At 41.0% G+C, this 72,089-nt stretch overlaps 1 protein-coding gene across 2 annotated transcripts; it reads right to left on the bottom strand.

Annotated features, from left to right (window-relative positions):
• Positions 1-23,916: 23,916 nt before the first annotated feature.
• Positions 23,917-71,744, bottom strand: marc1 (mitochondrial amidoxime reducing component 1). 2 transcript variants are annotated; one of them, XM_073050908.1, is made up of 8 exons: positions 71,376-71,744; positions 64,645-64,818; positions 54,239-54,404; positions 48,513-48,653; positions 45,371-45,432; positions 42,881-42,952; positions 42,598-42,671; positions 23,917-32,459 (listed from the first exon to the last, which is right to left on the bottom strand). In XM_073050908.1, exons 1-8 carry the CDS (start codon positions 71,597-71,599, stop codon positions 32,371-32,373), a joined length of 1,002 nt encoding a protein of 333 aa, XP_072907009.1. In that variant the 5' UTR covers positions 71,600-71,744; the 3' UTR covers positions 23,917-32,370. The 2 variants fall into 2 exon arrangements, with proteins under 2 accessions (XP_072907009.1, XP_072907011.1); XM_073050910.1 differs by lacking the exon at positions 42,598-42,671 and having other exon boundaries at positions 71,376-71,742.
• Between the last annotated feature and the right edge of the window lie 345 nt (positions 71,745-72,089).

The following is a 72,089-nucleotide window of genomic DNA, read 5'->3' as shown; positions in this document are numbered from 1 at the left end:
CACCCCGCCATCTCTGCCACCACTGTCTGCAACTTAAAATCAACTTGTTTTCACACTTTTTCAGTTTTGATCAAGGGTCTTCAACACAAAGCATTAATTCCACCTCTGTTTATTTCCAGCATTTTCAATTTTGTTACTTCATATTTTAGAAACATAGAAAAATAGAAAATCTACACTGGCCCTTCGGCCAACAAAGTTGCCGAACATGTCCCTACCTTAGAAATTACTAGGGTTACCCATAGCCCTCTATTTTTCTAAGCTCCATGTAGCCATCCAGGAGTCTCTTATTGTTTCCGCCTCCACCACCGTTGCTGGCAGCCCATTCCACGCACTCACAACTCTCTGAATAAAATTTTTTACCCCTGACGTCTCCTCTGCACCTACTCCCCAGCACCTTAAACCTGTGTCCTCTTGTGACAACCATTTCAGCCCTGGAAAAAAGCCTCTTGACAATCCACATGATCAATGCCTCTCATTATCTTGTACACCTCTATCAGGTCACCTCTCATCCTTTGTCGCTCCAAGGAGAAAAAGCCAAGTTCACTCAACCTATTCTCATAAGGTATGTTCCCCAATCCAGGCAATATCCTTGTAAATCTCCTCTGCACCCTTTCTATGGTTCCCACATCCTTCCTGTAGTGAGGTGACCAGAACTGAGCAAGTACTTCAAGTGTGGTCTGACCAGGGTCCTATATAGCTGCAATATTACTTCTCAGCTCCTAAATTCAATTCCACCATTGATGAAGGCCAAAACACCATATGCCTTCTTAACCACAGAGTCAACAGCAGCTGCTTTGAGCGTTCTATGGACTTGGACCCCAAGATCCACCTGATCCTCCATACTGCCAAGAGTCTTACCATTAATACTATATTCTGCCATCATATTTGACCTGCCAAAATGAACCACTTCACACTTATCTGGGTTGAACTCCATCTGCAACTTCTCAGCCCAGTTTTGCATCCTATCAATGTCCGCTGTAACCTCTGACAGCCCTCCACGCTATCCACAAAACCTCCAACCTTTGTGTCATCAGCAAATGTACTAACCCATCCCTCCACTTCCTCATCCAGGTCATTTATAAAAATCACAAAGAGTAGGGATCCCAGAACAACAGATCCCTGAGGCACTCCACTGGTGACCGACCTCCATGCAGAATATGACACATCTACAACCACTCTTTGCCTTCTGTGGGCAAGCCAATTCTGGATCCACAAAGCAATGTCCCCTTGGATCCCATGCCTCCTACCTTTCTCAATAAGCCTTGCATGGGGTACCTTATCAAATGCCTTGCTGAAATCCATATACACTACATCTACTGCTCTTCCTTCATCAATGTGTTTAGTCACAACCTCAAAAAATTCAATCAGGCTCATAAGGCATGACCTGCCTTTGACAAAGCCATGCTGACTATTCCTGATCATATTATACTTCTCCAAAATCTCATAAATCCTGCCTCTCAGGATCTTCTCCATCAACTTACCAACCACTGAGGTATGACTCACTGGTCTATAATTTCCTGGGCTATCTCTACTCCTTTTCTTGAATAAAGAAACAACATCTGCAACCCTCCAATCCTCCGGAATCTCTCCCGTCCCCATTGATGATGCATCATCAACAGAGGCTCAGCAATCTCTTCCCTTGCCTCCCACAGTAGCCTGGGGTACATTTCATCCGGTCCCGGTGACTTATCCAACTTGATGCTTTCCAAAAGCTCCAGCACATCTTCTTTCTTAATATCTACATGCTCAAGCTTTTCAGTCTGCTGCAAGTCATCAATCACTACAATCACTAAGATCCTTTTCCATGGTGAATACTGAATTAAACTATTAATTAAGTACCTCTGCTATTTCCTCTGGTTCCATACACACTTCCCCACTGTCACACTTGATAGGTCCTATTCTTTCACATCTTATCCTCTTGCTCTTCACATACTTGTAGAATGCCTTGGGGTTTTCCTCAATTCTGCCTGCCATGGCCTCCTCATGGCCTCTTCTGGCTCTCCTAATTTCATTCTTAAGCTCCTTCGTGTTAGCCTTATAATCTTCTAGATCTCTAACATTACCTAGCTCTCTGAACCTTTTGTAAGCTTTTATTTTCTTCTTGACTATACTTATTACAGCCTTGTACACCACGGTTCATGTACCCTACCATAACTTCCCTGTCACATTGGAATGTACCTATACAGAACTCTACACAAATATCCCCTGAATATTTGCCACATTTCTTCCGTACTTTTCCCTGAGAACATCTGTTTCCAATTTAAGCCTCCAATTTCCTGCCTGATAGCCTCATAATTCCCCTTACTCCAATTAAACACTTTTCTAACTTGTCTGTTCCTATCTCTCTCTAATGCTATTGTAAAAAAGATAGTATTATGATCATTATCTCCAAAATGCTCTCCCACTGAGAGATCTGACACCTGACCAGGTTCATTTCCCAATACCAAATAAAGTCCAGCCTCTCCTCTTATAGGCTTATCTACATACTGTGTCAAGAAACCCCTTGCTCTAGGAAGATGCCAATCAATATTTGGGAAATTAAAATCTCCCATCACGACAACTCTATTATTATTTCACCTTTCCATGATCTGTTTCCCTATCTGCTCCTTGATATCTCTGTTACTATTGGGCAGCCTATAAAAAGCACCCAGTAAAGTTATTGACCCCTTTCTGTTTCGAACCTCCACCCACAGAGACTCCGTAGACAAACCCTCCATGGCGTCCACCTTTTCTGCAGCCATGAGACTATCTCTGATCAACAGTGCCACGCCCCCACCTCTTTTGCCTCCCTCCCTGTCCTTTCTGAAACATCTGAAACCTAAACCCAGCACTTTAAATAACCAGTCCTATCCCTGAGCCATGCAAGTCTCTGTAACGGCCACCACATCATATCTCCAAGTACTGATACACGCTCTAAGCTCATCCGCTTTGTTTACAACACCCCTTACATTAAAGTAGACACATCTCAAGCCTTCGGTCTGAGCGTGTCGCTTCTCTATCACCTGCCTAATCTCCCTCTCGCACTGTCTACAAGCTTTCTCTATTTGTGAGCTAACCTCCTCTTCCCCACTTCAGTTCAGTTCCCACCCCCCAACAATTCTAGTTTAAACTCTCCCCAAATTACAGCAACTACAGTTTTTAAAATTTTCATTCTCTGATTTATTTGCATCTTTAGTCTCATGTTGGTTCTGGACAAATTCACCTTTCATTCTATATAATGTGTATTAGTGGCAAATTTTGATCGCATTCCTTCAATTCTCTTCTCCCAAATCCTTTTAAAGGCCGGGGTTGAGATCAAACAAGAATGCCAGTTCATTAATACTTCCCCTAGCAGGTGGTTCGACAATTGAGAACCCAAGCAGACCAATAAGTGATGAGCCAGACCATTAAAGAATAGACAACATAACTATTGACGCCAATCCTATCCACATTGACACTACAGTCAGAATGATAATAGCTGAAAACAAGTTTTTACACTTCCCACCAGCCCTCCTTCCCCACCCCCATTCTCAGGCTGAGGTCATTAGTAATGCCTGGAATCTGGCACTACACCTGAGCACGCTGACTCAGAACGGACCGGGAATTAAAGTGGCAGTCCTTCACCGGTTTTATTCAGTGATGCATTCGACGGTTTACTCCCCAAATTTATGGGAACAGAAAAATATAAACACAGTGAAGGAGAAGTATTTAGTTATTATGCTCTTGTTATATTGAATTACATTTTCAATATATGCTGTTTATTTACAGCAGTGTTATACAGGTACAGGTAAGTAACTAATAAATTATTATCCATGTTGTTTTGAATGATTTAACTTCTGAAACAAATTCCTGTGGTCATTTCATGTGTTTTATTCAGTGTGTTTTATTTTCTATGTGCTGCCCTTGATAACTATTATGTGGTGGTGGCATCCGTCGGTCTCGAGAGACCATGGATCTGCGCCTGGAGTTTCCAGGGCGCAGGCCTGGGCAGGGTTGTATGGGAGACCGGCAGTTGCCCAAGCTACTCTCCACGCCACCGATGTTGTCCAAGGGAAGGGCACTAGGACCCATGCAGCTTGGCACTGGTGACGTCGCAGAGCAATGTGTAGTTAAGTGCCTTGCTCAAGGGCATAAACACGCTGCCTCAGCTGAGGCTCGAACCAGCAACCTTCAGGTTACTAGTCTGATGCCTTGCCCACTAGGCCACGCGCCAACATTATGTAATAGTCACCAATACAGGTTAGTGAGCTATCAGGGCAGAGAAGTCAGCTGCGATTGGGAAATGCACATGCAGGAGCAGAAATATAGAGGCAGACAAAAACAATAACTAACACTCAACTCATCCTTTCCTTACACTGACAAAGACATGAATCAGAAGAACAGGGAACTAATGTAGTGATTCCACTTAGAATGGAGCATATCCCAGGCACTCACTGCTTCCTCCTGTCGACCAGGGAGAATAGTGGCAGAAGCCTAGGAAAACCATCAGGTGTTTATTTTTAGTCTAGACATCAAGCCAAAGATGGAGAAAATTGGAGTAAAGCACAAATTAAAGAAAATAGATCAATTAAAATAAAGTCAAAATCTGACGTTGTCAAAATCTGACAGTTTCAAAGTCAAATTTTTGTTGAATTCATTTCTAAAAATGAAAATCATTTAGAACAAGAAATAAGAATAATAAGTTATAATTTTTACTAAAAGGGATGTTGTAGGGAAGTTGCATTACATTAGAGAGTCAGTGTACAGATTCAGTTTTTAAAGCTTTTTAAATATAGTCTAGTCCACATGGCCTATATGTGACATTCCATTTCTCCAAAGGACGTATTAATAATAGCCAATTTTCAGGTTATAAAGTATAAAACATCCTTTCTCTATCTTTCAAACATTCCACTAAGCCAGAAGACAACAAAAAGATGTTAAACATTTCCAGGTCACAGATGTGTCATCTTGTATACATCTTTATATTTTATCTTTCATATTCTGGCTCCTTTTCGACCAGCATCCATTAAGACAGTGTGTTTGTTTTAATAAACACAAATGTCAGAGACAAAAGAATAGTCATATTCCAAACCATATCTTGCAATAAATAAGAAATCGGCATAGCTTACATTAAGCATTTAAGTGAATTAGTTAGGAATCTTCTATGACCAAGGTCAAGTAAAAGTATATTTTTAGTATAATTTATGAGGAGATTGTCAATGTGGTGTAAACACTATGCTGACTCAGTCTGTGGAGGAGTACTCAATAACATTAAGGACCCACCCTGAACCCTTGGTGAAATACTGTCCCTATCAAGACTGAAATTTACCAGGCTTCACTAACTATAATGAAAATATGCTCAGGTCACCTGACTTTTGTCACATGCACAATAATTAAAGCTAACTTGAAAATAAGCAATGAAAAACCATTTTGTTAATGGCATTGACTCGGTCCCATCTTCTGGCCTGCTGAATTAACTGTCAAAGAGCAAAACGAATGGCACACTGTACTTTCTTTTGCCACATTGAACTCTCTAGGTCACATATGCGACCGTTTACAAATCTTTGTATTTTGTCATTGATACCCTATGGGTTTTGATCAAAGATCATCAAGACAGCATATTTGTTTTCAAAAATCACAGTTCAGGGGTGGAAGCATTTCAGATCTCATCTTGTAACAATTAAGAAGTTGTCATTCTATTTCTAACGTCTATCAGCAACCTCGATCGAATTGTTCAGAAGTTGGATTTATTCAGACTTGGGTCAAATGGCTGCTGTAGTTAAATAGCTTGATGCTTTTCATTGTCAAGGTGTAGGCAAGGCAATAAATAGAGTGTAAGCACTAATTGTGGAGAAAATTCCCGGCAAAGTGTCAGTATCTTCAGAAGTTGATGACCGTGAATAACAACAGGATGAATGAATGCAGTTTGTGCCCTTTTGCAGAGCTTTATTCCAGTCTGCTCCCAAACAGAAAACACTCCCAGGGTCTGCCTGACTAAAGAGTTAAAGGAAATTGTAATTTATCAAATTCCCAGGAAGTTCAGAGGATTACCCAAGATCTTTCATGATGCCACGAAAAGAAGCCACAGAGATAAGAGACCGAGCATCTCTGGGGGAGTCACATGTAAGTATTCTCATAGATCTAGAGCTACCATCATGTTGTACAAAGCCTGCTGTTTAGAAGTTCAGACTGTCACTACCTCAGGTCATCTGTAGAGTATTCTGCAGGCTCTAATTTTTTTTTGCTGCTTTTTTTTGTCATTTTATTAATTATAATTATCTGTATTGTTGCACTTAGGGCCTTTTATGTGTTATTGTTAGGTCTTCTCTAGTTTACATTTAAGTTGCAATTGTCCTCAATTACTTCCAATTAATTCTCTGAAACTTTGCAGGAATCTAATTAAGTATCTTTGGACTTTTGTCTCTTATTCAAATAGTTACTTGTAAACTTGTAACTAGTCTGGGGTTGTATCAGATGGGCACAGATCCTTTCGTGCCCTGGAGTGTATTTAAAAGTGCAGTGGTAACTCCTCATTGGTTTGGTTGTCCTGATCCTTGCCTAGTGAAGTTCTAGCCGCGTTATCTAAGAACTTGTAAGTTCAACTGTTTTGTTTTGTTAATAAAATTCCTATTTTTGCCTAACTCTTCTGAGTCTTTGTGTGATCCTGGGCTTGGGTCTGAAGATGCAACATGACATCAGAGAGTTTTTATTCAGTTGTTGGAACTAAACCAACCTTATCTAGGGAGCTTGGAGAGAAAGATGAAACAACAGATTCCATTTTTTTCCAATCCCAATCTTCAGAAGTTTACACAAAAAAAATAAGCAAAAAGAAATAGAATTTTATGCAACTCACAAACTGCCATTTCTATTAGTATGGTTATGTCAAAGTTATTTCAATTATTTTTTACTTTATTTCAATTAGGACTAAACCTGTGTGCTAAGTTTAACCCTTGTATTTTTAATCAAAAATTGGCAATTTCATTAAAATGCCAACTTTTAACAGAGACTGGAAATGAGCCTATCACTCAAAACAGAAATGTCACGTGTGCTGACAAAATAAGGCAAGAATATTGGTGGGATACAGTCCAAAGGATCAAATGTTCAGGAAGCATGGCAACTCCAATATCAGATATGAGTATTTACAGTCATTTTTATGTGTCAGCAATATGATGAATACACTTTACTTGCCTGGATGAGCACAGTGTCGACATTTCAGCTATTTCAAGACCATTGAAGACCAAGGAGCTCTCCCTGTTAACCACCAATAAGTCATCCTTTCTCAAATACTGAAGCTGCTGGTACCTATCTGGAGCATGATCTGGAAGAGCTCAGCCATTGATTCGTAAGTGGTAAGTAGAGTGGCAAGTGTGAATGTATCCACCTCCCTTTGCAAGTATTGTGGAAAACAACTCACTTCCTGACACTCCAAAGCTTTGCCACTCTTTACAAAGCAAGTCATAATTATCGTGGAATACTCCCCACACCCCTGAATGAGTAAACTTTAATAATGTTCACTGGCTGTGCAGTGGTACATTCAGTAATAAGGCTGTCTCAAAGCCCCACACAGCCATGTCTGATCCTGGCCTTGGGTGCTTCCACATTCTCCCCATCCCCACCACCACAGGAATTTACCACACATACTCTTAGTTCCTCCCACATCCTAAAGCCACGGGGATTGGTGGTGGAATCTCTCTGAAGGTGGTAGAAATCACAGAGAATGAACTGTTGAATGTGAAGGCTGCTGCAATGGAAAGAGAGGATGAGAATTCGATCCTTGTCTTGTCCTGTCCTGGAAGAGAGAGGATGACAGCAGAGGTGCAGGAAGTGGATGAAATGCAGTCCAAGGCTTTGAGAAGCTGCATTCCGTCTGTTATTGGAATCTCTTGGGAAGGACCTCTTCTGGCAAAAGGTCTCCGACCTGAATCGCTGACTCTTTTCTTCCCACAGCCTGAACTGTTCAGTATTTCCAGCAATTTCTGCTTCACAATGTAGATAATAGATGGTATTATAATAAGTTTTCCAATTAACCCAATAAGTTTAAAAGGAGCATAGGAAACAGAGTGTACAGTTTAAAGAAAATTTGTGGACTGAGGCCCTGGTGAGTGAGAAGGGAGAGCATCTGGTGGGTCAATTCTGAACCATCAGGATTTCCAAATAGTCAGGTAGTGGCTTATCAGTATTTTTATTTGTTAATATATTTTATATACTATATATCTATACTTTTTTATTTTAATTAATTTTATATTCTGGAACTTAATGGTCAATATAACAGGAACACCAACAGGAGTTAAACTCGTTCCATGATTTGACTTTTATTTCTAATCTAGGTCATTCTAGACCTAATTTTCCCTCCAATTTCAGATGCAATTTGCAATAGTTTCTCTGAAACTGGTCCCCAAAACACTGGCTATTTCATACACCTTAAACGATATAAATAGAATATAAAAGCAAGGAGATAATGCTAAAGTTTTATAAGACACTAGTCAGGCTGCTCTTGGAGTCTTGTCAACAGTTTTGGGCCCTGTATCTCAGAAAGGGGGATGTGTTGTCACTTGAGAGAGACCAGAGGAGGTTCACGAGGATGTCTCTGGGAATGAAAGGGTTAACATATGAGGAGCATTTGGCAGTTTTGGGCCTGTACTCACTGGAAGTTAGAAAAAGGCCGGGTGATCTCATTGAAACCTACCAAACGTTGAAAGGACTAGATAGGGTGGATGTGGAGAGGATGCTTCCTGTGATGGGGGGTATCTACAACTAGAGGGCAACAGCCTCAAAATTGAGGGGTGACCTTTTAGAACTGAGGTAAGGGAGTTTTTTTTAGCCAGGGAGTAGTAAATCCGTAGAATGCTCTGCCACAGACTGCGGTGGAGGTCAAGTCTGTGGGTATATTTATGGCAGAAGTTGATCATTTCCTGATTGGCCAGGGCATCAAAGGATATGATGAGAAGGCAGGTATGGGGTTGAGTGGGATCCGGGATCAGCCATGATGGAAATGATGGAGCAGACTCGATGGGCAGAATGGCCCAATCTGCTCCAATGTCTCGCGCTCTTACAGTCTAATATTCCCTCTCAACAACTGAGTTAAAATCCAAATGCATCCAAGAACTGCACACAGATCTCAACACCACTATCACAAACAAAAAAGCATATACCTGATGAGTGATTCTTAAATTTAATACTGTATAGAAGTCTTAACATTGTATTCTTTACTATATCCACTTCAACCATCTAATTGGGTTTTTTGTTATTCCAAATGCACCCCACAGCTGACCCGTGTTTTCAACAGACCAGTAAAATGTCCATGTCATTTCTACCAGAGTCTAGAAGCTCATTATAACACGCCAAAGAATGTGGGTTAAAATCTCACTTTGGAAATTCAGCAATATATATTCTGCTTTTTTAAATCTTTTAAACTTGCCTGTGGATTGGTCAGACTGATTTTAAAGCCCAACTATTCTTGGGGGGGGGGGAGAAACTTATGATGTTTATCCAGTCCCACACTGTTGATAATTGTTAATAAGTTCAGCTATAACAACTTAATTATTCATTTATCTCAAAATGATAAAGCAGGCAATGTGCAAGTATCTTTACCACATTGAATGCACAGTTCAAAAAACTTCACCACCTTCTCAAGGCCTATGAAAGCAATATATTATGGCCTTGATGCACCCATTTTCCAAAGATGAATAAAAAAGATCTTATACAGTTTTGCTGCTCCCTGCATCCCTGCAGTATTGAAACAATCTTATCACATCATTTCCTATGCTAACTCATTTATTCCCCGAACAGCAAACTCTTCACTCCCTCACTGTTCCTTTCCTCCCACAACACACAGATGGAGAGAAAGCTACTTTCCATCCTTACTGTACAGTCATGTTAAGGAAGAAATATGTGCAGGTCACCCCAGCCAAATTTACTGCCTATGCAATCTCCTAATCAAGACCACAGGACTGAAAATTGTAGAAAGATGTAAAAGTAGGCAAATCAATCCCTTATTAGGTAGATGTGAAACACATTTGAAATAGGATAGAGTCAGATGTGTACTGGAAGCGGAGGATGAGACCACATAGAATCATAGAGTTATAAGCACAGAAACAGGCACTTTGGCCCAAATCAACCATGCTGACCAAGGTGCCTTCTTGAGCTAGTCTCATTTGCCTGCATTTGGCCCATGTCCCTCTACATCTTTCCTACCATGTACCTTTTCAAATATATATTAAACATTGTAATTGCATCCAGATCTACCACTTCCCCTGGCACCTCATTCCAGCACCCTTTTGTGAAAATGTGGCCCCTCAGGTCCCCTTTAAATCTTTCTGCCATCACCTTAAATTTATGAGCTTGTAGTGGTGTGCTACACGCAGCGTTGAAATAACGACACAGAGTCGGTGAGCTGCAGTTCCAAAAAGAGGTTTATTCAAACTTCACGGCCTCGCTTTAAAGCCTTCCTGATCCTTCCCTCCCTGGACGGGAATACTGTAGGGGGCGCATATTCACAGTACCGTCCCGCACGCGGGCTTTTCCCCTTGCTGGTGAAGAAGGCTTGGCGCCCTTTTTGGGACCAGCCTCAATGCCGGCGTGCGCCACTTTGTGAGCCGGTTCGAGTGCGCTGGGAAGTGGGTCGCCACAAGCTCTAGTTTTAGACACCCCTACCCTGGGGGAGAAAAGACTGGGAGCATTCACCTTATTGATGCTCTACATGAGTTTCTCAACCTCAGCTCCAAGGAAAATAATCCCAGCCTCTCCAAACTCTCCTTAGAACAGGAAATGGGATTGTCACATATACTACGATGCAGTGAAAAGCTTGACTTGCACACAGTTCACACAGATCAAATCATTACACAGTGCATTCAGGTAGAACAGGTTAAAACAATGCAGAAGGAAGTGTAACAACTTCAGAGAAACTGCAGTGCAGGTAAACAATAAGGCACAGGATCGTGAAGAAGTAGATTGTGAGGTCAAGAGTCCATTTTATCATTTAATAGTCTTAAAACAGCAGATAGAAGCTGTCCTAGAGCCTGGTAAAATGTGCTTCCAGCCTTTTGTATGTTCTGCGCAATGGGAGAGGGGAGAAGAGAGAATATCTGGGGTGGGTGTGACCTTTAATTATGCTGGCTGCCTTAACGATGCAGCAAGAAGTCTAGACAGAGAGCATGGAGGAGAGGTTGGTTTCTGTGACATACTGAACTGGATCCACAACTCTATAATCTTGTGCAGTCATGGACAGAGCATTTGCCATACCAAGCCGCTGTGCATCCAGACAGGATGCTTTCTGTGGGGCATCAATAAAAATTGGCAAGGGTCGATGAGAAGGTGCCAAATTTCTTTTTGAGGAAGCAGAAGCACTGGTGACCTCTCTTGACTGGGGTGTCTACATGGTTGGACCAGGACAGGCTATTAGTGTTGCTTTCTCCTCGAAAACTGAAGCTCTCAAACTCAACACTGTTGATACAGGCAGGAGCATGTGCACAGCACACCTCCCCCTACCCCCCCCCACTGCTTCCTGAAGTGAATAACCAGCTCTTTTGTTCTCCTAAATACAAAAGTGATTACTTCATGAGATTACCGCTGTTGGTAGAAAAACCTTCATCTGTAAAATTTATCTGTAAAAGTTCATAAAGAGTAACATTTCACAGAGTGGTACAACAACAGAAAAACAGACCCTTTGGCCCATCTAGTCCAGGCCAAACAGTTATTCTGCCTAGTTTCATCAACCTGCACCACTGCACACCATACCCCTCCCATCTATGAGTGTATCCAAATTTCTCTTAGATATTGCAATTAAACCCACGTCCACCACTTTCACTGGCATCTCATCCAACATTCACACCACTCTCTGAATGAAGTTTCCCCTTCAATAATTCACATTTCACCCTTAACATATGACCTCTAGTTTTAGTCTCACCTAACCTCAGTAGAAAAAGCCTTTTTAACTTATCTGTACCCTTCATAACTTTGTATATCTCTGTCAAATTCTCCTACACTTCAGGGGAAATAACACTAAACTGTTCAACCTTTCCCCTCAACTCAGAACTCCGCAAGTTCCAGCAACATCCTTGTAATAATTCTCTGTACTATTTCAATCTTATTGATATCTTTCCTGTAGGTAGGTGGCCAGAACTGCATACAATACTTCAAATTTGGTCATACAATGCTTTATACAACCTCAATACAACATCCCATCTCCTCTACTCAGTATGTTGATTTATGAAGGCCAAAGGCTCTCTTTATGACCTGTGACACCACCTTCAAGGAATTATGGATCTGCATTCCTAAATCCCTTTATTCTGTCACACTCCTCAGTGCCCTTCGGTTCACTGTGTATATCCTACCCTGGTTTGTCCTCCCAAAGTGCAACACTTCACACTTATCTGCATTAAATTCAATCTGCCATTTTTCAGGCCATTTTTCCAGCTGGTCCAGATCCTGTTGCAAGCTTTGATATATTTTCTTGCTTTCATGACATCCCCAATCTCCGTGTCACCCATAAATTTGCTGATCCAGTTAACAACAGTTTTGTTATGTTTTGTTATTGTTATATTTTATAAATCCAAAACGTAAAAACTAGTTGCAAGAAAAAGACAAAAGCCCAGTATTTCTACACACAAAATGCCTGGAGCAACTCAAGCAGACAAGGCAGCATCTATGGAAAAGAGTAAACCGTCGATGTTTTGGGCCGAGACCCTTCATCGGGACTGAAAAAAAGAGATGCAAATTTAGAATAAGAAGGTGGGGGTAGGGAAGGAAGAAGTACAAAGTAGTAGGTGATGGGAGGGGTGAAGAGCTGGAAGTTGATTGGTGAAAGAGACAAAGGGTTGAATTATTTAAGTGAATAATAATGCTTAAACAATATACTTGCAATATTACTTAAATATTACTGAAATATTAAATACACAACAATCCTCCCTGTCTAATTAAAAACTCCATCTCAACTTGTATACAGAGTACACTATATAATGCAACTGCTATATAGACATCCACAGCATAATAAATTTTAAATTGTCCATTCGGACCTATAAATTTAATTGCCGTGGTGGATTTTTCACTCTTGTAGGATTATGTCTTTCCTGACAAGGGAGGTCACTATGGTTGACAGATGAGACATGTGACTGTGAAAACAATCCCAGGTTCTCTGGCCTCCTCTGTGGTCATTGTAGGGGATGATTATAAGACTGTGTGAAGTGGTTCTGACAGCTCTGGACACCTTTCATCTTCTTTCCTTGACTTTTCTCTCTGGATCTACTTTGATCCTTGATCTCATCTGGTCTCAGCTTCTTTCTCCCTCTTGATCGCTTTATATGTCACGCTCCTTTGTACTTGGTTCTCTCACGATCCCTATCACAGTCTCTCACATGATCCTGTTCCTGCTCACGTTCTCATTCCTATCTTTTTCTTTCTCACGTTCCTTCTCTCTTTCAGGCCTTTCTCTTTCTCTCTATCTCTTCTCTTCAAATTCTTGTCTTTCTTTTTCTCACCTTCCTTTTTCTTCTTGTTTCTTGACAGGATCCCTGAAATTGCTAATTATTTGAGAAATTAGGTCTTGTTTATCCTCTTCCATTTCCATAGCACTTATGTCATCCTCCTCTTCCTTTTCTTTTTCTTCTTTCTGTGATATGAAGGTGCATTTAGTTCACTGTATTCTCTTGTTAACCCTTCTATTGCTCTGTTTATGACCTGATCTCTCCTCTTGGTTTCTCATCCAGAACATCATTAAATTAATCCTCTCTGTTTTTGTATCTCTGTTGATTCCTTTCTCTTTGGCCTTTCATTCATGCAGCTCTGCATCTACTTTATACTCCTAAAAGCCAAAAGCTTGCAATTTTACTGAAAATCCTTTTACTTTCTTCCAGCTTAACACTAAAACAGATTTCGCAAGTGAATGCCAGATTAACATATCAGAAGCTTTCTTAGATAAGGTGCCTACAGAAACCATTGTAGTTGGACCACTGCCTTCATCACTTTCACGATTCCTTTGAGCAGCTTTGTCCTCCCTTGGTTTAATATGCTTTCAACCAGAAGCTTAGGGGTTGGCACATAAACCTCTTTATCCTCTGTTGGGAACAGTTCATGGTGTCCAGTAGTGGTCACCAACCTTTTTAAGCCCAAGATCCCTTACTTCGGCTTTACTGAAAGGCAAGATCGACCTAGAGCTCAACTTAGAGAAAAAACAGCTCAGATTGTGCTTCCAGCCTGAGGCGCTTTATTTGGGCTGATTGTATTTAATTACATAAAATGCTTTTGTCAGACTTTCAAATTAATGTAACCAAGAAAACACTGTAACTAGCATATTGAACAGGCCATAGCGGCATCGAGCTCATCCAATAACGCCTTGAATAAGCGGTGCTGAAGCGCTTTTGCTCGAATCAAGTTTATCAGTTTGACCACCAGAGTCATTACATGAGAAAAGTCCACGACCTTCCCAGCTAAGGCCTGCTGATGAATCACACAGTGATAATCCAGGAAGTCGGGAAAATCAGAGTCATTATGGCACAGTGCTATGAAAACAAATGTGCACACCGTGCATTGCTGGGGCCCAATCAGTAGTAATTGCCACCAGTTTATGAATGGGGATGTCATCTTCACGGACTTTTTTAAAAACTCATTGTAAATATCCTCACCTCTTGTTCTCTCCTTTAAGTGCAAAAGAGTGAAGAAGTCCTTTTTTGTAAAATCCTGGAAAGCCATTCTGACACATACAACAGGCTGAGCTGTTTGCATTACGTCCAGGGATTCATCAAACTGTCGTGAAAAAATATTCATGGAGTGACAAGTCCTTTAACACCTGTCGATCCATGTCCTCTGAGCAGCATGTTTGCTGGGCCTTCAACCCTGATTTCAGCTCCTTAACTTTCCTGGTATTGGTAAACTTACTGAGACACTAGTATAAGTTTCAGGGGTACGCAAGCTAATGACACCACTGTTTTTGTTTCCCATTTCTTGTACATTTGGGGAATGTTGGAATTTAAAGGGGGAGAAGGGTTGTAATGTGAGTATTATAAAGATAAGTTAATACCAATTAGGATCATAGTAAAGGAGTTTGTAAAGAGAGATTGTTTCCAGGGTTGCAAGGTTTTCCTTCCGGTCTTTTCTGCCGGGTGCGCATTAGTGAAAACCTCTATATGCAAATATCATCCTACCATCCTAGAAAAAGTTGTTCCTTTTGGGGATGAAGTTATCAAGTGGTCCTTTTTCAAAGTAGAAGTTACTACATATTTGCATCAAAACACTTATCAGGCATAATGTATTTGTGTATTTATTTTTCTTTTTTTTCAGGATTTACTGGGAAAGTCTCAAAGATCGACCGGTCGATCACGATCGACTGGTTGGCGACCACTAGTGTACGGCACGGAGACAGTTGTGGCATCATCCAGTACCTTTCTTAATTTCCTTTCAATTGACTCTATTGCAGGGGATATGGCAAGCAAATGGTGGATAAAGCTCCAATCAAGTTGTAGTAGCCTCAGCCAATCATGTCCCTACAATGTGAAATACCACATACAAGCTCAATGTGGTTTGTTGGTTGTTGTGTTTCACTGTTACAAATATAATTCCCACAGTATAAGTTTGGAGATCTACATGCTTCAGTGCAGTATCTTTGAAATGCCAGTCAATCATTTTGTGGAATGACTGAAACAGTCAAGCCATTTTAATTAATTCACCATTAACTTCTGATGTAAGCCACATTGCTTGTCTATTGTTTGTTTTCACATTGGAAATCTCAAGAATACACAGTCTTACGTCTCATTATTATCAAATTGTCTTCAACAGCATGCAGATTAGTGTTCTTTTGGAATCTGTAATTTGACATTTTATCTCTTCCCTATGCAGCCCATTTATTTTTGGCTGTCTGACATGTTCTTTGTATGTATTCTACTTTGTTGAATTTTCTGCAAGTTTCAACTTTAAATCTGCATTGGCCTGGTGCACATGAGCCACTGCCACAACAGTAACACATTTGTTCAGGCAGGCAGGTTTCTACTTAGACAATGCAATTTTGTTCAACTCATTTTCATTCCTGACTGCAACTCAATTGTGTCTCTGCCTGCAGTTTCCATTGATACAGATATTTCAACTGCTCTTTTAAATGTGAGTTGTGCATCAGTTAGGACCAATTTTTGAACACTTTCTTGTAAGATTCCACAAACTAAATGATCTCTCAGTGCATCATTAAGTCCATTACCAAACTAACAATACTCAGACAATCTCTTCAAGTCAGCCACATAGGATGAAATGGACTCCTGTTCCTTTTGATACTGTTTTTGAAACTCAAAGCATTTTGCTATCAACAATGGCTTTATTCTAAATGTTCCTGTATTAGTGAGCTATGATGTTGCAGCCATTACAGAGGCTTGGATAGCTCAGGGGTAGGAATGGTTACTTCAAGTGTCAAGTTTTAGATGTTTCAGAAAGGACAGGGAGGGAGGCAAAAGAAATGGGGTGTGGCATTGTTGATCAGAGACAGTATCACGACTGCAGAAAAGGAGGAAGACATGCAGGGATTGTCTACGGAGTCTCTGTGGGTGGAAGTTAGGAACAGGAAGGGGTCAATAACTCTACTGGGTGTTTTATAAACCATCCAATAGTAACAGAGATATTGAGGAGCAGATAGGGAGACAGATTCTGGAAAGTTGTAATAATAACAAGGTTGTCATGATGGGAGATTTTAATTTCCCAGATATCGATTGGCATGTCCCTAAAGCAAGAGGTTTAGATGGGGTGGAGTTTGTTAGGTGTGTTCAAGAAGGTTTCTTGACACAATATGTAGATAAGCCTACAAAAGGAGAGGCTGTACTTGATCTGGTATTGGAAAATTAACCTGGTCAAGTGTTAGATCTCTCAGTGGGAGAGCATTTTGGAGATAGTGATCACAATTCTATCTCTTTTACTGAGATATTGGTGAGGGATAGGAACAGACAAGTTAGGAAAGTGTTTAATTGGAGTAATGGGAAATATGAGGCTATCAGGCAGGAACTTGGAAGCATAAATTGGAAACAAATGTTCTTAGGGAAATATACAGAAGAAATATGGCAGGAAATGTGGTGTACAAAGGCAGGTGTAAATCTAGTCAAGAAGAAAAGAAGATCTTACGAAAGGTTCAAATAACTAAGTAATGATAGAGATCTAGAAGATAATAAGGCTAGCAGGAAGGAGCTTAAGGAGCCAGAAGGGACCATAAGAGGCCTTGGTGAGCAGGATTAAGAAAAACCACAAGGCATTCTACAAGTATGTGAAGAGCAAGAGGATAAGATGTGAGAGAATAGGACCAATCAAGTGTGACAGTGGAAAAATGTTATGGAACCGGAGGAGATAGCAGAGGTACTTAATGAGTACTTTGCTTCAGTATTCACTACGGAAAAGGATCTTGGCGATTGTAGGGATGACTTACAGCAGATTGAAAAGCTTGAGTATGTAGATATTAAAACAGAGGATGTGCTAGAGCTTTTGGAAAGCATCAAGTTGGATAAATCACCAGGACCAGACGAGATGTACCCCAGGCAAGGGAGGAGATTGCTGAGCCTCTGGCAATGAGCTTTGCATCATCAATGGGGACAGGCGTGTTTCCGGAGGATTGAAGGGTTGCAAATGTTGTTCCAACATTCAAGAAAGGGAATAGAGACAGCCCAGGATATTATAGACCAGTGAGTCTTACTTCAGTGGTTGGTAAGTTGATGGAGAAGATCCTGAAAGGCAGGGTTTATGAACATTTGGAGAGGCATAATATGATTAGGAATAGTCAGCATGGCTTTGACAAAGGCAGGTCGTGCCTTACAAGGTTGATTGAATTTTTTGAGTAAGTGACTAAACACATTGATGAAGGTAGATGTAGTGCATATGGATTTTAACAAGGCATTTGATAAGGTACCCCATGCAAGGCTTGTTGACAAAAGTAAGGAGGCATGGGATCCAAGGGGACATTGCTTTGTAAATTCAGAACTGGCTTGCCCACAGAGGGCAAATGGTGGTTGTAGACAGGTCATATTCTGCATGGAGGCCAGTGACCAGTGGTGTGCCTCAGGGATCTGTTCAGGGGCCCCTACACTTTGTGATTTATATAAATGACCTGGATAAAGAAGTGGAGGGATGAGTTAGTAAATTTGCTGATGACACAAAGGTTGGAGGCGTTGTGAATAGTGGTCTGTCAGAGGTTACAGCAGGACATTGATAGGATTGAAAACTGGGCTGAGAAATGGCAGATGGAGTTCAACTGAGATAAGTGTAAGGTGATTCATTTTGGTAGGTCAAATATGATGGCAGAATATAGTATTAATGGTAAGACTCTTGGCAGTGTGGAGGATCAGAGGGATCTTGGGGTCCAAATCCACTCAAAGCTACTGCACAAGTTGACTCTGTGGTTAAGAAAGCATATGGTGCATTGGCCTTCATCAATCCTGGGATTGAGTTTAGGAACCGAGAGGTAATGTTGCAGCTATGTAAGACCCTGGTCAGGCCCCACATGCTCAGTTCTGGTTGCCTCATTACAGGAAGGCCATGGAAACCATAGAAGGGATGCAGAGGAGATTTACAAGGATGTTGCCCGGATTGGGGAGCATGCCTATGAGAATAGGTTGAGTGAACTCAGCCTTTTATCCTTGGAGCGACGGAGGATGAGAGGTGACCTGATAGAGGTGTACAAGATAATGAGGGGCATTGATCGTGTGGATAGTCAGAGGCTTTTCCCCAGGGCTGAAATGGCTAGCATGAGAGGGCACAGCTTTAAGGTGCTTAGAAGTAGGTACAGAGGAGATGTCAGAGGTAAGTTGTTTTTTTTTAAAACGCAGAGAGTGATGGGGCGGTGACAGTGGTGGAGGAGGATATGACAGGGTCTTTTAAGAGACTCCTGAACACGTGCATGGAGCTCAGAAAAATAGAGGGCTCTAGATAATTTCTAAGGTAGGGACATGTTCAGCACAGTATTGTGGGCCGAGGGGCCTGTATTGTGCTGTAGGTTTTCTATGTTTTCTATTACTTTCATGATATCAGCAGAGCTAACATCAAATGGTTTGGTTGGAGCAGCCAAACTCCTAAACAAACCATACGCCCTTACATCCAATGGACTCAGCAAAATAGGTACTGTACTTATTTCTCATTTGCCATTCCATTTGCTTCAAAAAGCTATTCAGTCCATTTAGTAAATAAAATCCATTTATCCGTTGTGTAATCAAACAGGTCAATCTTTCTGATGTAGCCAGTCATTTCTGTTTTTTTAATTTATCATTGTTATCACTCAGCACTCCCTCTTTATGAACCCATGAGTTCTTCAGTTTCTGTCTTTTTTAAAAATTTGAATGTCTTCTCCCCTTCCAAAGAACACATGCTGTGATTTTTTTCAAAATCAACCATTTTTCACTGTGCTCTTTTTAAAACTCCAATGTCTCACTGTGCTTCAACAGGTAGGTAGTTGTCCCAGATTCACTTAAAACTTCCTCATCACCACTGTTACATTTTGTAACTCTGAAACACAAAATCTATTTGAAAGGAAAAAAGAGAGCTGAGGGATATGAGTCTTAGTTTTGTTCCTCACTTTAGAGACATTCACCTATTATGTGGCAGTGTCATAATGAATGCAATTCTCTTATTTTTACATATAACCCATAATGAATTATTTAAATAAACAAGCAAGCTTAATCATACAATATGTATACAATATTACTGAAATTTTAAATGCACAAGTATCATGCAGATTGTTGTTACGGATGACAAACAACAATGGACCCAATACCAATCACTATGTTGTGTATCCCTAATTAGGCCCTGTCTATCCTGTCCATTAGAATGCATAGAACATAGAAAATATACAGCACATTACAGGCCCTTCGGCCCACAATGTTGTGCTGACCATGTAACCTACTCTAGAAGCTGCCGAGAATTTCCCTACTGCATAGCCCTCTATTTTTCTAAGCTCCGTGTACCTATTTAAGAGTCTCTTAAAAGACCCTATTGTATCCACCTCTACCAATAATTTACCTGCTACTGACATCAGTATCACCAGCCTATAATTTCCCAGTTTATTCTTCGAGTTTTTCTTGAACAATAGGACACCATTCACTGTCCACCAGTCGTTTGGCAACTCACTCATAGCTAAGGACATATAAAATTTAAATAATCTAATAAAAAAACATTATTTGGTCTCTCTGCTCTCTATTTACCCATGATTGTGTGGCTAGGCATGGCTCAAATACCATCTTTAAATTTGCTGATGATACAACCATTGATGGTAGATTCTCAGGTGGTGACGAGAGGGCGTATTGGAGTGAGATGTAGCAACTAGTGGAGTGGTGTCACCACAACAACCTGGCACTCAATGTCAGTAAGACAAAAGAGCTGATTGTGGACTTCAGTAAGACGAAGGAACACATATCAATCCTCATAGAGGGATCAGAAATGGAGAGAGTGAGCAGCTTCAAGTTCCTGGGTGTCAAGATCTCTGAGGATCTAACCTGGTCCCAACATATTGATGCAGTTATAAAGAAGGCAAGATGGAGGCTATACCTTATTAGGAGTCTGAAGAGATTTGGCATGTCAACAAATAGGGTTGTAAAGAGAGCTTTTGGTACATTGGCCTTTATAAATCAAAGTATTGAGTGTAAGAGTTGGAATGTTATGGTGAGGTTGTATAAGGCATTGGTGAGGCCAAAATTGGAGTATTGTGTGCAGTTTTGGTCACCAGGTTAAAGGAAGGATATTAATAAGGTTGAAAGAGTGCAGAGGAGGTTTACAAGGATGTTTCCCAGACTTGAGAAACTGAGTTACAGAGAAAGGTTGAATAGATTAGGACTTTATTCTCTGGAGCATAGAAGAATGAGGGGAGATTTGATAGAGGTATATAAAATTGTGATGGGTATGGATAGAGAGAATGCAAGCAGGCTTTTTCCACTGAGGCTAGGGGAGAAAAAAAACCACAGGATATGGGTTAAGGGTGAAAAGGGAAAAGTTTAAAGGGAACATCGGGGGGGGGGCTTCTTTACACAGAGAGTGGTGGGAGTGTGGAATGAACTGCCAGATGAAGTGGTAAATGCAGGCTCACTTTTAACATTTAAGAAAAACTTGGACAGGAACATTGATGAGAGGTGTATAGAGGGATATGGTCCAGGTGCAGGTCAGTGGGACTAGGCAGAAAAATGGTTCAGCACAGCCAAGAAGGGCCAAAAGGCCTGTTTCTGTGCTGTAATGTTCTATGGTTCTAAATACACTCAAAAACTTCTACAGTTGTACTGTGGAGAGCATTCTGACAGGCTGCATCACTGTCTGGTATGGGGGGGCTACAGCACAGGACCGAAAGAAGCTGCACTTTAGAGAGACAGCTCTATCTTAGGTACTAGCCTACAAAGTACCCAGGACATCTTTCGAGAGCCGTGTCTCAGAAAGGCAGCGTCCATTATTAAGGATCTCCACCACCCAGGGCATGCCCTTTTCTCACTGTTACCATCAGGATGGAGGTACAGAAGCCTGAAGGCACACACTCAGTGATTCAGGAACAGCTTCTACCCCTCTGCCATCTGATCCCTGAATGGACATTGAATCTTTGGACACTACCTCCTTTTTTAAAAAAATTACAGTATTTCTGTTTTTGCACATTTTTAAAAATCTATTCAATATATGCAATTGATTTACATGTTTATTTATTATTATTATTTATTATTTTTTTCTCTCTGCTAGATTATGTATTGCATTAAACTGCTGCTGCTAAGTTAACAAATTTCACGTCACATGCTGGTGATAATAAACCTGATTCTGATTCTCTATAGTGAAATTGGGGCTGCATTTCTCATCCACAAGCTCATTATTAAACAGCCCTGTTAGACAGGGCTTATTACATTTTGCTATTTTCTGCAAGAGTTGAATACTTGTCAATGGTTAGAATAAACAGTTTGCTTCATAGGCAAGTAAACTGTAATGATGTTTTAGCAAATCTTAAAATTTATGAATGAAGTCTAGCAATATTTGACAATATTTTGTCGCTGAGGAATTAATGTATTTCAATTAAATTTACTTTAACATGTTTTTAGATGGATAATTTCATAAAATCATGACCCTTTGAAGACTGTCAAAAAGAACCAGTTTGAAGTTATTATGTGCCTGAATACACACAGTATTGGTCCTGCCATACAAATATTGCACTGTTCTCTCACTGAAGAGTTCAACTATTCCTACAAAAGTAGAGGGTCAGAAGAACAGTTAGCTCTTTTTTTGTATTAAATAACAAATAAATAAAGCTTTTCTGCAATTCATATTGATGTCTCTCCTACCTGTTTAATAATTGTTTTTCTCAATTAGTTGTAAAATATATAGAAAACTATCTAATGTTTATTCAGTAACATTTGACACTCCTCCCTGATACTTTTTGTTCCTCTCTGACATCACCTGCCTCTGTCCTGCCAGAGTATAACAAAAGATCATTAACTTCTTTGAACAAATTTACAATGCAGGCAGAAGAAACAGTAACATTTCTGTGGAAAATTCAGTTCACCTTAAGCAGAAGAGAATCTGAAATTAACAAATCATAACTGCATTAGTCTTGGCAGTTAAAGCAATGCTATTTCCACAGTAAAATCTGCTAGACAAATAATCATTTTTCCTCTGTTATGGCATTCAGCTGACAGGAATTGTTCACAAATGAGTCCTTGTGGATGATAAATGTAGGAACCATGTGACTGCAGGGTGATCGATTGGTGGTTTGTTTACTGAAACCCATCTTCATTGACATTAGCCAGAACTTTGGAAATGAGCAGAAAGGAAGACTGCAGCTGTCACACTGTCCCATGAGTCTCTGAACCCACATTCTAATAGGTGTCTAAGTAATCTGATGTTACCTTGACATAAACAATGTAGCCCAATTAACACACTGTGACTGAAGCCTAGCAGGTGTACAGTTGTAAGATGAGCACAGATGCAATATTATGACTAAAAGACATCTATTCATACCTTTATAAAGATGAACTTTCCCTTGTCATTCTCCAGTTTGCTCTGACGGCATTATGGGATATGGTTACTTGGGGCACATTATAGCCAAGCCTGTTCCAGTTATCCTCCAATAATCATGCATACTTCTCCCAGCTGTTGTCATTGCAAAATTGGTCAACATTCCCATCACTCAATGCCTTATAATGAACATTTCAACAATGTAGAATTGAATGACATGTACTCATGTTCTAACAATATGAGGCACAGTATAAGGTCAGAGGAGAGGATTATAAATTCCTTAATTGTCTTTTTTTGATCAAGTATTTAAATTACCATTAAGTTACTCTGTTTCTTTAAAACAAAATCTACCATGTTACTCAAGGGCATTTGTAGCACAGTTCAGTGCAATGTTCCCTTATAGGTAAACAGCTTTATTTTAAGCACAATCTGGGAAAATTCTTCCGCACACTTTCAAAATAAGCTTTCTTGGCATAAGAATATAACACAAACTAAAAATTACAAGATTCCCTTAATTTTTAGCAGATGTTTATGTATTGTACTGAATAATTTTACAGAATTGTCATTCCGACCTACTTACAGAAATGTTGACAGTAATTACCTACTGCACTCACTACCCAACAAGATACACATGTCACTCACGTCCAGAGAAACAACTTCCTAACAACAGTTCATGTATTATCAGGAAGACTAAAGAATGACAACAGCAGACTTTGAGGCAACCAAATTTGAAGCGATAAAGGTTATTTGTACCTCAGGTTATTCACGTTGACAAATACTAAGGGGCTTAATGTAAAGTTTGGAATAAATAGTGGAGTTGGATAAAAAGCAATGGAACTTTTATGATCATATAAATCCAATTTATTTTTAATGCTGCTTGCTTATTCAATAACAATGAGATCCACAAACTCTCATTATTTCAGTGAGCCACACAACTTTGGTTTTTATTTCTCATATAGCATAAAAACACAACCTAATTCTTTTCAAATCTATTACATTTAAAGTATTTAAAAATAGAAACCAGACACATCAGCAACATTTTTATTTGAAACTAGAAATTTAATAAAGGCTTGTGGAGAAATGTACTAGGAACCAAGCAGTGTCACAAGAAACTAGATGTACATGTACAGTTATAGAATAAATGGTATTTACTAATGAGGGTAGATTATAGATAATAAAAAGCATCATCTTACTATTATTCAGTGTCCTCTACAGTGTTTTAAAACTTGACATCTGAAAAACTGCTTGTTTTTACTAAAAATATTACAATCTGCAGATTGCTTTTGCAGATAATGCTATCTTTCTTGTCAGAAAACTTTGCTTTTCATGTCTTCATTGTTATTATATTAATATTAATAGCTTTAACATAATTCTCAAAATCAACAGCAAATACCATTCAAAACAGATTTACAATTGCAGCCTTTCACATCCATTGCAAAACATCCCAAAGCACTTTTCATCAATTAAAGGCTTTTAAAGTATGGTTACTGTTGTAATGTAGGAAACATGAAAGCTTATTTGCAGACACCATGCTCCAACAAGTCATTTAGGCCAAATAATCTGTTTTAATAATGCTGAGTACTGTAAATAATTTCTCTTCTCTATTTCAAATTAAAATAATGGGATTTTTTATGTGCAGATGATAAAGCAGACATAGCCTCAGTTTAATATTTCATCAGTCAGACAGCACCTCCTTCAGTACAGCACTTCCTGTGCACTCCTCTGGCAAATCAGCATAGTTATTTTGTGTTCAGTTCTCTGGAGTGAGACCTGAACACATAACCTTCAACCTCAGAGGTGACAGTGCTACTAACTGAGCCACAGATGGAACTAATAGCTGTATGTCTTACAGAATAGTTAAACAATTTTTCATAGCATACAGTCCCACATCATGTCTAGCAATTACACATTGATTTACAGTAAGATAAAATTCAGTTATGAGTCACATCCAGCTGTACACTGCAATACTGTAATATTCTACAGTACAGCACAGCTATAATGGGACTTGATAAAGTATATCGCATTACATTGGAACATGCTAAGATAGGAGTATCTAGGTAACTTTATAGTATAATATAGAGCAATTCGGTCTGGCTATGCATCAATAAGAAAAATAAAATTAGATTAAGATGGGTTATATTTGTGTTTTATACTGTAATATGCTAAAGCTGAGATCCATGCAAGATCTCATAGCAATACTATATATAATGAAACTGTAGTCTTTGTAACATCCCTCAGAACAGTCCACACTAATCACGATGTTCCACTGCTTTCCGTTTCCATGTAAAACATAGAACACAGGAATAGGCTCCTTGACCCACAATGTTGTGCTAAACCAATTAAGTTAGTAATCAAAAGGCCAGCTAAACTAATCTCTTCTGCCTACACAGTGTCCATATCCTTCCATTTCCCTCATATTCATGTGCCTATCTGAACATCCCTTAAAAGTCTTTAATGTCTCTGCCTCTACCACCACCCCAAAGCAGTGCATTCCAGGCACCCACAACTCTGTGCTTTAAAAAAAAAACTTGCCCTTCACATCTCCTTTGGAATTGTCCCCTCTCAACTTAAATGCATGCCATCTTATATTAGACATTTCAGCCCTTGGAAAATGATATTGTCTGCCTACTCTAGCTCTCATAACCTTATAAACCTTTACCAGATCTCCCCTCAGCCTCTGTCACTCCAAAGAAAACAATCCAAGTTTGTCCAACCTTTCATTATAGTATATGCCTCTAATCCTGGTAAACCTCTTCAGCATCCTCTCCAAAGCCTTGACATCATGACCAGAACTATATGGAATACTCCAGATGTAGCCTAACTGGAGTTTTATAAAGCTACAATATAACTTCTTGACATTTGAACTCAATGCCATGACTAATAAGTCATGCCATATCCCTACTTAACCACTCTATCAACCTGTGTAGCCACTTTCAAGGGGCTATGAACTTGGACCCCAAGATCCCTCTACTCTTCAACATTGTTAAGAATCTTGCCCTTAACAGTGTACTGTCTCTTTCACTTGGCCTACCAAGGTGCAACACTTCACATTTAGCTGAGTTAAGCTCCATCTGCCTTTTCTCTATCCATACCTGCAACTGATCTATATCCTATTGTCTTCATTGCCAGTCTTCTATGCTATCCACAATTTCTCAATTTAAAAGTACCACACGAGATTTGAAAATATTTTATCCATATGATTATAAAGGTATGATAGGGGTTCAAAACCCTCAAAGTTAATAATTTATGTTGTCCTGTTTATATTGTAGTTAAATTGTAGTTATACTGCAAAGCAAAATGACAAATAGAAATTCTGTGATTGACTAGACCTCGTTGAGCGTTTGTATTTCGCATGGACCTAGTGCTGAAGGAATGAGACGTCTATGAAGTTTGATTACATAAAATAATTTTAGGATTGTAGAAGTAACTAGTTAACAGATTAACAAATGAAAAAAGAAAATGTCATAACAAAATTTCCCTCAATTTTTGCCTGCAGTGTTCTGTGCTCATCCCGCCTGGATTCCAATCTATCAGCTTTAAGGGACAGAAAAGCATAAGCTGGATGCACTTACATTGTTTTAAATATATACATTAATTGGATGACTGTCTCATGTGGGATTGGGATGCAATTTGTGCAGAATGTCAAATTATTTAATTTTACAATGACTGATAATTAGTCAAAGATGCAATTTTATTTAACAATTTGCAAATCCTTTTAAAACAAGTTTTCACATTGGCCAGACAGAACTAATATGGACCTTGTCTTTTCAGTGATGTTACCCTACAGGACCTAAGGTTTCCACATTTTTACTTGGACCAAGTAGAAATTGGTCCTCTTAAAGATCAGAATGGTAATCAATGTGTGGAGCCGATGAGATGGGCGAGTTCTTCAACGGATTTTTTTTCATTGTACTTACTGGGGAGACGGACACCAAGCCTTCAGATATGAGGCAATGCAACAACAAGGTCATGATAGATAGATAGATAGATAGATAGATACTTTATTCATCCCCATGGGGAAATTCAACTTTTTTTCCAATGTCCCATACACTTGTTGTAGCAAAACTAATTACATACAATACTTAACTCAGTAAAAAATATGATATGCATCTAAATCACTATCTCAAAAAGCATTAATAATAGCTTTTAAAAAGTTCTTAAGTCCTGGCGGTAGAATTGTAAAGCCTAATGGCATTGGGGAGTATTGACCTCTTCATCCTGTCGGAGGAGCATTGCATCGATAGTAACCCGTCGCTGAAACTGCTTCTCTGTCTCTGGATGGTGCTATGTAGAGGATGTTCAGAGTTATCCATAATTGACCGTAGCCTACTCAGCGCCCTTCGCTCAGCTACCGATGTTAAACTCTCCAGTACTTTGCCCACGACAGAGCCCGCCTTCCTTACCAGCTTATTAAGACGTGAGGCGTCCCTCTTCTTAATGCTTCCTCCCCAACACGCCACCACAAAGAAGAGGGCGCTCTCCACAACTGACCTATAGAACATCTTCAGCATCTCACTAGACATTGAATGACGCCAACCTTCTAAGGAAGTACAGTCGACTCTGTGCCTTCCTGCACAAGGCATCTGTGTTGGCAGTCCAGTCTAGCTTCTCGTCTAACTGTACTCCCAGATACTTGTAGGTCTTAACCTGCTCCACACATTCTCCATTAATGATCACTGGCTCCATATGAGGCCTAGATCTCCTATACAGACCCCTATACAGATTACAGCGGTGGAGGTGTTTGCTGTCTTGAAGCAAGTTGGTGGATAAATCCCCAGGGCCTGACAACGTGTTCCCTTGGGCCCTATGTGAGGCTAGTACAAAAATTACCAGGGTCCTAGCAGAGATACTTAAAATAGATACTTCGCCACATGTGAGGCGCCAGAGGACTGGAGGAAAGCTAACACTGTTCTGTTGTTTAAGAAAGGCTCTAGGAGTAAGCCAGGAATTTAAAGGCCAGTGAGCCTGACATCAGTAGCGGGAAAGTTATTGGAAGGTATTCTAAGAGACTAGATATATAAGTATTTGGATGGACAGAGATGGATTAGGGATAGTCAACATGGCTTTGCGCATGGTAAGTAATGCCCAACCAATCTTATAGAGTTCTTCAAGGAAGTTACCAGGAAAGCTGATGAAGGCAAGGCAGTGGATATTGTCTACATGGACTTTAGCAAGGCCTATGACATGATCCTGCATGGGAGGATGGTCAAGAAAGTTCAGTCCTTTGAATTCAAGATGAGGTAGTAAATTGGATCAGACACTGGCTTCGCGGAAGAAGCCTGAGAGTGTTGTAGATGATTGCCTCTCTGACTGAAGGCCTGTGGCTAGAGGTGTGCCACAGGGATTGGTGCTGGGTCCATTTTTGTTTGTCATCTATATTATTATCTGGATGATAATGTGGTAAACAGGATCAGCAAATCTGTGAGTGACACCAAGATTGGGAATGTACTGGACAGTGAGGAAGATTTTGGAAGTTCGCAGTGGGATCTAGACCAGCTGGAAAAATGGGTTAAATAATGGCAGATGGAACTTAATACAGACTAGTGTGAGGTGTTGTACTTTGTACAGTCAAGGTCTTACACAGTGAGTACTGAAGAGTGTAATAGAATAGAGGGACCTGGGAATACAGAGTCATAAATTCATTGCAAGTGGCACCACATATAGATAGGGTTGTAAAGAAAGCTTTTAGCTCATTGGCCTTCAAAAATCTATTGTCTGGGTTCAATTGTTGGGATGTTGCATTGAAATTGTACAAGACATTGACAAGACTTAATTTGGAGTATTGTGTTCAATTTTGGTCACCTACCAACAGGAAAGATGTAATTAAGATTGAAAGAGTGCAGAAAAAATTTGCAAGAATGTTGCCAAAACCTGAGGACCTGAGTTATAGGGAAAAGTTGAATAGGTTAATACTTTATTCCCTAGAACATAGAAGATTGAGGGGAGATTTGTTAGAAGTATATAAAATTATTGTCTTATTCACTCATGTGGTGGTGAGAGAATGGAACGAGCTGCCACCACAAGTAATGCATGAGGGGTTGATTCAATGTTTAAGAGAAATTTGGATATGTAGATGGAAGGGATGGGTATGGAAGGCTAAGATCAGGGTGCAGATCGATGGGGCTAGGCAGATTAATAGCTCAGGCTAACAGGCCTGTTCCTGTGTTGCAGTGTTCTATGACTCTATGACAATAATTGCACAGAAACAGACCAGGATAACTTGTGCTGTAATGTATCTTCAGGTCTTTCCTGAAGCAGACCACAGCTGGACACTAAAGAATAATAGATTAGATACGATAGTGGGTACATCTGCTTTCCCTTCACTCAAGACTGTGATAAAATCCAGAAAAGAAGATGACTCCTCAGTGTGAACTGTTTGAGCAGTTTAAACCCTGTTGTTCATGACCTTTATGAGAAAGTGCTACTCAGTGGAGTTTCCCTCATAATGGTCACAAGAACAGCCGCAGTAAAGATGACTTCCAGCTTAAAAAATGTGTAAAAGGAAATTCTTCCAGACTAAACAACCTACTTGAACAGATACAGAAGATCATAAGACAAGTCAATTCTATAGTCCTAATTGTAATTGTGGAAAATTTTATTCTGCTTGGCAGAGACTGGAACATAACGGGTTATAATGTGTTCAGAGATTATTAAAGAATTCCATGTGTATTTCTTAAAATGATAAATAAGGGAACCTGCAAGTGAAAAACAATATTCAACTGGATCCGATGTAGTGAATTGGGAATAATAAGAGAAGTTAAATTTGGAATCCTTTGAGGTTTGTGGTCATAAAGTTGTTAGATATTAAAATGGTCTTTGGCAACAGTGCCAAGCAGTGAAGAATTAAAAGGCACATATTTTACAAGCCATCTGATTTTACTTTTAGTTCTTTGTCTGCAGCAATCAAAGACCAATTTCACCCAAGGACCTGTTCTGAGGACAGAACAGAACAGTTAAAAAAAACACAATTAAGATTTGTGAAGAGCACAGTCTGAAGGGATGCAATGCTCCAGGAACAAGACAGAAAGAACTTCAAAAACAGAGGAATGTAATGAAAATAATAAAAAGCACAGAGAGACCATGTGAGGAACACAGCAGTAAATGACACAATCCCATTAAAAATTCCTGAGGTTACACAGCATGGAACTGATCTGGGGAATTTGGTAAGAAGAACATTAATAAAATCAGTAAATGTCACATTGGGCAAGAAAAACAAATAAACCATTGCTACCTATAGCAACATCACTTAAGTGATTTTGAAGTTACATCTTTCCTTAGTGTATCAGGAGCAAAGGGGAAATGTGAGCTTTTTTAATGGATGGTAGAGTTTTGATAGAACCAGTAGATTTAAAAATGGATTCATGAATTTCTTTAGGAATGGGGATTCGTGTCTAAGCTTCCATAATCAAGTTTAGAACTTGAAAGGTTACGCTCAAAGCAGCAAGGTGTTCACAAACTAAACATGATATTTTTTCCAAAACTATTAATTAACCAGAGCAGTATGTTACTAAACACCGAACACAAATAACAGCACTGTCCTAAGCTGTTTAACTACGTAACAACTTCTTCAAAGAAAATATCTGTATCATGAAGTTCCCAAATTTATTTCTGCTATTGCATTGTACTATAAAATTTAAATGCAATTCTAAAACCATGCATTGATTCAATCCTACCTTTCTCTCCAAATTACAAAATATACAAAATGATTTACAAGCTTTGGAATTAGGACCAAGAGCACACTCATCCTAGAAGGAATTAATAGCAGAGGTACAGGAGAGTGAAAAACCGAGGAGCTTATGCAATTTCAATTTTAAAAATGTGGTTTATTTCCCAATTAACCACTTCCATGAGTTGTTTGTCTAGTCCTGAGTACAGTCAGTGAGTACATCCAACATTGACTCTCGGGAAAAATAAATTACTGAAATTAACTGACCGCTGGAATCACTGAATGGCAGTTTAAAAATACAATATCCATTAGGGAAAATAGATGGAGCAAAGAATCTATGTAAACCACCTGCAGCAGCAGACATGGACTCTCTGTGAAAATCATTAGAAGTTCAGGTTTCTTCATGCAATAAAGGAGCATCTTTAGGTAAGAAATTCAGCAAAAGGGCTCTACTGTCCTAAATATCATTACATTGGCTATTTTCACTTCTTCTTTTAAAATTATGGAAACATTACTCCATCATACTACCAAAATCATTCTCAGCTGTTCTGGATTCTGGCACATAAGCAGGCAACACAAAGTGTTGGAAAAACAATTTATTTTTACCATGATAGGAAGTGGAGTTGATATTGACTGAGATCAGTCATTGACCTAATAAGTTCAGGAGACAGTGGCTAGATTGGTTACTTCACTTTAATGTGCTTGGTCAATTCTTTAAGCCAGTTCCCCAAACGGATCTTTAACACCTTGTGTTCCATTTGCAATAAACACTCTTATAGTAACTACAATGTTTTGTGCTCTTTCTTCCAAGGTAGAGTACATCGCACCAAAGCTACTATACAGCCTTTACCAACTATTTCAAAATTCAGATGGTTAAAGGTGGTCTAAAAGTTGTTCTGAGCCTTATGTTGAGCCGGTGCTCAAAGATGGTGAGGGAATGAGTCAGAAGGAAGCAAAACATGTTTTGCCATATACAACATATTGGGCATTGGGAGGGGTCTGTCATTGAAAGAGGCAGGGAAGTGGAGTAGTGGATAAACAGGACAGACTTTAAGTGTTAGGGGGTTGATTGTGATCAGTTAGCGAGAGTATACTCAAGGTGTTCAGTTAGCGGAGCTGATGATGGTACGTTTGGGGAATGCGTGGGGTTGGTATGAAATTTAGCTGCTGCGAGGGATGCCAGAGTGAGTAAAATGAATCAACCTACAGCTGGATGTCGGGGGTCATGGATCGTTCAAGGCTGGCCATGCATAAAGAGACCTCTCCATTCTGGTGGACTCTGCTTCGGTCTGAACAACCTCCGCTCTCTGCAGCTCACACACCCGCAAGCAGATTTCATCCAATGTCAGAACATGACTGGCACGTCCATTGAAACCACTACATCCAATGAATAAACAAGTATCACATTGTGAGTATCTGATTCCACTTTGGGATTAGTTTTTGATTAAATCTCTTTCTGAAACACACAATAAAAGTTCTAATATCCAAAATAATTTCTACTAAATTATTTTCATGAAAAATATACCAACAATATGCATTGACATTTTACAAGGCAGATTTAAATACTTCATGCCAATAGAGCTTTATAACATGTTTCATATAATTCGATCCTCAATTTTTTTTTTAAAAGAAGAAGCCTTACCTGTCAAGTAAGGCAGATTGCAGCTGAAAAATCTGGTTTTAAGCCTTCAGTTTATGAATCTTACAAACTAGTGTTACCAAAAGGAAATACATTAAACATGTAATAATTTTACAAGCGATACAACAGTCTTTCAATCTGCACTCCTACTTTTCAACAATCATATACACAGGGTCGCCGACTCGAATCACTCCTGCTTTGTCAATTCCATAGTGCGAGCCAAAAATGGGCTGGGACTTGTAAATATGTTTCTCAGCTGGGTCACACTGGCGATATCTGGGGGGGAGAAATACAATGAGTTGCTGACATGGACAAAAAACAAATCGTGCCATGTTAAAACAAAGAATAACTTAAAATTCACATTTAGACGGAGGCAAAATTCATCAAGGCTCAATCAGAGTAAACAGAGGAGGCCCTCTGAGCATCTGTCACAAGAACTGATTTATAAAACTTTTGTTCCAAGAACAATAATGAAGGTATAAAGCCCTTCCCGAATTGTGGAACCTACCTCAAAGTGAACTAACTGCAACTAATGAAGACAACAAACTTCTGAAAAATTATTTATTCCTATTAATCATGGTTCTATTTACTTGTAAGAGGAGAAATCACTTAAGCTACATAAATGCTCATTTTACTTTGTGAAACATTTAAGTCATACTCCTTAATCATGTCTCTGGACCATTTTAGCTTGATAATTATTCTCTCAAGTCACATCCCTTAGTGCACTGTGGTTCACTGCTCCAGTGCAGAGATGCAGATAGTCTGGTTTGAGGGATCTGCTGCAGACACAGATGAGACTGACTTCTCAGACTGAATGGATAGACACTCAGCCTGAATGTAAAAAAAGGTCCAACTTGGCAACTACAGGTCCCTTACAGGTAGATATTAAATAATTTATAATAAGGAGTAGTTAAATGGGCCGGCTGGTGGTGTAGTTGCATCAGCACTGGACTTCAAGACAGATGGTCCTGAGTTCAAACCCAGCTGGGTCCCAACCTGGGCAGCAGCAGTATCTGTGCGGAAGAAAGGCCTGGCCATCTACTTCCGTATCTTGCCATGAAAACCCAGTGGACCCTATGGTCCATGAGGTCATAAAGAGTTGGAGTAGCCTTAATGACCGAACAACACAACAATTAAATGACAGAGAAGTTAAATAAATAATTTATGTCCTATCATCAGGGAAGACACAAATAACTGTCAGAAACTTTAGAGAACCAAGGATCCAGCAAGAGTAAGGAACTGAAGGAATTAAATATCTGTCAAAAATAGCACTAAATGATATTGGTGAATCTGATAAATCCCAAAGAGCTGTTGATCTTGATCCCAAAGAGGTAGCTTTAGGGATAATGAAAGCTCGAGTTACCATCTTTCAAGGTTCTACAAATTCTGGAATGGTTACTAGGGCACTAGAAGGTAGCAAATGTTACCCCACTAGTTAAGAAAAAGGAAGAAATAGAGAATATCAAACTGAGGGCTAGAATCCATACTCATGGACATGACAGCAGGACACCTTATTTGTAAGTTTATAAGGAAGCAAGTTTGATTGACTATGAGGTCATCCACTTTGGAGTGCAAATAAAACAGTGCATTTGTTAAAATACAGAGAAATGGATGAATGCTTAAAGGAACGGAGGTGAGCTTATACAATGAAACCAATCTACAGGTACAAGAAGCTATTAGGAAGGTAACCGGCAAGGTACGGAACCAACCTCCCCTCCATGGACCCTGTCTATACTTGTCACAGCCTCGGTAAAGCAGGCAACAAAATCAAAGACCACATCCACCCTGTGCATTCTCTCTTCCCCACTGCGAAGATACAAAGGCCTGGAAGCACATAACAGTAGGATCAAGGGCAGCTTCTGTCCACTGTTGAAAGATCATTAAACAGTCTCCTATTATGATAAAATGGACTCTTAATATCACCACCTACCTTGTTGTGGTCTTTCATCTCATTGTCTACCTACACTGCACTTTTTTGGTAACTTTTGAACTATAATTTGTTATTTTTTTCCTTTATACTACTTCAATGCACTGTTGTAATGAAGAGATCTGCACGTATGGCATGCAAGACAGTTTTTCACTGCTCCTCAATACACGTGACAACAATTAACTAATTTACAAGTTAGCAAGTGAACTGGTGAACCACTCCTCTTTCTCATGCAAGCCCCAGGGAGTTGAGAGGAAGAGCAAAACCTTCTGAAGTAATTGGTGCTTTGTAGTTAAAGTCAGATATTTTGGGATTTGCAATGTATTCATTTTTACAGTTTCCAGAGGGCCTTATTCATTAGTCATAGGTTTCTTTTTTCATCTAACAATGCAATACTTCAGTTGTGCTGTAGATGGCAGGCTAATACCATTGTCACAGCAACAAGGTATTTCTGTTTGTTGCATTACACAGACATAGATAACAATGTAGGGATGTGCTACACACAGTGCTGAAATAACGACACGCAGTCGGTAAGTCGTTTCGAGACTAGTTTATTCAAACTTCGCGGAGCTGGCATTTAATCCCTAGCGCCCGCCCTCTCCGGGCGGAAATGACATCAGAAGTGCATTACCAAAGTCTCCCCCCGCGCGCTGGCTATTTGTGAGCCGGTTCGCCTGCGCAGAAAGTGGGTCGCCACATAATTCCCCCCCCTCACCCCCCCAGAACCGGCGATACACCCCCCAGTGTTCACAGTCTGGATCAGCCTCTGTTTGGGAGGTCTGCCTCTGCACCGAGGTGCCTGAACCTCGACCGGCTGTGCCAAGTCCACATGGGCTGGTTTGAGTCGGTCCACCGTGAAGACCTCCTCTCTCCCCAATGTCCAGAACGTACGTGGACCCATTGTTGTTGATCACCTTGAATGGCCCCTCGTATGGCCGCTGTAACGGTGCCCGGTGTCCACCCCTTCGTACAAACACAAACTTACAGTCCTGCAGGTCTTTGGGTACATGGGTCGGGTCCGTCCGTGCTGTGAAGTCGGTACGGGGGCCAGGTTGCCGAGCCTTTCGCGTAGCCTGTCCAAGACTGCTGCAGGTTCTTCCTCTTGCCCCCTTGGGGCTGGTATGAACTCTCCCGGGACGGCCAGGGGCACGCCGTACACCAACTCGGCCGATGAGGCGTGCAGATCCTCTTTGGGCGCTGTGCGAATTCCAAGCAGGACCCAGGGAAGCTCGTCCACTCAGTTAGGTCCTCTCAGACGGGCCATGAGAGCCGACTTCAAGTGACAGTGGAAGCATTCCACCAGTCCGTTCGACTGTGGGTGGTAGGCAGTAGTGTGGTGTAGCTGTGTTCCCAACAGGCTGGCCACAGCTGACCACAGGCTGGAGGTGAACTGGGCGCCTCTGTCGGAGGTAATGTGGGCCAGTACCCCGAAGCGAGATACCCAGGTTGCGATCAGTGCTCGGGCGCAGGAATCGGCAGATGTGTCGGTGAGCGGGACCGCCTCTGGCCACCTTGTGAACCGGTCTACCATAGTTAGGAGGTACTGCGCTCCTCGGGACACTGGTAGGTGGCCCACGATATCCACATGAATGTGGTCGAACCTCCGGTGGGTGGGTTTGAACTGCTGCGGCGGGGCTTTAGTGTGCCGCTGCACCTTGGCTGTTCGGCACTGCGCGCATGTTCTGGCCCATTCACTGACCTGCTTGCGAAGTCCGTGCCACGCAAACTTGCTGGAGACCAGCCGGACGGTTGTCCCGATAGATGGGTGCGCCAAACCGTGTATGGAGTCGAAAACTCGCCGGGACGATGGGGCGAGGTTGGCCGGTAGCCACGTCGCACAGGAGGTTCCTCTCACCTGGGCCTACGAGAAAGTCCTATAGCTGGGCATCTCATCATCTGCCTGCTGTGCCTCCGCCAGTGCTGCATAGTCAACCCCCAGGGACAGGGCCTGGACAGCTGGTCTGGAGAGTGTGTCCGCCACGACGTTGTCCTTTCCCGAGACATGCTGGATGTCCGTCGTGTACTCGGAGATGCAGGACAGAAGTCGCTGCTGGCGAGCCAACCAGGGATTGGACACCTTCGTGAACGCGAAGGTCAATGGTTTGTGGTCCGTGAACGCGGCGAACGGCCTGCCTTCTAAGAAGTACCTGAAATGCTGGATTGCCAGATACAGTGCCAACAGCTCCCAGTCGAAAGCACTGTACTTGAGTTTGGGTGGTCGTAGGTGCTTGCTGAAGAATGCCAGGGGTTGCCAGCGCCCCTCGATGAGCTGCTCCAGCACCCCACCGACTGCTGTGTCAGATGCATCCACTGTGAGGGCGATCAGAACGTCCGTTCTGGGGTGCACCAGCATTGCGGCATCTGCCAAGGCTTCCTTGGCTTTAACGAAAGCGGCCCCGGCCTCCTCGTCCCAAGTAATGTCCTTGCCTTTACCCGACATCAGGGTGTACAAAGGGGGCATGATACGGGCTGCTGAGGGGAGGAAACGGTGGTAGAAGTTCACCATACCAACGAACTCCAGCAAGCCTTTGACCGGTTTGGGCCGGGCAAAGTGGCGAATCGCATCTACCTTGGCGGGCAGAGGTGTTGCCCCGTCTTTGGTAATCCTGTGGCCCAGGAAGTCGATGGTATCGAGACCGAACTGACATTTGGCCGGATTGATCATGAGGCCGAAATCACTCAGGCCAGAGTAGAGCTGGTGGAGGTGGGACAGATGCTCCTGCCGACAACTGCTGGCTATAAGGATGTCGTCCAAATAGATGAACGCAAAGTCCAGGTCGTGTCGCACCGCATCCATTAGCCGCTGAAACGTCTGTGCGGAATTCTTCAGGCCGAAAGGGATTCGGAGGAACTCAAACAGGCCGAACGGGGTGATGAGTGCTGTTTTGGGGATGGCTTCAGGGTGCACCAGGATTTGATGGTATCCCTGGACAAGGTCTACTTTGGAAAAGATTCTTGCCCCGTGCAGGTTTGCTGCAAAGTCCTGTATGTGCGTCACGGGGTAGCGGTCTGGAGTGGTAGCCTCGTTCAGCCTGCGGTAGTCGCCGCATGGTCTCCAACCCCCGGCTGCTTTGGGCACCATGTGAAGGGGGGAGGCCCATGGGCTGTTGGACCTCCGTACGATCCCCAATTCCTCCAACCTCTTGAACTCCTCCTTCGCCAGGCGGAGCTTTTCCGGGGGAAGCCTTCGTGCACAGGCATGGAGGGGTAGTCCCTTGGTTAGGATGTGGTGCTGAACCCCGTGTCTGGGCATGGCTGCTGTGAACTGCGGTGCCAGAATCGATGGAAAGTCTGCCAGGATTCTGGTGAATTCGTTGTCCGACAGCGTGATGGAGTCCAGGTGTGGGGCCGGCAACTTGGCTTCACCCAGGGAGAACGTCTGGAAAGTCTCGGCATGTACCAGTCTTTTCCCTTGCAAGTCGACCAGCAGGCTGTGAGCTCACCAGGTCTGCCCCCAGGAGTGGTTGGGCCACGGCTGCCAGCGTGAAGTCCCATGTGAATCGGCTGGTGCCGAACTGCAGCTGCACTGTGTGGGTGCCGTAGGTCTGTATCGTGCTGCCGTTTGCGGCCCTCGGGGTGGGTCCTGGCTTCCCGTTGCGGGTGTCATACCCCGTCGGGGGCAAGACACTGATCTCCACTCCGGTGTCGACCAAGAAGTGGCGTCCCGATTGTTTGTCCCAGATGTACAAGAGGCTGTCCTGGTGGCCAGCCACCATAGTCATTAGCGGCAGCTGGCCCTGGTCCTGGCCCTTGCAGGGCGGGCCACAACCCGGGACTTTTGTGCCCCATTGCTGGTGGTAGAAACACCACTGTTCACTGGCCTCCTCTCTCCTGCCTCTGTGTTGTGTACGCCCCCCCTGCCGGGCCTGGTCTGGTCCGCTGTTGGGCACTTGGCCTGGTAATCTGACCGACGGACGCCACGCTCTCCCTCTTGGCTTTCCACAGCACGTCTGCCTGGGCCGCCACCTTCCGGGGGTCGCTGAAATCTGCGTCGGCCAGCAGCAGATGTATGTCCTCAGGCAGTCGCTCTAGGAACGCTTGCTCGAACATGAGGCAGGGCTTGTGTCCGTCAGCCAAGGACAGCATCTTGTTCATCAATGCTGACGGCAGTCTGTCTCCCAAACCGTCCAGGTGAAGCAGGCGGGCACCTCGCTCACGCCATGAGAGGCCAAAGGTCTCAATGAGCAGCACTTTGAATGCTTCATATTTGCCTTCTTCCGGGGGCGACTGTATGAAATCTGCAACCTGGGCGGCCGTCTCCTGGTCAAGGGCGCTCACCACGTGGTAGTAATGCGTGGAATCAGAGGATATCTGCCGAATCTGGAACTGGGCTTCTGCTTGGCTAAACCACACGCGTGGTCGCAGCGTCCAGAAAGTCGGCAGTTTTAGCGAAACTGCGTGAACAGATGAAGAGTCGGTCATCTTTGGTCCAAATCCCGTTTGGACAGTCAGGGTCACCAATGTAGCGATGTGCTACACACAGCGCTGAAATAACGACACGCAGTCGGTAAGTCGTTTCGAGACTAGTTTATTTAAACTTCGCGGCGCTGGCATTTAATCCCTAGCGCCCGCCCTCTCCGGGCGGAAATGACATCAGAGGTGCATTACCAAAGTCTCCCCCCGCGCGCTGGCTATTTGTGAGCCGGTTCACCTGTGCAGAAATTGGGTCACCACAGTATCACTTACATATAGGTAACAATTAAATGCCTAGGAAGTACACTGTGATCTGTTTGGTACTAACAATTGGAAGGATATAGCACTGAAATTCAAATGGCCATTTGATCCACCTTACTTTCCCAAGGTTCTCCAGCGTAACTTCAAAGATCCATAATTACTAGAACTATTGTGGTTTTTCTTGTCTGCACCCTTTACAGGATCAAGAGAGTTTCCTAATTAACAGTGTTATAGGGATAATTGAAACTATACAGTTTGCATAATTTCAAGAAAATACACCACCACAACCTTCTCATGGATGTTGGCCTAACAACCAACAAATGTCAAAGTTCATGGTAAATTCACTATGAAAGCACGTATGGGTCACTATATACTACCCAGATTCATTGTCTTGCAACCATTCACAGTAAATAGAAAGAAACACAATAGAATCAATGAAAGGTCACACATGATAGAGGATCAAATAGCTAACAAGCAAAAGACAGCAAACTAAAAATACAAAAACATTAATAATGAATAAATCAGCAATAAATACTGAGAACACAAGCTGTAGAGTACTTAGTTTTGGAATCAGTTCGTGAGGGATGATTTATGTTATTCCCTCTGGTTCAAGTGCCTGGTGGTTGAGGGGTAATAATGTTCCTGAACCTGATGGTGTGGTACCTCCTTCTTGAGAGCAGCAGTGGGAAGAGAGCATGGCCTGCACGGTAGGGGTCCTTTATGACTTGATGCTGCTTTCCAACGACAGTACTTTTTGTTGATGTACTCAGTGGTGGGGAGAGCTTTACCCATGATGGACTGGACTATATCCGCTACTTTCTGTAGTGTCTTCCACTCAAGGGCATTGGTGTTTCCATACCAGACAGTATGCTCTCTGCCCTGCAGCTATAGCAATTCGCTGAAGTATTAGATGTCATGCCGAATCATCGCAAATTTCTTAGGCAGTAGAGGTGCTGCTGTGCCTTCTTCGTAATGGCAGTTACTTGCTGGCGAGCCGTACAGGCATTCAATGCCAGTAGGCAGGGCTCAGGGCTGCCTATCACCGTGGTGATTGCACATCATTGTTCAGGACTGGCAGCAGCTACTCCATTGTAATAGAATGTCCAGATCCTCTAATCATCTTGCTCTTGAGTGTGAGGGAAACAGCTACCTCCACTCCCACTCAATAGGTGCACTTAATGTCAGAGACATGTATACAATATACACCCTGAAATTCTTTTTCTTTGCAAACATCCATGAAAACAGAGGAGTACCCCAAAGAATGAATGACAGTTAAATGTAGAACCCCAAACACCCCCCCACCAAGCTCCCACCTCCCACACACAAGCAGTAGCAAGACAACCACCCTCCCACCAGCTAAAAAGCATTGGCACCCTCCACTGAGCACTCAAGCGTGCAGCAAAGCATCAATAAAAACACAGACTTGCAGTCCCCCAAAGACTACCGTTCACCCGGTAATTCGACATACCACAGGTTTTTTCTCTCTCTCTCCCCCTCCCGCTCTCCCCCCCCCCCCCATAAGAGAAAAAGTGGTGTCCCCATTTCACAGCGAGAAGGGACACTCCCCTCCTTAACTGGATGCATGTCTCTCCCACCCCAGAAACTTCTCACCGGTGCTGAGTAGAGTGGTGTTGCTGGCTGATGACTCAATCTGCTCAGTCGTGGTGACAGCAAGCCACTCTTCCTGATAGACACTGAGGTCTCCTGCCAGCGTACTTGCTGAGCCTCTGCTGCTCTTAGTACTTCTTCCAAAACAAAGATGGCAGCCAGTGCCAGAGGAAGTGCGACAGATCGGCCTGGAAAATCAGGGTCATGAATCTGAAGAGCAGAAGGGATACGAAGTCCCACTCAGTATCTTCCAGAGAAAGAAGGAAACGAAAGGCACTTCTTTCGTTGGAGTTTGTAAAATCACAATCTCCAGTGCAACCCTCTGTACTCCACCCTATCCTCTGCATGTTTAAACATGTCCATGACTCTGACACACCTTATAAGAACATGAATTTTCTTTCTACATTGTTCCCTTGTGAAGACATTCCTATACCTGCAGCAGACCATTGTTGCCACTTCCTCTTCTCACACAGGTCTGGCAGTTCTCCTTGTACTCATCCTGTGGATCGGAATCTGTGTTCTCCTTTAAATGTACGTAGGAGCTTTCTCCCCTCCGTAGTGTGGCTGCCTCTGCGGTGGTTTGGGGGGGGGGGGGGGCGTCAAGACCTGGCACACTTTTCTGACTGCATTTACTATTGGACTCTGAGTCTGATCTCTTTCTGGGTATTCTGGACTAATTTCTAACCCAGAACTCTTGCTTCAATTCACTGAAGAGGGGTGGGGGCACTTGGAGCTGTGCCAGTGTGCCCATAGTGAAAATCTCAAGAGTTGTGTTGAGTGATGCTAATCAAAAACTCTGCAAGTGCCATTTAAGCACCCTTTTCTGAGTGCAAACCACTTAAACTTGATTCTTCACATTTGCAGTTTTATCCAATTTTACAATGCTTTATGAAGGACTGGATATTGTATTGGAACCAACACAACATTAATTGATGCAATCCAATTTAAGCCAATAGAGTAAAGCAATAGCAAGTTGTTGAAGCAGTAAAGCCTAATACATTAATTGGGTCACATCGGGACCTGTGCATTTTGGCCCAATGAAGCAGCTGCCCCAAAGCAGCGAGCCAAAGTTTCAAGGAAATAGTTAAAAAGGTATAGAAAAGACAAACTGCCAATTAACAAAGTGACAAATTATGTATTTAAATAAAGCACAGAACAAATTAGAACACTATCAGTACTATAAAACTGTGTTAATTCCTGATAGTTATCGAAGGAGGAATTTATTCACTGTACTCTGCCCTGTTCTTTTGACTGTAAATTAACAAAATCAGCGCAGAAACCTAGTGTCAATAATGGACAGCCTTTATACAATGCTTTCGACGAACGCATGCTCCAAATCTTAATTTTCATTGTATCATTTAAGATGATTGTCAATACTTTCAAATTCTTCAGGAGTTCATAACTTGAAGTAGTGGAGTCATTTCATTTTCACTCCCAACTGTTTCTGGCATCTCCAAGCTGGAATGCTTGAAACCACAGTGAGAAAAACAGTTCTGAATTGTCCTACTGCTTATTCCTTGTCATCTATCAGTGACAAAAATCACTGATCTGTTAACACAACCACACATGACTGATGCTATTTAACAACAGTTCACTTTAAGCACAGAGTCGTGTCTAGCGACCACACAAGTGCACACCTGACACTAGTTAGAAACTGTTTGGCAAGTCTCCTGCCCCAATTAAGTGGCATTGTGTCCCAAATAAATGAAGGGAATCTTAGTTAATTTCCTGATTAGTTTTTAATTCTTTAAAAGTTATCCCAATTAACCCAAATTCCCCAATTAACCAATTAACCCAATTACCGGAAACCACTGTAATTATGTTAACCCTAACAGTGTCAACAGAATTTGTTAATTTGCCTATACTTCAACATTTACAAATATAAATCCCATTAGCATCACCAGTTACCAAGTGCGTGTCAAATATCCCAACAGAAGTAGGTAATACTTCTGGATCAATGGTCTGACTCTTCCATGCTGCATAACACTGCAGTTTTACACAATGCCCACACTGCTGGCAAGGAGCTATGAGCTCAGCACCACATGTCGCTAGCAGCAAAAATAATTCCTGTGTGATACCCGTATCAAGAAAAGGTGACACTATTGCACCTTTTCACTCAATACCAAAACAGATGGCATGTTAAACACACCCTGAGAGCAACCTAATGGTTTCATATCGATGGAGAACAAAAAGGTTTCACAGTACATGTCCAGCTGAAATATGAACTGTTGTAAGATGTAGAGATAACTCCAAAGATGTTTGCACACTTGCTGGGTTGTCTGGAAAACAAAACAAAACTGAAATTTTGATTTGCCCAAATGTTTTGGCCAAATATTGGACTTACTGAACCGAGCTCTAAAGGTAACTAAGAACAGCTGACTCAGAACCAACCACATAATCAGCCACAACTGTCAATTACCCAATGGGACATCAGAGAGCTTTGCACTTCATTTCATCAGTGATTGTATTAGCTTATTTTTACATATACCTCTTGAGAGTCTCGAGTGGTTCTTTCCTGTTTATAATTCCTGTATCTGGATCCACTGTTGTGAAAATACACCTAAAGAGAAAATATTTAAAAAACATTAAAGCATGAAATATTTTAGTGATGTCGAGAGGTAAGTGCAATGACAAAGTGTACTGTTGAAGTTATCACTACTCAGTCCTTGTGGTAGCAAGGACCCACCTTCAGACAAAAGATACCTGCTATCACATTGTGTGACAAGCGCACAGCCTACAGTGTGTTAATGAGTCAGATTCAATATCAAGCAGGGTTTCCTTCCACAGTGTCAGGTCCATTTTAGAAGAATGTCATTTACCAAATTTTCCTGCAAGTTTTACATATGGCTTTAAGTTTTAAATGCATTGCAGTTCTTTCATTGAGGTATTGGATCAAAATCCTGAAAGTGCTCTGAAAAAGCGGTAAATACCTTCACCACAATTCCTGCAATGACTCGAAGCTACCTTTTCAAGGGTATTAAAGTTGAGCAATAAACATCAACCTTTTCTGCTATACATGCCATAAGCAAAGGGAACAATTTTTACTGCTTGTGGCTTTCAGTATGTTGATGGTAAATTTAACAGTGGTGATGCATTGAATGTCAAGCTGAAGGAGTTAAATTGTTCAAAAGTCAAAGTCAAATTAAATTTATTATCAAAGAACATCCTCCAAGAGGACCATAAACTTATCATTGGGTTTGGAGGCTTGTGCGCCTCAATGACCTGGAGAGCTATATTGGCTGGAGTCAGGGCTTTATGCTTTGGCTCTTGGTAGGGTCACCCCTTGCCAAACAGGTCAAAGGGTAGAGGCCAGACTAAGGGTTGTCCACTGGTCCTCAGGGTTCCAGGGTTCAGCTCAGGGCTAACAACTCTGACTGGTAAAACAAAACTGCTGCAGAAACAGCAAAAAAGAATCCTTCTACATCGGAGTGTGATGGTATTCCCGAGTCTCAACCCAGGACTTAAGATGATTGACAGTAGATGGAGGACCTTCATTGCTTCCCTAAATGCCAGTGGTGTAATGGGCAGTAGGTAGACCAAAGAACGTTTATGCCACCATATACTACCTTGAGATTCATTTTCTTTCAGGCATTTACAGGAAAATAAAGAAATACAATCAAATTTATGAAAAAAGCTATAAATAAAGCTGATGAACAACCAACGTGCAAAAGCAGACAAATTGTACAAATAATTTAAAAAATAAATAAATGCTACTGAGAACATGAGTTGTAGAGTCCTTGAAATTGAGTCTTTCAAAACTTATTTGTGCAGATCATCATGGCCTGGGTGTATGACGGTGTATGGTTTTGGCTATTATATGTATTTTGAACCTGGCTAATTTAACATACCACAGCAGTGAGTGGATGTCGTGTGGCAAAAGAGTCACCTCTTCACTTCCCAAAGCCTTCCAGCCACCTGGAAGGCACATCGGGAGTCCCTCTACTTGCCTGAAAGACTGCAGTAACAACTTAAATAATCAGTAAGTTTTACAGCATTCAGGACAAGACAGCCTGTTCAATACAATCTCTCTCCATCATCAGTGCATCGTGGATGTAGCAAGTATTGTCACAAAATCCCATTCTCTTTAGAGCGAATGAGAATGAGAGACGGCTCAGTAGAAGTGTACAAGATGATAAGAGGTATAGATCGAGTGGATAGCCATAGCCAGAGACTTTTTTCACAGGGTGGAAATGGCTAATACCAAGGTGAGTGGTGGGGGGGGGGCATAATTTTAAGATGATTGGGGTATTGGGGGAATGGCAGAGATTTATTTTTTTTTAAACACAGTCTGGGTGAGTGTTTAGAATGCTCTGCCAGGGGTAGTGGTAAAAGCAGATACACTAAAAACATTTAACAAACTCTTAGATAGGTACATTGATGACAGAAGAGTGGAGCCCATATAGGTGGGAAGAGTTAGATTAAGTTAGAAGATCAGCACAACATCGTGGACTAAAGGGGCTGTATGGTGCTGTAGTATTCTATGTTCTAAAAGCACACCAAAACTTTTTCAACAGCATCCTCCTGACCCATGATTCCTACTATCTGTAAATACAAGGGCAAAAGAGACACAGACTCGCCAAAACCAACAGGCTCCCCTCCAACTCATGCACTGAAAGAATACTGTGACTTCGTTGTCATCTCCAGCTCAAAATCTTGGGACTCGTTCCCTAAAGGCACTGCGCTAGTGCCCTCATCATAAGAATTACAACAGCATTAGGGATAGGCAAATAAATGCTGGCTTCGCCAGCAAAGCTCGTTCCAAACACGAGTAAAACAGTATCAATATCCAGCATAAAAGATTGGTGAGACACAGGATCAACTAAATGATGCATGTATTCAAGAGGAGAGAAGTGACACAGAAGTTAATAATTCATTGGCTATCACTGTGCAGTTCCTCATATTGAGCTCAGTGCATCTACCTTTATCCTCCCACAAGTTCCATAGGCCACTGCCAACTTTAAAATAGCTGAGAACCTACCTAGTGCAAGACATTGTACGATACAACTTTGCAGTCCCAATCTGTACTCCTTTCCAAGTATCCTAAAATTCAAAAACACAGAAATTAAGTGTAAAGAAACTTTTATAGAGCAGGTCAAAGCTCCACTTCATTGTCTTACATTGATATCTATGTACATCTATGAATATAGCTGAAGATCCTTCTTTCATTTTGTATATGAGGAAATCTGTACAATCAGCTCATTCATTAATGCTATGTGATTTTACCGAGCGTAGCTGTCTATTAGCAAAGAATCTACCATGTAGAACAAAGAACACTAGAAAGGCCATTTGGCCCACAATGTGTTGGCAATCTATATACTAATTTATACTAAATGTCCTCCTCTTGTGCAGCATACATATTCCCCCATTCCCTTCAGAGTGGGTAATTATTGTAATCGCAATTCACAGCTAATATGGAAGTACATTCCATTCCACAAGTTTAACATCCTCACTTCCATAAGGAATCACAGAATGATGCAGCACAAAAGGAAACCGGTGCCCGCTCTTTTGAGAAATCTGTCCAAACAGTTGTTCTTTGCTGTTCTTTACTCTTTGCATTACATGTATTTTAATGTTTAAAAATTCCTTTGGAAAGTTTTATACTATTTATGCTCTTCATTCTAGTATACTTCTTGATCAAAAGCCTTCTTTCTAAAAATCCATTTAAAAGGACAAGATCCACGACTCCTCCCTCTCTCTGTAAAACCATCTCTGGTAGCAGTAGTACCTGGGGGTTATGTTAATGATGTTGCAAGTATTAGATGCAGACAAAAAAGAAAGTTCAGAGCTCAATATCCTTTACTAAAGACAGCTGTTCTTAAATAGAGTAAAATGTACATAATAATATCATTGTCACACCATGTAGTCCATATACTTCCATTGTAGTAAATCTCCTCTGCACCTAAAGTGTAATGCACAAAAATGGGACTAAACACTTCAGTGAAGTCTACGTAGGTAGTTTTAGGACAACTTCCTCGCTTAGCTATTTACTTATAAAACCTTTTTAACTGTTTACACCTCATGCGACAACCCCAAATATTATTGTACATACACACGAGGCTTCCTGTCCTGTGTTCTCTTTAAAACAGGACCACTGAGTTCAGATTGCTTTCATTCTTCCGATCAAATGAATTAATTCACAACCCTCTAAGTCACACTTCATTTGTCTTATTTCTGGCTATGTCATTCAAAATCTGTGCTATCTTTACCATTAATTGCATTTTCAAGTGCACATCATCTGTCAAATTTGAAACTGAGCTATTTTAGAACAGCAGTTTTGGGGAAATGGGATGTAGGGACTGTTATGATCCCAGCCCCCTCCTTCCTGAGAATCGCAAGATCGCTATTAATTCGGGTCTTGGACCCAGGAAATGAGAGAGAATCCTCAGAGAGACAACGCAACGGATTTTGACCATTGTGTCTTGGAGACACCTGTGTGGATTGTGATTCTATGCTACGTGCCAGCGATCAGGGCTACGTGCACACCCTCGGGCAATGTGGGGTGGGGATTGTATCACCCCACCTTGATTGACATCTACAACTCTGCAAGTCAAGATAAAAAGGGGACTGCAGGAGGCAGTCTCCGAGCGACGCACCAGAAGGAGACACCATCGCTCATCGCTCCCGTGATAACGGGAAGCTATTCGGAAGCCACGTGTGGTTCGTTTCCCCTAGCCTGGGGAGCGAGTGGCTGATAACACCGAAAAGGACTTCGAACTGACAACGGGGAACCCACGTTCCCGATTCAACGATTTGAGTCCAAAAGGCTGGCAAGTTTATTTTCTCACCAAAAATCTCTCTCCAACACGTGAAACCCAGCAGTCCCCAAAAGGCAAAAAGCCTGCATGAACTGGCGAGACTTCTATATTTCCATCGGACAATATTTTTACCCCCTAGACAAAATGATAGAGCCACTTCTTATTGTTGATTATTACTATACCCGCGCTTTAGATTGAGTATTGACGATGTATATTATCTGAATGTTTGTATTAACCTTACTTTTGTGCCCCTTTATAAATAAAAACGTTTAAAAATAGTACCATCAGACTTCAACGGACAGACTCTCTATCTTTGCTGGTAAGTGACCCAGTTATGGGGTTCATAGCAGGACTAAGTAGGAAAACATACCGGTAACTATAACATTCAAAAATTAACTGTCCACTAGATTTATAAAATATTTAAGAAGCAGCAGCACAAACTCAACCAGTGGCTTCAAATAAACAATATTTAACATTATGTCAATAAGATTTTTTAAATGTATTGCTTAAACTTAAAACTAAATGGAGTTTAAAAAATGGAGGATTGTTGAGCAAATCTAATCATAATCTTCCAGTCATTCACATGCTCATGGATACCTGCCACGCATTAGATATTAAAATTAACTTATTGGAAATTTTAATCAAACTATACACAATAACAGGAAACAGGTAATAATCCTTTGGGAAATGGCTGCTTTGAACTAGTTTAGCTCAGTCGTTGAGTTCTGCGCCAAGTTGATATTATTCTTATTCATAACAGAGGAAGGGGTATGTCTGCATAGCTTGTTCCAGAAAAAGATAGTTTATTCCTACGTGATTCTTCACTTTTCTGATCCTCAGAATGCAACAAAGAATGCACTTTTGAAATATAAGAAACACAGGAGCCAAATTATGTACTTAAAAGGCAATAGGTTAACAAACAGATAATCTGAAAATTAACCCCCAAATGATCTGAGATGGTGCTTTGACAAAAAATTGGCAAGGACACCAGGTAGACACTCCTGCTTTTCTTCACAGTGACACATGGAAATGTTTGCATGTAAATAAAAGCTAAAAGTTCTTAGTACAGATCTCCTTTGGAGCTAAAATGAAATACAGAACACTGAAACACGAGCTTGAATATTGCCTTCTGGTCTCCAAGAATATAAATTGAAATTCATTTTTCATTTTCTGACTCAAAGGCAAGAGTGATATCCCTGTGTCAGAGCATTACATTTCATACAAGGGTTTGTGTATCACCTCAAGACATCCACCTTACACATGATTATATTCTCTGCAAGTTCAGTGAACATATTGATTACATCAAATACAGAATATATCTACATTTTAATTCTCATTCCCTTGTAAATGGACACAAGCTCTTACCTCGGCATATGGCTTGCAATCCTTCACTACCAGTACAGGCCTGAAAGTCTCCATCTTAGCCTTTTTCTCCAATTTGGTGTTAAAATCTTCAACAGTTGCCTCAGACATCATCATGCAGGAACTAAGATCATTGTACACAGTCTACAACAGGGAAAACAAAGTGCAGACATTATTTCAATGCAGGTTTTAATCACAAACTAAATTAGGCATACTGGAGTTTTATTTGCAAACAGGATTATATCAAATTAACCTTTCAAATTAGAAGTGTATCATCAATATTCTTCAATGAATGACAAAAATCAACAAATAAATATAAACAATGCATACAATAAGTATAAATAATATATACAATATCTTAAAAGGTTCATTTAATGAACATCATTCATCAAGATATTAATTTGTATCTCCCCAGGGTTTTGACACCTGTAATTTGTAATTCCAGAATAACAGCATCCACTTCTCTATATCCACTGTCTAGGAACTAGTGTTATCAAGACTGACTTAAGAAAAGCAAAAGTGAAGAGGCATGAAAGAATGGGCAAACACCACACAAGCAGGCCAGAATCAAGCCAGTTGATTCTAGTCACTTGTAATGTTTCTTGTATTGAGCTAGATGCTATTCTGCTGCAGCATTCTTCACAAAAAGGTTACTGAGAAGCACAAGTCAGGAGATGGATACAAGAAAATTTTCAAGTCACTGAAAAGTACAGTTACCGGTAATCATCAAGAAATAGAAAGATATGACACAGCTGTAAGTCTGCCTAGAGCAGGTTGTTCTCAAAAACTGAGACACTGTGCAAGAAAGGGACTAGTGAGGGAGACCACCAAGAGACCTATGACAACTCCGGAGGAGTTACAAGCTTCAATGGCTGAGATGAGAGAGACTTTGCATACAACAACTGTTGCCCGGGTGCTTCACCAGTCACAGCTTTATGGGAGAGTGGCAAAGAGAAAGCCACTGTAGAAAAAAACTCACATGAAATCTCAGCTGGAGTTTGTTAGAAGGCACATGACAGACTCTGAAATCAGCGGGAAGAAGGTTCTATGGTCTAATTAAACCAAAATTGAACTTTTTGGCCATCAGACTAAGCACTATGTTTGGCATGAACTTAACATTGCACATCATCAAAAACACACCATCCCTACTGTGAAGCATGGTCGTGGCTGCATCATGCTGTGGGGATGCTTCACAGCAGCAGGCCCCGGAAGGATTGTGAAGGTAGAGGGTAAAATTAATGCCGCGAAATACAGGGAAATCCCTGGAGGAAAACCTGATGCAGTCTGCAAGAGATCTGCGACTTGAGAGAAGATTTGTTTTCCAGCAAGACAATGACCCAAAGCATAAAGCCAAAGCTACACAGAAATTGGTTAAAAAAAACAATGTCCTGGAGTGGCCAAGTCAGAGTCCAGACCTCAATCCAATTGGGAATTTGTAGCTGAACTTGAAAAGGACTGTTCACGCACAGTCCCCATGCAATCTGACAGAGCTTGAGCAGTTTTGTAAAGAATAGGGAAAGATTGCAGTGTCCAGATGTGCGAAGGTGATAAAGACCTATCTGCACAGGCTCAAGGCTGTAATTGCTGCCAAAGGTGCATCTACCAAATACTGACTTAAAGGGGGTGAGAAATTATGCAATTATTTTGTGTTTAATAATTGTATTAAATTTCATCCAATTTGTAGAAATTTGTTTTCACTTTGAAACAAAAGAGCCTTTTCTGCTGATCAGTATCAAAAAGAGCCAGATTAAATCCACTGTGATTCAATGTTGTATAACAATAAAACATGAAAACTTCCAAGGGGGTGAATACTTTTTATAGACACTGTATATCATTCAATTTGCTTAGGAGATTTATATTACTATCAGCATGATATATTTTTTTTATTCCACATGGGATAAATCCATGGAGTTTATATACAGGTTCCAGCTTCACACTGCGCAGTAATGGGAGGGCGTTTGATAATTGGGGAACCATTTCACAAGATCCTCCATCCATTTTCCTACAAGAACTTCAAGGCAATTCTTTGCTTGATTGTCTTGGAGTTAAAGAATATTTTCTCCACACACTTTCCTACAAGGGACAGGTGAAATGGCATATGATATCAGAATGGAATATTCCATAGCAACGTAACAATATCCTTTCTTTCTACAGTACATACAGAATATATAGCTAGAGTGCCTAAGACTTTTGCATGGTACTGTAGTAATTTTATGTATTGCACTGTACTACTGCCACAGAAAAAACATCCATGACATATGTGAGTTATGATAAACCAGATTCTGATATGGGGCTCTCTTGTAGACTGAGATTGAGAAAGGGATAGGGAGAAGGGGAAGGACGAAGGAAGAAAGGGAAAGCACCAGAGAAACAGCAGAGAGAGGCAGCCACATCTATCTCCAGATTTGATTGTGAAACCTTCCTTTTTTCTATAATTTGGACACGGCTACTAAACATCATAAAATGTTTATGGATATCCTCCATAAATACTACTTGTACTTTGTGACTTTGCCCATCATTCTGTATCTGGAAATGCATGCAATACAGGCCTTTTTTTAGTGCAAGCTGGCAAAGCAAGTGTCCCACATGTACACAATCATATCCCTGAGCAGCACAAGGCTGTCCTGCTGGGTACAGTGCAGAGCCAGTCTAACTAAAATCACCAACCCCAAGATAAACTTAACTTAATTTAGACAAATTATCTTATTAAACAGTGAGTGGGTTCACCAGGATGAGAAGGGTTTTTTTTCTGAATACAGTGGTTTCCAGTTAATTGGGATACATCAGGACCAGTACATATTCGCCCAATTAAGTAGCTGTCTCAATTAGCCAAAATATAATGGAAGTAGTTAAAAAGGTATAAAAAAGACAAGCAACACACACAAAATGCTGGTGGAACACAGCAGGCCAGGCAGCATCTATAAGGAGAAGCACTGTCGACGTTTTGGGCCGAGACAAAGACAAGCTACCATTTAGCTATTTAAATGAAATATAGAATAAATTAGATCAGTATCAATAGTACTACAGTACTATAAAACTGTATTATTTCCTAATAGTTATCAACAGAGGAATTTATTCAGTGATTGGCTATAAATGAACAAAATTAGCGCTGACACCTAGTCCAGATAGTGGACTGACTTCAAACAGTGCTTTCAGTGATTGCATTCTCAAAATCTTCATTTTAATTGTAACATTCAAGATGGTTGTCAACACCTTCAGATTCCCACAGACCCTAACTTGCTGAAGTAGTGAAATCATTTCATGTTCACTCTCGACCATTTCTGGTATCTCCAAGCCTGAATGCTTGGAACTGCAGTGAGCAATACAGTTCTGGATTCTCTTACTATTTATTGCTCGTCAATTGTCAGCGACAAAAATCACTGCTTTGTGAACACTAGCACGCAAGGGGGGTTACCTAAGCACGGTTTAGTGTCTAACAACCACACAAGGTGCACACAACTGACGCCAATTAGGAACTGTGCAGCAACGCTCATTAAGTGGCATAGTGTCCCAAATAAATGAAGGGAGTCCTGGCTATTTTCTCAATTTGATTTTGTTCTTTAATGGTTGTTCAAGTAAGTCGATGGCCCAATTAACTGGAATCAACTGTATAGTGAATCAGCTCATGGTCATCACCTTTATTCTCAAATTTCTAAGAGCACAGGAACATAGGAGCAGGAATAGGTCAGGCAACCCTTTCAGCCCATCTGTCGATATATTGCAGCTGACCTATCCATCTATTCTTCTAAACAACAGTGCTTTAATATTCCAACACATTTCACCAATTCTAGTTTTAATAACTATAGAATGAATTTTTTTCTCCTATTTTCAGGCTTCTCACAAATAAAGACCATTTTGACTCACAAGGCCTTTTCACCAGGCTTTGAGCTAGCTTCCTGAAGGTTACCATGGAAATTCCCCCAGATCAAAAAATGGACACAATCAGAATCAGGTTTCATATCACTACCATTTGTCGTGAAATTTGTTGTTTTGTGGCAGCAGTACATTGCAATACATAATATTAAAAGAACTATAATTACAGTAAGAAATACATTTTAAAAATTAAATTAAGTAAGTCATGCAAAAAAGAGCAAAATGAAAGGAAAAGTAGTGAGACAGTCTTCATGGATTTTTTGTTCATTTAAAACCTGATGGCAGAGGGGAAGAAGCTGTTCCTGAAATGTTGAGTGGGTGCCTTCTCCTTGAAGGTAGCAATGAGATGTGGACACTTCCTAAGTGATTGGGTTCCTTATTGATGTCCAAGGAAGGCAAGGAAAGAGTATGAGACAACCAGGTAGTGAAAAAGGTATTCAGAAAGTTTTTTGTCAATGGAGAGAAAGTAAAGGAGCATAAAAAAACAACTTGACACATACAGGAAATAGTTTTTAGAGACGGAAGGCATGACTGAGGTGTTGAATGAATTTTTAGCATCTGCAAGAAGGAAATAGAGTTGGACATGCCTGGGCTATAATGACAGAACTATATGGATAGGAATAGTAAATAGATGGACACCACAAAACAAGAAGTTAACAAGTTCACTAGCTCAGGTAAAATCCAGTTCAGAGAGTTTGCTGATAGAAGCTAAAGTGAAGAACAGAGTAACACCATCAGATTTAAACAATGCAGATTATACACACCATTTCTTTAATAACAGGACTTAATCCCAATAACAAAAGCCAATCAAACAAGCAAACATAAAAATGAATACTTTAAAAACCAGTTTGAATTCTTTGAAGGGATGACAGAAGGATTAATTGTTGTAATGCAGCACCTGTTATAAATTATTTGAGGAATTTGATTTTTAAAGACTACATGACATACTCATTTGGTATTTAAAAGCATTTGTTAATAAAACAACAATTTTACAAATTGGTGAGGAGCTGTATGGTGCATGCTGGTAATGATTGAACAGAAGTTTTCATTGGGACACCCCAGTAGGTCAATAAAAGGACAACAATGCTTCTTTCTCTAAATAACCTGGATACAGAATTTCAAACTGGTTGATACAAAAGTTTGTAATACAGTCTGAGTTGAAGCAAACATGAAGAGGACACAGACTGGTGAAATGGACAGACATATGGCAGATGCAGTTTGTTAATACATTTAGAATACAGCATTTTGGGAATAAAACATAAGTAAGCAGTATAATTGAAATGGTTTATAACTTAAATTACCTTGTTCAATGAATTCACAAAAAGTTATGTGACTTGGGCCTCACCATTATGACAAACTATTGAATTGGCTTAGTACATTGAAAAAGAGAAAGGGTAAAACTAGACAGAACACCTAGCATTGACATAATCACTGAATTTGGACAAGGTCAACTTCCTTACAGCACAGTCAGTTTCATGAAGTCCTCCTTGTGAACATCCTGGAACTGGTGACTCACAGGGAAGCAACAGCCACTATAATCTGTCTAATGGGAAAATAAGCCAGACTTCTCCAGCACAATCCCCAACTACTTTTTGTCAAATGGCCAAGAAATTCACAGTTGGGTGGGAGTGACCCTGAGTTTTCAATATTGATTCCAAAAAATCTCAAGACATGTTAAACATCTCTAATCACAGATCAACAGTTTAATACCAGACTTGTTAAAATGCTGACAGCCCTAGTTCTCAAGACCAGGGAAATTCAAGAATGTAAAATTATCTTTACTTTCAATTAAAATAAAAAATGATTTTAGTATCATTTTACACATCATATCTGTTCTACATATGGCAATGAATTACCTTATCTTTATCCCTGAAAAGTGATTCATGCTGTTTTGGAAATCTTGGCTTCATTGAAGGTTCATAGTTCACGAGTCGGAAAGCCCGGCTGTGTTTTAAGTAGGTACTGATCCAATCAGCAGCTTCATCACCACAATCTCTACCTTCTATATTGCATCCCCACACTCTTTACAAAAGAAAAATGTTTTAAAAGTAGATTAAGTTCATTTTATCAGATACCACATATGATTAAGTCATAGAGTACCACAGTGCAGAAACAGAACTTTTGGTCCATATGGTCTTTGCCAACCCGATCTTCTATGGTCCTCGTCTACCTGCATGTGGACCACATCCCATCCATGTACTGTACCTATCCAAACTTCTCTTAAATGTTACAACTGTTTTGATCCCTACATGTAAGGATTAAATTCATGTCCCCTGGTTCTCAACTCCTCTGTTAGTAAGAATATTATCTCTCTAGATTTTGAGCACTATTAAAACTCTTCTCAGTCTTCTCGGCTCCAATTGAAAACAATGTTTAAGAAAGGTTCAGCCATGACCTATTTTACTCTTGTACTCTGTGCCTCTATATCTAAAACTAGTTTCTCAACTTGTCCTGCTTCCCTCAAAGATTTGGGTATATCTCAGTTCCTGAACCTCCTTTAGAATTGTGGACTTAATATTATTTTACTCTTCCTAATTCTTCCCACCAAACTGTATCACCTTACATTTATTTGTGTTACAAACTTCAGCTCAGGTCACTACCTTGAGAATATCCTTGTGAATTCTATTAATCTCCTTCTGAGGCATGTGACAGATCAGATTTTGAAATGGTGGCCCTGACGCAGCAGTCTGAATTGGCTACACATAAAAAAAACTGGTCATCCTAATACCAGCCCTTGACAAGTAGCACTGCATACCATATTCTAAATCAAGAAACAATTGTTTACTGTTCCACTGCCAAAGCAAACTCCGCGTGGCACTGCACTATGTTCACAACAACATCACAACCCGCATCAACCTACTCCATTACATCATCAAAAAGTTCAATCAAATCAGACATTGCACAATTTATCTTTATTAGTTTACTAGTCCATGCTTATCCAAATGATAATGAGCTTTGTTCCCTATTTTTATTTCTAGCATCTTTCTCAAAGGCCTGTGTAATCTGACTGGCATGTAATAGCTAGATTTAACTTTATATCTTTTTGTTTGAACAAAGGTGCCGTAATATTAAATTTCTGCCCTCTAGCATTATCACCTAGTGATAAAGAAAGTTGGAGAGAAACGGCCAATGCCTCTCCAAGTTCAGCCTTACTTCCCCTCAATAGCCTAGTCTATATTACATACAGGCCCGGTGATTTATTAACATCTTTCTAGCATCTTACAGTGTCTGCTCCACCATTTGATCACGGCTGATGTCCCATCCCTCTTAAACCCATTCTCCTACCTTTACCCATAAACTTTCATGCCCTTACTAATGAAGAACCTATCATCCTTCACTTTAAATAGACCTCTGCAGTCAACGATGGCAATGAATTCCACAGATTCACCACCATCTGGCTAAAGAAATCTCTCCTCATCTTTATTCTAAAGGGACATCCTTGTATTTTAAGTTTGTGGCCTCTAGTCCTTAGACTCTCCCACTACTGGAAACATCCTCTCCATGTCCATTCTGTCTAGGCCTTTCAATATTTGTATGTTTCAATGAGATCTCCCGTCTTTTTTCTAAACTCCAGTGATTTCAGGTCCAAAGCCATCAAATGCCCCTCATACATTAACTTTTTTATTCCCAGAATTATTCTTGTGAACCTCCTCTAGATCCTCTCCAATGCCAACGTATTCTTTCTTAGATAAGTGACACAAAACTGTTCACAATTCTCCGTATGCTGTTTGACCAATACCTTATAAAACCTTAGCCTTAGATCCTTACATTTATATTCTAGTCCTCTCAAAATGAATGCTAGCTAACATTGCATTTACCTTCCTTACTACCAACTCAACCAGCAAGCTAAACTTTGGGAATCCTGCATAAGAACCCTCGTGTCCCTTTGATTTCGGAATTTGCTCCAAATTTAGAAAATAAGCTACACCTTACACTTGAACATACATTTCCCTGAACTATATTCCATCTACCACTTTGCCCATTCTCGTAATCTGTCCAAGTTACAGTGTTAGAGTCGTAGAAAAGTACATTCAGCCCATCTAGTCCATGCTGAACCATTTAAACTGCCTGTTCCCATCGACCTGCACAGGTACCATAGACCTCCATACTCCTCACATCCATTCTGCACACTCCCTGATTCCTCAAAACTGCCTGACCCTCCACCTATCACCATATCATACACAAATTTGTTCATAAAGCCATCAATTCAATCATGCTGATTTTTAACATAGATGAGTGAAGAAGCAGTCCCAACACCAAACATTGTGGAAGACCATAAGTCATCGGCAGCCAGCCAGAAAAGGCCCCCTTTATCTCCACTCTTTGCCTCCTGCCAATCTTCTGTCCATGCTACTATCTTTCTTCTAATACCACAGGCTCTTATCTTGTTAAGCAACCTCATGTGTGGCACCTTATCAAAGGTCTTCTGAAAATCCAAGTAAACAACATCCACTGACTCTTCTTTGTCTATCTTGCCTATTACTTCCTCAAAGAATTCCACAAATTTTTCAGACAAGATCTTCCCTTTAAAAAACCATCTTAGGAAGCTTTAGCCTATTTAGTCATGTGTCTCCAAGTACCCCAGAACCTCATCCTTAATAATGGGTTCTAACAGCTTGCCAACCACAGAAGTCAGACTACTTGGCCTGTAATTTCCTGTCTTTTGCTTCCCCTCCTTCTCATAAAGTGGAGTAGCAGTTGAAATTGTCCAGTCCTCCGGAACCATTCCAAAATGTAGTGACTCTTGAAAAATCTAGTGATTCTTTAAAGATTATTACTAATGCCTCCACAGTATCTTCAGCTACCTCTTTCAGAAGCCTGAGGTTTAGTCCATTTGGTTTGGGTGACTTATCTACCTTCAGATATTTCAGCTTCCCAAGCCCCTTCTCCCTAGTGATAGCAACTACACTCATTTCTGCACCCTGATACTCAAATATCTGGCACACAGTTGGTGTCTTCTACAATGAATACTGATGCAAAATACTTATTGAGTTTGTCTGTCATTTCTTTCTCCCATTACTACCTAATTTTCTAGTGGTACAATAACCACTCTTGCTTTTTACTCTTTATATATCTGGAAAAAACCTTTGGCATTCTCTTAAATTATTAGCAAGCTTACTTTCTTGTTTCATCTTATCTCTTTTTATTGTTTTTTTAAGTTGCCTTCTGTTGATTTTTGAACATTTTCCAATCTTCTAGTTTCAACAAATTTTTGCTAAATTGTATGCCCTCGCTTTTGCTTTTGTCAGCAAGAAGCCTCATCCTCCCTTTAGAACATGCTTTCTTCTTTGGGACAAAATGATCCTGTGCCTTCAAAATTACTCTCAGAAACTTCAGCCATTGCTACTCTGCCATCATTCCTTCTAATATTCCCTTCCAATCAACTTTGGTCAGTTCTTCTCTCAAGCCTCTAACTTTACTCAACTATAATACCAAGCATTCTCTCCCACTCAAACTGCAGGGTGAATTCTATCATTTTACAACCACTCGCTCCTAAGGGTTCCTTTACCTTAAACTCTCTAATCAAATCTGGTTTATTACATATCACCCAATAACCTTGTCCCTAGTGGGCTCAACCACAAGCTGCTCTAAAAAGCTCTCTCCTAAGGTTTCTACAAGTGCCTTCCCAAGGGATCCAGCACCAACCTGATTTTCCCAATCTACCTGCATAATGAACCCCCCCCCCCCCACCCCCACATGACTATTGTAACATTACTTCCTTGACTTGCATCTTCTATCTCCCATTGTAATTTGTACTCCACATCCTGGATACTGTTCAGAGACATGCATATAACTCCCACCAGGGTCTCTTTATCCTTGCAGCTTCTTAATTCTACCCTCAAGGATTCTACATCGTCTGATCCTAATGTCATTTCTTTCTAAGGATTTGATTTCAGTTTTTTACCTCCGAACACACACCAGCCCCTCAGCCCAACTGCCTGTGTTTTTGATATGATGCTCATCTTGGATGTTAACCTCCCCACGTTGATTGTCTTCCAGCCATGATTCAGTGATGCCCACAATGTCATACCAGACAATTTCCAACTCCAAAACAAGAATATCTATTTTATTTTGCATGCTGCGTGCATTCAAATACATCACCTTCGATCTTGTATTCATCACCCTTTTCAATTTTGACTCCATGTTACTAGAAGTTAAATTTTTATCCCTTTCTAAAATTTTTGTCATTCTCTTGTTCTGGAGACTGCCATAACCTTTCCTGCACTCTCCTTCCCTTTTACTTCATCATTACTTTTCCACACCACCCCCTAATATTCATTATAGTTTATAGCCCTATCCACAGCCCTTGTTATGTGATTTGCCTGGTCCCAGCATGGCTCAGGTGAAGTCCATCCCTTTCGAACTGCTCCCTCCTTCCCCAATACTGGTGCCAAGATCCTACAAGTTCATAAGACCATAAGACATAGGAGCATAGAAACATAGAAAATAGGTGCAGGAGTAAGCCATTCGGCCCTTCGAGCCTGCACCGCCATTCAGTATGATCATGGCTGATCATCCAACTCAGAACCCTGTACCTGCTTTCTCTCCATACCCCCTGATCCTTTTAGCCACAAGGGCCATATCTAACTTCCTCTTAAATATAGCCAATGAACTGGCCTCAACTATCTCCTGTGGCAGAGAATTCCACAGATTCACCATTCTCTGTGTGAAGAAGTTTTTCCTCATCTCGGTCCTAAAAGGCTTCCCCTTTATCCTTAAACTGTGACCCCTCGATCTGGACTTCCCCAACATCGGAAACAATCTTCCTGCATCTAGCCTGTCCAATCTCTTTAGAATTTTATACGTTTCAATAAGATTTCCCCTCAATCTTCTAAATTCCAGTGAGTATAAGCCTAGTCGATCCAGTCTTTCTTCATATGAAAGTCCTGCCATGCCAGGAATCAATCTGGTGAACCTTCTTTGTACTCCCTCTATGGCAAGAATGTCTTTCCTCAGATTAGGGGACCAAAACTGCACACAATATTCTATGTGCGGTCTCACCAAAGCCTTGTACAACTGCAGTAGAACCTCCCTGCTCCTGTACTCAAATCCTCTTGCTATGAATGCCAACATACCATTTGCCTTTTTCACCACCTGCTGTACCTGCATGCCCACCTTCAATGACTGGTGTACAATGACACCCAGGTCTCGTTGCACCTCCCCTTTTCCTAATCGGCCACCATTCAGATAATAATCTGTTTTCCTGTTCTTGCAACCAAAGTGGATAACCTCACATTTATCCACATTAAATTGCAGCTGCCATGAATTTGCCCACTCACCTAACCTATCCAAGTCACCCTGCATCCTCTTAGCATCCTCCTCACAGCTAACACCGCCGCCCAGCTTCGTGTCATCCACAAACTTGGAGACGCTGCATTTAATTCCCTCATCTAAATCATTAATATATATTGTAAACAACTGGGGTCCCAGCACTGAGCCTTGCGGTACCCCACTAGTCACTGCCTGCCATTCTGAAAAGGTCCCGTTTACTCCCACTCTTTGCTTCCTGTCTGCCAACCAATTCTCTATCCACATCAATACCATACCCCCAATACCATGTGCTTTAAGTTTGCACACTAATCTCCTGTGTGGGACCTTGTCAAAAGCTTTTTGAAAATCTAAATATTCCACATGCACTGGCTCTCCCCTATCCACTCTACTAGTTACATCTTCAAAAAATTCTATAAGATTCGTCAGACATGATTTTCCTTTCACAAATCCATGCTGACTTTGTCCGATGATTTCACCTCTTTCCAAATGTGCTGTTATCACATCTTTGGTAACCGACTCTAGCATTTTCCCCACCACCGATGTCAGACTCACTGGTCTATAATTCCCCAGTTTCTCTCTCCCTCCTTTTTTAAAAAGTGGGGTTACATTAGCCACCCTCCAATCCTCAGAATTAGGCCATGTGGCAAATAAGAGTCTGTTCCACTGTTCAATCATGGCTGATCCTTTTTTTTTCTCCTCCTTAACCCTAGTTCCCAAACTTCTCCCCAAAACCTTTGATGCCATGGCCAAACAAGAAACTATATCTCTGCCTTAAATACACCCAACAACTTGGACTCCACAGCTGCATGTGGCAACAAATTCCACAAATTTACCACCCTTTGGCTAAAGAAACTTCCCTGCATCTCTGTTTTAAAAGGCCAATCATCTATCCTGAGGCTGTTCCCTCTTGTCCTACATTCTCCCACCATGGGAAACATCCTTTCCACACCTACTCTGTCTAGGCCTTTCAACATTCAAAAGGTTTCAAAGAAATCCCCCTTCATCCTTCTGAATTCCAGCGAGTACAGACCCATCGAACATTCTTCGTATGATAACCCATTTCATTCCTGGAATCAATCTTGTGAACCTCCTCTGGACCCTCTCCAATGCCAGCACATCTTTTCTAAGAGGAGGGGCACATAACTGTTCACAATACTCAAGGTGAGACCTCACCGGTGCCTTATAAAGCCTCAGTATCACATCCTTGCTCTTGTATTCTCCACCTCTTGAAATGAATGCTAACATGGCATTTGCATTCCTCACCACCGACTCAGCCTGCAAGTTAACCTTTAGGGTGTTATTAGCACAAGGACTCCTAAGTCACTCTGCATCTCAGATTTTTGGATTTTCTACCTGTTTAGAAAATCGTCTGCACATTTATTTCTACCACCAAGTTCATAACCATGAATTTTCCAGCATTGAATTTCATTTGCCACTTTCTTGCCCATTCTCCTAATCTAAGTCCTTCTGCATCCTACTCATTTCCTCAACACTACCTGCCCCTCCAGCAATCTTCGTATGATCTGCAACTTGGCAACAAAGCCATCTATTCCATCATCTAAATCATTAATATAAAGCATAAAAAGAAGTGGTCCCAACACCAACCCCTGCAGAACACCATTAATCACTGACAGACAACTAGAAAAGGATCCTTTTATTCCCATTCACTGCATCCTACCAATCAGCCAATTCTCTAACCATGTTAGTAACTTTCCTGTAATACCATGAGCTCTTAACTTGGTAAGCAGCCTCATGAGTGGCACCTTGTCAAAGGCCTTCTGAAAGTTCAAATATACAACATCCACTACATCCCTTTTATCTATCCTACTTGTAATCTCCTCAAAGAATTCCAACAGGTTTGTCAGACAGGATTTTCCCCGAAGGAAACCATGCTGTCTTTGTACTATCTTGTCCTGTGTCACCAAGTACTCCATCACCTCATCCTTAACAACATCTTCCCAACCACTGAGGTCAGAGTAACTGGTCTATAATTTCCTTTCTGTTGCCTTCCTCCTTTCTTAAAGAGTGGAGTGAAATTTGCAATTTTCCAGTCCTCTGGCACCATACCAGGGTCCAATGATTTTTGAAAGATCATTTCTAATGCCACCACAATCTCTAACACTTCCTCTTTCTGAACTATAGGGTGCAGTTCTTCTGATCCAGGTGGCTTATGTACCTTTAGGTCTTTTAGCTTTTTGAGCATTTTTCCTCTTGTAATAGTAATTGCACCCACTTCTCTTCCTTCACACACTACAACATTAGGCACACTGCTAGTGTCTTCCACAGTAAAGACTGAGGCAATATACTTGTTCAGTTCATCAGCCATCTCCTTGTCCCTCATTATTATTTCTCCTGCCTCATTTTTAACAGTCCTATATCCACTCTCATTTCTCTTTCATTTTTAAAATAACTTGAAAAAACTTTTACTATCCACTTTGATATTATTTGCTAGCTTGCTTTTATATTTCATCTTTTCCCTTCTAATGATATTTTTAGTTGCTCTCCGTAGGTTTTTAAAAACTTCCCAATTCTCTATCTTACCACTAATTTTTGCTTTGTTGCATGCCCTTTCTTTTGCTTTTACAATAGCTTTGACTTCCCTTGTCAGACACGGTTGTACTTCCTGCCATTTACGTCTATCTTCATTTTTGGAATACATATGTCCCACACCTTCCTCAGTTTTCCCAGAAACGCGGCCATTGCTGCTCTGCTGACATCCCTGCCAGCAGCTCCTTCCAATTTACTTTGGCCAACTCCTCTCTCATACCGCTACCATTTCCTTACTCCACTGAAATACTGCTATATCAGACTTTACTTTCTCCATTTCAAATTGAACTCAATCATAGTGATTATTGGTTCCTAAGGCTTCCCTTACCTTAAGCTCCCTAATCACCTCTGGTTCATTACATGACACCCAATCCAGTACAGCTGATCCCCTAGTAGGTTCAATGAGAAACTGCTCTAAAAAGCCACCTCATAAGCATTGAACAAACTCACTCTCTTGAAATCCATTACCAGCCTGATTTTCCCAATCGGCCTGCATGTTAAATCTCCCATGACTACCATAACATTGCCCTTTTGACTTGCCTTTTCTACTTCCTGTTGTAACCCGTGGTCCAGCTCCCAGCCACTGTTGGGAGACCTGTATCTAACTGCCATCAACATCCTTTTACCCTTGCAGTTTCACAACTCAACCCACAAGGATTCAACATCTTCCGATCCTATGTCATATCTTTCTACTTATTTGATGCTATTCTTTACCAGTAAAGCCACACGAACCCTTCTGCCTACCTTCCTATCCCTCTGATATATCGTGTAACTTTGGACATTCTAACTACAGCCATCCTTCAGCCACGATTCAGTAATGTCTACAATATCATACTTGGTAATCTGTAATATTGCAACAAGATCATCCACTTTATTTCTTATACTACGTGCATTTAGATACAACACCTTGAGTACCATGTTTGCTATTCTTTCTAACTCTGCGTCTCTAATGTTTTGATACTCAGCCTGTTGGCTGCAGCTAAGTCCCATCACCTGCCTGCCCTTGCTGACAATCTGACTGCACGCTATCTTTACTTTTTTACCATCCGCCCTATCCTGAGTCCCTTCACTCTGGTTCCCACCCCCCTGCCAAATTAGTTTAAACCCTCCCCAACAGCTCTAACAAACCTGCCCACAAGAGTATTGCTTCCCCTTGGGTTCAGGTGCAACCCATCACTTTTGAACAGGTCATACCTCCCCTGAAGAGATCCCAATTATCCAAGAACCTGAAGCTCTGCCCCCTGTACCAGCTTCTCAGCCACGCATTTATCTGCCAGATCATCCTGTTTTAACCCTCACTGGTGCGTGGCACAGGCAGCAATCCAGAAATTACTACCCTGGAGGTCCTGTTTCTCAGCTTTCTACCTAGCTTTCTAAGTTCTCTTTTCAAGACCTCTTTGCTTTTCCTTCCTATGTCATTGGTACCAATTTCAGACCTACTCCTCCCACACTAATCTTTGAGCCTCACATTTAGCTCACTGATCTTATTAACCCAGTCTGAATCTGCACATGACCCAGGCAACAATCCAGACATTATTACTCATTTAGTTTGTACATGAAATTCCATTAATGTATGCACAAAATCTCCACATAATCAAGAAAATATTATTTTTTTTAAAACACAGTGTAAATTGAAAGGATAGCCACTCCTGAGGTGGCAAGAACATTTAATCAGTTGGACAACAGAAGTGCAGCTGATTTCACATCTGTTGTTAGCTCTCTGATCCCAGGTTGGGCAGCAGGCCTCTGCCCAAGAATGGAGTTAAGAGTTTTAAGAACTACATTATAATCATCCAGATAATATTTATCCATTATAATTTGGAATAATGTCACAATTTCCAATGGTTCATGTAGTAGGATATCAACAATTTAATTGCAAAAATGTTGTTGCTTTATTAAAAATGCTGATTTTGGAATGATTTGATTTTGGAAGAGATGACATTTTTGATGGCTAACATGATCTCTGAGGCACTTCCTACTGTTGATTATGCTACAGATGCTTTATCCCACTTCAGCAATTGATTACAAGATGCAACCAGTTAATATTTCATAACTCTAAAGTATGCAATAAGAATACAGAATTGGTCTATAATTATTAACCCATTATCTTAAATTTGTTTGAAATCATCAATTTACAATTGTTCCATAGAGTCTTAATTATAAATTAAACTAAACATTTGTCCATTGTAATATAAAGTTCAAACATAGGTCACAAAGATGAATAATGATTTTTGTTTTGAAAATAATGATCCAATTCATTGCACCACAAAATCCATCTGTGCATCAAGTGTGTCATTCATCCATTAAAATCTTACAGACTGTATGTCTGCTCAGTTACCTCATTGAATTAAAACTCTTCAGCAAGAAACACACAACTTCAATTTACCTTCACTGTATGTGGACAAAAGGAAACACAGTAGGCACAGAAAAATGATTTGGTTACCTGCACGTCTTCACAGGATTGGACTTTGGCAGTTTCAAAGGGACCCTCAGTTCTTCCATGTCTGGTGCATTAAGACACAAATAGCCACCCTCACTTGATACTGTGACAAGCACCAAGGTAGGCTCCACTCTACCAGTAATCATATGCCACTTCTCATCGACTATAAGCCATTGTCTAGAACATTAAAGAAAAAGCTTTTTAGGAGACCTAAACGTACATAAAAGAGAATTGCCCAAATATTATTCCCAAATATTTCAGATTTTACTGCCTTTTTTCCTCTATTGATTATAAACATCAGGAAGGTGGTACTGGAAGCTGAGGATGCACACCACCAAGTTCAGAAACAGCTATTACTCCTCAATCATCAGGCACTTGAACCAGAGGGGATAACTTCATTCAACTTCACTTGCCCCATCACTAAACTGTTCCCACACCCTATGGCATATATGTCAAACTCAAGGCCAGTGGGCCAAATCCGGCCCGCGGTGGAATTATCTTTGGCCCGCGAGATAATATCTAATTACTATTAAATCTGGCCCCAGTAATCGAAGCGGCTATGGCGTATGATATGGCTAATGCTGAGTTTATTCAGGTACCAGGTTTTCAGGGTTTTTAGTATTTATTCGACAGTCTTGCTCGGCAGTCTTCTTCATAAGAAACGGAATTTGTAAAGTGAAACACTTTGTAGTTATAGCAGAGACTGAGACACATGAGAGCAGGCTGAAAAAACGGAGGCAACAAAAGCTGCGTTCGCACGCGTCCGACTGATCCGGCCCGCATGAAGCTGCATTTTGCTCAATCCGGCCCGTGACCTAAAATGAGTTTGACACCCCTGCCCTATGGACTCATTTTCAAGGAGTCTTCATCTCGTGATCTTGATATTTTTTGCTTATATTTTTTCCTTTTTTTTGCAGTTTGTTGCCTTTTGCATACTGGTTCAATGCAGATGTGGCCTGGCCTGCTGAATACTTTGAACATTTTCTATTTTTTAATTTCAGATTTCCAATATCTCTGTCCTGACTCCTCTGAGCCTAATATGTGGCTCTTAAACCAAAGGGGATAAGTTCACTCAACTTCAATGTCCCATCAGTGAAGTGTTCCACAACCTATGGACTCACTGTCAAAAATTCTTCATCTCATGTTCTCAATATTTATTGCTTATTAATTTATTATTGTTGTTATTATTACTATTATTTCTTTTTTCTTTTTATATTTGCACGGTTCGTTGTCTTTTGCACACTGGTTGTGCACCCAGTTAGTGTTATTTTTCATTGAATTTATTATGATTATTGGAATCTCCAGGTTGCATACGGTGACTTATATGTACTTCGATAATATATTTATTTTGAACTTTAATCTTTGAACCAAAATGATATCCTTACCTTTCTAATTTTACCATGTCCCTCTAAAGTCCCATCTACCTTTTTGTAATAGTTTTAACCATTGTCATTAAAGAAATTGCAGTTTATTAAATTTAATCCATGTAACCACATGCTTGAACAACTCTTCTCATGGGTCCTTAACTTACCTTTCTTTTCTTCTGCTTTAACAGAAAATAGCAAGGTATTAGTGAGATCAGTCTTGAGTAGCTCTTTTGGTGATCATTGTCCATTGCCCTTCACCTCTTCGTTAATCATATTATTTACTTAATCATTATTATTATTTAATCATATTATTGCTTTGCAATATTTTGTTTCCTGTCACATTACTCAGACTTTTAAAAAAGTTCAGCTCTGCAGTCTCTCACCAGGAACCTACACTTTTTAATCTACAGAGGATTTTATTTAATGCACAATCATTTAAGAGCAATTCCACTTCTGTCTTTTTTCATTCAGAAGAAATTAAATAAGTAGTAACTTTTGAAATACTTATTTTTTTGGCAGCTGTCATTTTGGATGTTTGCTCAGTAAAACATAGATTCCCTGAGGCAGTTATCATTGAGGTTTAGCTATAGCTTTCTGACTCAGCTAAAGCAGATTTGCTATTCCACCTACTGTATGTTTCTTTTATTCCCTATTCCACAAAGTGAGATATGAGGCATGTAGAAAGTGCAGATTGGCCCAGTTACAACTAAAGAGGAAAAATGCGTTTCTATAGTTTATTTTGTTACACCAGGGTATTGAATGCATTTCCAAAATAATGAAGTGCATATTAATACATTTAGATACAGATAAAAATCTAGTTAAGCCATTACTGGAACTTGCTGGCAACCAAACAGCCAAACTGCAGCTGTCAGTTCAAATTTCCCTTAAAGCAATGGAAGAGATGGCCAATTAAATGGCTGTAGCACATTACTGAAATAAACTAAAACTCACATGTATATATTATTTATAATCATACTTTTTTTTTAATGGACAACTCTTCTAGAAAAATTATATTTTGCAATATTAATCCTTAACATAGCATGATGAAGTTTATGTACCCTAGTGACTGTGTTATCGCACAGTCCAGCTGGACACTCCCTATATCTACACTACCACACCTTCCACCAGGGCCCACTGGAAAGCAATGAGAAGCAGGACACAACTAAGATTTCTCAAAAGCATGAGGTCATATTCAGGAATTTTTCTTTCACCTTCGCTTAGTCAAAACTAACAAAACGTGTGCTTAACATAATTTACATAAATATTCTTTGTTCAAAATAGAGGGTTATGAAATAGAAAAATCTAGTGGTCAAGGGAGTGGTATTTTGAATTTAATTTTGAAAAGAATAATATACTGATCGCAGAAAGAAACATAATATACAAGTAAATCAAATACAAAGAAATTATAAAGCAATCAATAATAAATCACAGCATTTTTGGATTTAAAATTATTTTGTATTCTATTGAAGCTGAATTAGTATTAATGTCTTCCTTCAATATTACATAAGAAAGTACAAGACTTTCACAGTGTGTGTGCACGTACATGTGAGAAAGAGGCAGAGAGAGAAAGGTGACTCAGATTGCAGTATGTGCAAAAACAATTAAATAAGAGGTAAAGATCATTTTTAATTACATAAATTCAGTCTTATGTAAAATGACTGGCCTGTGCACATGATCTTCCAAAGAATTCCTTGTTCTTTAAATCCATGGACAGATTACCAAAGTGTCAATAAATTTGGTTTATTGTCCCATCACATCATTACTACCTTCATCATCATCAACCATCCCCATTCATCTGCTTTTCCAACAGTCTCTTTCTTATCTTCACTCCTACCTTTCTTCAGCACATCATCAAGGATGTAATGCCAAGGCTTTGTAAGGCGTAGGTCAGGCTGCACTTGGAGTGTTGTGAGTAGCTTAGGGCCCCTTATCTCTGAAAAGATGCGCTGGTATTGGAGAGGGTCCAAAGGAGGTACATAAGATTGATCCTAGGAATGACAGGGTTAACATATGAGGAGCTTTTGATGGCTTTGGACCTGTACTCACTGGAGTTCAGGAAAGGGTAATGTCAATGAAACCTATCGAATATTGAAAGGCCTAGATAGAGTGGATGTAGAGAGGATGTTTCCTATAGTGGGAGTATCTAGGACTAAAGGGCATAGTCTCAGACCAGAGGGATCCCAATTTAGAACAGAGATAAGGAACAATTTCCTCAGAGGGCAGTGGATCTGTGGAATTGATTGTCAGGCCAAGTCACTGGGTATATTTAAGGTGGAGGATGTTAAGTTCTTAATTAATCAGGGCATCAAAGGTTATAGGGAGAAGACAGGAGAATGGGGTTGAGAGGGACACTAAATCAGCCATGATGTAATGGCAGAGCAGACTTAACGGGCCAAATGGCCTAATTCTGCTCCTATGTCTTATGAACTTTAAGTAACTGTTTAAATCAAAGAGCTACATAGCTCCCATGGTAAATGAGTGCCACTCATGCCTTCAGTACATTTAACATTTCTTTGCTATTCCAAAGCAATCGAATCACAGACTGGATTTCACTAATTATAATAAGGGTGATGTTGCTGAGAGCCATATCTTTCTTCTGCAGGTTGGGACCAGGCCAGATTCGAACTCAGGACCATCTACCTCGAAGTCCAGCGCTGAATCCACTATACCACTGGCCAGCCCTCTTATAATTACCCAACTCCAATTTGCCCACTGGAATTGTTTACATTATTCTACAATTATTCACACTATTTCCAAATAGTGTGAATAGTGTGAATTTTTCTTTTTCCTTCATTAAAGAATATAATTACCACCTTATAATGAGAGGCATTGATCGTGTGGATAGTCGGAGGCTTTTTCCCAGGGCTGAAATGGTTGCCACAAGAGGACACAGGTTTAAGGTGCCGGGGAGTAGGTACAGAGGAGATGTCAAGGGTAAGTTTTTTACTCAGAGAGTGGTGAGTGCATGGAATGGGCTGCCAGCAACGGTGGTGGAGGCAGATACGATAGGGTCTTTTAAGAGCCTCCTGGATAAGTACATGGAGCTTAGAAAAATAGAGGCCTATGGGTAACCCTAGGTTATTTCTAAAGTAAGGATATGTTCAGCACAGCTTTGTGGACCGAAGGACCTGTACTGTGCTGTAGGTTTTCTATGTTTTTAAACTGGATTATGGCACTTAGTTTCTTGCTCATACTGATCAGATTTATTTCAACACAACCTTCCTCCTTCTAGACCACTGTCATTGTGGTAAACCATGTATATCTGTCTGGACAAGCTCCTCTGCTGACTGCTCCTGTGGCTCCTCCCACAGACCCCTGGATAAAGGTGATTGTGTTTCTGTTCCTCCCACAGTCATCAAGCAAGGACCTGCTGCGTTGTATTGCTAACAAAAGCCTTTCAGTATTTACTCTACTTCCAGTCTTTTGGAGTTATTGATAGTGCATCAGTTATATAATAAACATGAGAAATTCCTCAGATGCTGGAGATCCAAAGCAACACAGAAACAACGCTAGTGGAACTCAGTGGGTCAGGCAGCATCTATGGAAATGAACAAACAGTCGGCTTTCCTAACCAGATTCTTCTTCGGGACTGGAAAGGAAGGAGGAGGACGCCAGAAAAGTAAATGTTTCGAGGAGGGGAAAGAGGCTAGCTAGAAGGTGAAGCCAGGTGGGTAGGAATCTGAAAGGAGAGGAGAGTGGGGTGAGAGATCAAAGTGGGGAATGGAAGGGGGAGGAAAGCTTTTTATTAGCGGAAGGAGAAATCGATATTATGCGATCAGATTGGCGGCTACCCCGACGGAATACAAGGATGGCCTCATTTTGGCACGAGAATAGGCCATGGACTGATAAATCGGAATGGGATTAGGGAAAATGTTTGGCCACTGGGAAGTTCCGTTTTTGGCGAATGGAGCGGAGGTGCTTCACAAAGCGGTCCCCCAATTTACCGCGGGTCTCAGCAACATAGAGGCGGCCGCATCAGGAGCACCGGATACAGCAGAACCGCGGGTGAAGAGTTGCTTCACCTGGAAAGACTGCTTGATGCCCTGACTGGAGGCAAGGGAGGAGGTGAATGGGCAGGTCCGTAGAAGATTCTGTAATTATAAGGCTGGTGGGCTTGCTTTTTCAAGCACTTTGGCTGCTTGCAGGTATAAATGCCAGGAGGGAGATTAGTGGGGAGGGACGAATGGACAAAGGAATCATGGAGGAAGTGATACCCACGGAAAGCCCCCGGGGAAGGGGGGAGTAAAGATTGCTTACATATGCCTTATAGCCCTTTTCCAGTCTGTCAAGCAACGATCTAACACTCCACTTTCATTGCTCCAAAATCCCAAAAGCTCCCATGGATTTTTGTACATGTTAGCTTCCCTCCGATTCACAAACTAAAGTCAGTTTTGAGGCAGCATACACAAAATGCTGGAGGAACTCAGCAAGCCAGGTAGCGTCAATGGAAAAGAGTATAGTCGACGTTTCGGGCCGAGACCCTTAAGCAGGACAATTTAAGGTAATTTGCTCAAGTTTCTCATTTTAAAAAAAGCATACCCATCAGCCTTATTGTTACAGAATTTTCTAAGTATTTAAAATTAAACATACACATCCACTACAGACTATTTGACGCAATATTTTCCACATTAATGCCTATCCACTCTTCCCTCAAGGTCAAATACATTACATTATTTACAAAACCAACTTCCTACTCTTCTCAAACAAGAGAAAATCTACAGATCCTGGAAATCTAAGCAACACATACAAAACGCTGAAGGTACTCAGCAGGCCGGGCAGCGTCTACAGTATCTAGTGGACGTTTCTGTCCGAGACCTTTCAGCAGGACTCTTCCTACCCTTCTCCATTTCCCGCTGATTTAAAGCAGGGCGTGTATACAGTTTCTTACATTACAAACCAGAGTAAAAGGGAAAAAACAGGACAATAGTGATGGTGAATAGCCCTTGTTAAAATGCGCGTCCACTGGGACCTCGCAACAAAGCGTGCAACACGAAACGCTATTCAGACCTAAATTACAACGCAGCAGTAGAATGAATGAAATAGGACACAAATATTTGCTTTCAGACAAGGTCAAAATCAAACGCTATGGGAATCATCGTCGGATCTGCCGTGATGCGTGTTAAATGTGTTACAAACAACGTCAAGATAAACGAAGAATAAAATTCGGTGATACACAATAAATTATATTTAACAACATCCTGCTACAAATTATAGTGTTAAGCAAGAAAACAAGTTATGGCAGCGTCAAACAAGAAAATGTGTGTTGCTGTCGTTATTGACACAAAGCAATGTTATGACTTGTGGAGGAGCCAAACTTGAGAGTCTGAAAACACTTGCAGAGAATCGGGATGAAAGTATGGCGAGTACCTGTCCTTCAACGGGCCCTTCTTAAATCCTAACTCGTCAATCTCCACCTCGGTCAGGGGGATGCCCTTGCAGGATTTGACGGGGTAAATGTAGAGTCTGGAAACTTCAGCCACTTTGACCAGCTCAACTTGACTTGCTCGGAAGGTTTGCCACAGCCGCCTGAGCCCGAGGGCTCCCAGCCCCAGGCCGGCGGCGACCCCAAGCCCTGCCGCCAGTGCTAACATGGTCTGCCTTCAGCTCCCCAATTTTGGACAGGCACTGTGATCACTGGACCGTGTCCACCCGTCCGCCGTCGCTAGTCGCTCTGCCGGCTCTCTCGCACAGTCCCCAGCACTCGGCTGTCCTGATGTCAGCAAAGGGGCGGTCCAACGCTGTCGGCTTCCCTCTCGACATCAAGTCCAGCGAATCCTCTTATGGGATCCAGATCCAAGGTCCTCCCGGGCAAAAATCCAAACTTCGATCAACTTTCCGAAACTGCCGGGTAACTGTGTGCGTTGCAGCACATTGACTGGAAATACTTGCTCCGAAACCATGTTTGTCCTGGTCGCAATTCCTGTCAACCGCAGAAATTTCCGGCGATTTTCAATGGCACGGATTAAGAACCGAAGAATCAGTCACGAAGCCAAAATGTTTCTGGTCTCAGGGCCAGGCATTAATCCGTACACTGCTGCAAAGTCACAAATGTTCAGTTTCCGGGGGGGGGGGGGGGGGGGA

This window comes from Hemitrygon akajei, chromosome 7, assembly GCF_048418815.1.
Source record: "Hemitrygon akajei chromosome 7, sHemAka1.3, whole genome shotgun sequence".
Classification (NCBI taxonomy): Eukaryota; Metazoa; Chordata; class Chondrichthyes; order Myliobatiformes; family Dasyatidae; genus Hemitrygon; species Hemitrygon akajei.
The sequence above is the reverse complement of the archived record's forward strand: the minus strand, read 5'-3'. Positions and strand labels throughout refer to the sequence as shown.

Coding starts and splice junctions, on each gene's coding strand:
- marc1 (XM_073050908.1), bottom strand. CDS start 71,599: ATGTTAGCACTGGCGGCAGGGCTTGGGGTCGCCGCCGGCCTGGGGCTG. Junction 48,654..54,238: donor TTTTCAGGGATAAAGATAAG/GTAATTCATTGC, acceptor TCCCTGTTGTAG/ACTGTGTACAATGATCTTAG. Junction 42,672..42,880: donor CCACTCGAGACTCTCAAGAG/GTATATGTAAAA, acceptor TTTGTTTTCCAG/ACAACCCAGCAAGTGTGCAA.